Source organism: Uloborus diversus, chromosome 9, assembly GCF_026930045.1.
Source record: "Uloborus diversus isolate 005 chromosome 9, Udiv.v.3.1, whole genome shotgun sequence".
Taxonomy (NCBI): Eukaryota; Metazoa; Arthropoda; class Arachnida; order Araneae; family Uloboridae; genus Uloborus; species Uloborus diversus.
The window spans coordinates 7,605,666-7,677,754 of NC_072739.1; the positions used below are offsets into that span (position 1 = coordinate 7,605,666).

Below are 72,089 nucleotides of genomic sequence, written 5' to 3' on the forward strand. Positions count from 1 at the left end.
CGTTAAAGTTTTGCAACTATCAGTATTTTGCTTTGAATGTGATGATTACACAGAGCTACGAGTTAGTCAAAATTGAGGATCTTAGGAAAAATGCTTCGAAAAAAAAAGCTACAAATAACATTTTAGTGCTCTTTATGAAGAAATAATCTTTACTAATAATAAAGCAGAAAGTCTCTCTGTGTCAGGATTTCTGTCAGGATCTCTGTGACGCGCATAGCGCCTAGACCGTTCGGCCGATTTTCATGAAATTTGGCACAAAGTTAGTTTGTAGCATGGGGGTGTGCACCTCGAAGCGATTTTTCGAAAATCCGATGTGGTTCTTTTTCTATACCAATTTTCAGAAAAAAAATTTCCGAGCAAATTATTACAATGTGGGATAGTAAATTACAAAATCATCATAACATGGAACCGTAACATGGGCGATCCATTTAACATAGCCAATTGGCGAGAATTTCATCATCCATTATTTTTTAATATACAGGCAAACCAAATGACCTTTTAATTTTCTACTACGGGCAAAGCAGTGCGGGTGCCACTAGTTGTTTTATAAAATTTGGCCCCCCTTTTTGTTTTAAATTCATGCATTTTGGGTTTTCTATTCATTTTTATAACGCCTATTGTAATAGCAGTCACCTCTCAAGAGCAGTCACCTAGTCATGATCAGAGCAGGGATCCTTGTTTGGAGATTTACTGTATTTCTTTAGAATGAAGTAAAAGAAATATAGTTTTTCATTTCACTTATGCTATTTCAGTCTATTATTTTTTCTTTTTGATTTCATAACTAAGCTTTTCTGTTCATGCATGTATACCTAAAAAGTAAAATGTGTGGTTAAACCTTTTAGGTTCATTTTTTTAAAAAGTTAGTAATCTATTATGAGGACTAATATTTTTCCCATTGAAGGGAAACAATTTTTAGCTTTGGGATAAATATTTAAATTTTGATAATTCTTTTCATTTATTGGTTCATGACACCAAAAAAAAAAAAAAATTGTGACTGATAGGCGGTATTTAAGACTTAGATGAAGCTTTAAAAAAAATTTGTGATACACAAAAGGTAAAGATTTTAGCACAGCAAATTTGTAAAACTGATGATATTATAGCTATTATAGCGATGTCATAGCTATTTCAAAAGCCATAGTTGATGACTCAATTTGGGATTTGCTATAATAAGTTGAAAATGAATTCAAAGAGGAAAAAGTAGTTTCTGTAAAACTAAATGAACTCAAATTAAATATTGTTTTCCTAAAAAGTAGGAATCATGGAATAAGACATATTCTCTTTTCTTTATTTTCTTAAAAAATAATTTTAAAGTGTTGAATCATAAGTAGTATATTGCCGTGCTAAGCGCAAAAGTCGTATCTGCAGCCGAGTTCAAAATGAGAAATTCCTGTTAATAGGAGGTCCTTTGCACCTCCATGTATTTGATTCAAATGCAACTTTTTAAAAATATTTCCCGTTGATAAATGACCATAAAACATTGTAAGTAGGTGAAATATGTGACAAAGAACCTCCTGGTGACCGTAACTCGATTTTGATAAAAAGTGCAGATACGACTTTTGTGCTTAGCATGGCAGTATAGTTCTAGTTCAATGATGAAATCCCATCAAAGTAATAACCCCCTCTGAGAGTTTTTACTGTAGTTGTTTTAACACGTTTTGAAAATTGCCAGACGTAGGATTTTTTATATCAGACTGAGCCCAACAACGGGACTACAAAGGATTAACCATGTTGTCAGCCAGACCTAGATAAAATTTAAAACTATCTGCGAACTCAAATTTTCTGCAAAAAAGAACCCAGTACTCCTCCCAAGTCTTCTATTGCGGCCAAGAGAAAAAATGTAAAGTTGAAAGCGAGTAGAGTATACAATGCAACCAGCCTGTTTTTTCCCCTGCACCAAAAAAAAAAAAAAAAAAAGTAATATTGCAGAAATTTGTTTATAAAATATCAAAACTGTCTACAAACTTAAAAAAATTTCTACAAATTAAGTTCGTGCATTTGTCTATATTATCTTGGTCTGGCTGTCTCTGAATTGCATGTATAAGAATTAAGTAAACAACTTGATCCAGTATTCAATAACAAATTTATTACTTGGAGTTGTAACACTGACATAGTTAATCTGGGAATAGAATACAATACTGTAAGCCATCACTGGATTGTTTTCATTTCATAAATAATTTTAAAAGTATCAAACATTCAGCTTCTCACGCTGCACTCTTGGGACAAATTATACATCAATTAAAATTGGGGCGAGGTTTTAAGTCGTTTCATTTTAAAATTCACAATGTCAACTCAAGCACAAAATAGCAATGAACATAACAATTAAAGTTTTCAAGTTTAAAAATTTCCAGAACCATTTAATAGTAGCTTTTCAATATTTATTAGCTTTTATATTTGTACTTTGATATTTAAAATTCAAATACATTTTAAAGGTTTCCATTTTCGAACAACATACCTCTACTCGCAAACAAGGATATTCGCTTCCGTCGAAAAGTCTCCGGCTCGTGAATCGCTCCGATGGATTCGTAAAAAAGTTTTTTGCCAACCCAAATACCATGCATTTGCAAAATATCCTAGTAAAAATGAAAAGCCATATATATATAGAGATGTCGTTGCCCATTGTTTGTTTCTATTTATGTATATAATCCTGGCGTTCTAAAAAATTCAAAAAATGTTATGATTGCATTCAGGCAACTCTTTTTTTTTTTCTACTTCTTCAAACAAACCAGTAGCTTCAAAAACGAGAAAAGAACATGGGGAGGTGCGAGACAGTCGGTCCTAAACGACGAATTTCCCGATAAAGATGCCCACTAGGCCTATGGTGAGCATGACTGCCAGGTAGAGCATCGGAGACTGGGGCTGCTCCTGCAGCCTGTCGTCGAAGTGGGGCTTTGATGGCGCATCTTTGGAGCCCCCCAGGTGGTGGGCCCTGAGCTGTGAACCTGCATCGCTCTTTGGGTTCCCACGCTGCCTTAGCCTCTGCTCTTCCGCCTGAAAAATATACGCTGGATGAGTCTCAATGCACTGAAAGAAACATAACATTTAAGGCAACGGCACCAGTAACAGACAGTCGTAAGTTTGGATTTAAATAATAAGAATTTTAGACGGGTAAAACGGACGTTGCTGCGACCCATGAATACCGTGTAATAATCTAGTGTTATCAGAGTGAATTTTATGAGCCAGTTGGTATTTACAAGGCATTGGTGGAGGTTTATGAACAGCCACCACAAGGTTTGCCGGTGTTTCATGTTCATTTGAATTTAATAAGGTTTTAGTTCTAAAAATGAAGCACTTTTGCACATTTAGAGGAGAAAAGAGGAATTTTGTTCATTACCAGGGCTCCCAACACATTTTAGCCATAGAAAAGGATAAAAGAGGACCACTTTCAATCAAAAAGGGGACTAAAGAGGACCAGTTGGGATTAAAAAGAAGACCATTCATAGTTAAACCCAGGGAAGCACCAAAAGGCAAATTAGCTGCTTGCTGCTAAATCCGTGAAGATAATTCGCTAATCAACCATAATAATGATTTTTAATGATACAGTTCCTTGTCACCTTCTGTACAACTGAACTTTTTATCCATTGAATTATATTATTTTCTAACATTTAGTGAGGGAAGGGGGGGGGGGGGGGTAACAAGATAGCATGTAACTACAATCTTACAGAGTAACTTTAACTCAAAAATAATTTTTCTACTAATCAGCTAAGCTAAGTGACTGATGAATCATACCTAGTTAAGACTTTTTAGATATTTTTAACTGTAAGCATCCTAGCACATAGTCATTTGCAAAATTTTTCACATAACCAATTTAAACAGAATTCATTTTGAAATAAGGTACTGCAAGACAAGAAGATATAGTTTAGAGGTCATGAGGTAGTCTGCCACCCCCCACGGAGCCCTTGTTTTTAACACATATTTCCAAGTTTTATGTTGCCAAGGATTCCGAAAAAAAGTACTTTATCTCTTGAAATTAAACATAAAATGAGCTAATCTAAGGTAATGTATGTTAAAATAACTTCCGATTGTCAAAAATATTAAAATACTAGCAAAAACACCCGGCATTGCCTGGGTCAGTAATAATTGTGAGAAACAATCACTACTTTCATTCGTTTTCTGTTTTAACTGAAAGAACTCAAAACAGACCGCTTTGACGTGATTTAAAATCAAGTTTCTTCCTTACCCTTAAAAGTAAAATAGCAATAAGTACCGAAATTCAGAAGAACGAAATATTATTCAGCTAGAAACAAAAGAACGACATTTAAGCATATAAAAATTTCACTTGTTTTAAAGAAGAAAATCGGTTAATATATTTTCCTTGTCTTTCTTTTTTTTTGAACATAGTCTAAAAAAATTTTTCTACATGGCTATTGAAATAAAGATAAACAGTTTAAAAAATGTAGCCGCCCAAATCTCATTGTACTTGCTTTAGTTTTTTTGGGGGGAAATTTCAATTATATCATTCAATTATATAATTGTGGGTTTTTGGAGTGATTCAAAATGTTACCAAATTTGCGATAATTGTTTTGGGATACCCTGGATAATGCTCCCCCTACTTTTTAAAGCTGTCTGTTACTAATTTTCGTCTGTTACTAAAGGATATTATGGCCAAATACTGAGATATTTTTGGTGACCATAAAATGTTAAACATTTTCATTCGAAATGTTTCTGAAAAAGGTAGTAAAACTTGGCGAGTATTTGAAACTGTGCACAAAGACAAATTAATGGAAGTTTTTGTGCTGTTTATAGATTTACCTAATTTAGTTAGCGGATTATTTTATATTTTAACAAAAAGTTTTAAAGATCTTTTTCTATTGCCGATATTTTGGTTACATGGTGAAAGCCGAGAAACATTATGTAGTCTTTGGTGGCAAAAACAGCGCCAGTTGAAAAAAATGCGTCACGTTATAATTGAATCGTTATGATTAATTGTAACTATGTTCTTATTTCTAAGAAATTAGTATACATATTTAGTAACTGATTTTCAATTGTATGTTTGATGTATAAACTCGTTTGAAAGTAATAAACTTACAGATATTTTGAAAAGACTTTCTCCCACTATAGAAAAAATAGGCTTCTCTGCCTATATGTTAAAGCCCAATTGGTGAAAATCGCTTATGTGATTGAGAAAAATGGATGTCATCCTATAGAATAAAAAACGCTCATTTACGGTGCAATCACTTTTTCATGACCAGAACTTTGCAGGCCTGAGAAATTTTAGAAAATAAACACTTTCTATTTTCCCATTGTTGTATAAATCAATTGTATTTTTACTTTGTTCCATTATCGATTATTGCACAAATGAGGATAAAATTCCTAAGAAAGCAATAAATTTCACGCTTGCTCCAGAGAAGTCTTGATTCAAAATTTTCATCATGATTACTATTAACATTGCTGTAGTAAGGCAACGATATTTCGTAACAAGGGTTTAATATTTAATCATTTAATGGGGAAATTACATGAAATTTACTGTTTTACATCATTACTTTTTTAAACGGAGTTTTTTAGAAATAAATTACAGCCTATGTTGCTCCCTAATAATGTAGCTATCTATGGTGAAAAAAATTGTTAATATCGGTTCAGTAGTTTTGAAGCTTACCCCGAACATACATACATACATACAGAAGTAGCCATTCATGTATAAACATTAACAAGATGCAAAAAGATTGAACTCGCAAACACAAGAAGCTATTTTTGGCAATTCTGCATATCAAACACAAGTTCAGAAAATTGCACTGATGAAATGTTCTTGAAAAATACTTAAGCACAATTCAATGATTTTATACCGATATCAAGCACTAAAAAAACTTTTTAGTGCTTGATTTTTTTTTCAAGGCTTTCAAGCACTTGAAAAGGAAAATTTTTTTCAAGCACGAAGACGTCATAACTCCTCCCCCAAACCCCTCCATTTGCAAGATTTCCATGCTGCAACGGTTGAAGGAGCAGTAATGATGTCAATCTGAAGCAAAATAATACAGGGGAAAGTCAGGTTGAATAGAAACAAAGACAAGGGGCAAGCGGGCGCATGTCTGGGCATAACAAACATCAGCACACACTATCTTTTAACGTAATGAAAACTTTTAAAAGTCTGATTTTTAAGTAAAAGCAATATAAAAGCAGACTAAACGGACCAAAGTGTTAAAAAGCGGACCCTTAAAAATGAACTTTGGTGGGAAAAGTGCACCATTTGTGGAGCCCTGCATTACTCATCCTATCCGCCTCCTAGCTGTTACTGGGTATCATCAGAATTGTCGCTGTCTGTTACTGGGGGGGGTCAGACTTTTATTCGAAATTGAGCAAATAAAGATAGAATCAACTAATTCAGAGGATCCAGAAGCAGCCAAAAGTTTGATGAGGTGTAGTTGCATGAAAAAAAAAATTTAAAATTCTAAATACCGTATTTTCCTGCGTATAATCCGCGGATTATCTGCTAAAAAAGGCAAAGTTTATGAGGCGCGGATTATACGCAGCCGTGGATTATCTGTGATTTTTCCCCCCTCTTAACACCAACATAGGATTCACCGATCGAGACCGTACGCCGACTGAATGTTGTTTATTTTACGAAGCATGCATGTTCTTCTTCGCTGCCTGCCTGTATGTTGGTTATTTTACGTTGCTTGAATGTTCCTCCTGGCGATTCAGGTCATGTACAATAAGCAAGATTACAGTGAAATAGGTAGCCATTTGCACAAGATTAGACCGTTTGCTCCTTGTCTTGACTCTGTGTTTTTCAAGTAATTAGCGTACTATAATCAAGATTTCAAGAAGAAATCATTGTATATTAGATTATATTTCAGATTAATTTTGATTATGCCTTCAAAGAAATTACTTTTCACGTTTTTATTTTAGTTGCTCAAATGGTATGTGAAATTCAAACTTTATCTTTTTACATCGTATTATCCGCGGATTATACGAAGCTTTTTTTTCTTCCGGCCGATTTTAGGACCTGCGGATTATAGGCCGCCCGCGGATAATACACAGGAAAATACGGTACAATAAAAGGCTCAGAAAAGGGAGTTTATTTGAGAGCAATGTCTTACACATGTCTGTTACTGGTGCCGTTACCTTATACCTAGTGACAAACGTAACATTCAGAGACTGTTTCGTTGCTTAACATGAGTTTAAAACGTCTAATAATCATTTATTAGTGGGTTAGTGGCATTTTGTAAAATATTAAAACTTCTGTGAAATATTGATACAATAAAACACAGTATAAATCGGATAAATTGGTTTTCGAAACTAAATTACTATAGTGTGACGAACGTAACATTTTTGCAACCTTGAATTTGCAACATGAAATTCAACTCTCAATTTAGTTAGGTAGGTTTCAGTTAGATTTAGGTGGATATTATTGTAAAAAACAGTGCAATGCATTAGTTTCATTTTTTAACTTGATTTTTCATGCAGAATAACTCATTTTTCTTATAATGTAACACAAATGAATATTTCTTCAAAATATGAGGTGTGACAAACGTAACATTGAGGAGCATAACTCTGAAGTTACGTTTGTCACGGTGAAGACTCAATTAGTTTTGTAGACCATTACGTGTCTAAATATTAATTAATACTTAAGCACTGATACTTTGTCTTAAAAGTAGCACTTATATCATCAATTTTTCAACTTGGATTAAGTAAATACTTTTTTGTTGGCCTTGTGCAAAATTTATTTTTTTCTCCTCTGTTTTGAAGTGAAACTTTTTATGCAAGAGCTTTGGTTTTCTGATCTCCAACCTTTTTGTGTGACGGAAGTGACGTAGTTGTTTTTTAATTGTTGCCAGAAAAAATGAAAAATGACAGCATTTAAATTTAATTTTGTAAATAAAATTAACAATTTCAAAGCATTTTTGATTCCTCAGTCTTCTTGATTTTTTTTTTAAACCTTTTTTTTCCGTGATATTTGCATACGCTCTGCAGCTTTTTTTCCTGTCATTTTCTTTTTGTTAACCAGCCATTCTTGCTCTGCTTTAATCCTCTCTCTCTCTTTTCTGAGCCGCCGATTTTTCCATAAAATGCAACTCAACAAAATTCCACAAATCTGTGCTGAAAATCAAGTTAATTGGTGCAAAAATTACAAAATATTATACAGAGACATTGAAAAAACGACTATTTCAAAATACACATTTCATTCATTTTTTATTGAACTAAACGTTCGATAGATGCAGTGTTTTTTTCAAACGATTAAGTTCGTCACAATCAATATGTTACGTTCATCACACTGATAGTTAATTGTGTAAATAATTTAATAAAAATACAACATTTTGAATGAATTCTAGGAAGTTCTTGGGAAGAGAATAAAGCAAAAATTTTAGTTTTATAGTCCTATAAAAAGTGTGGAAAGAAAAATATGACGTTTTGTGATGAAGGCCGTTCAACATAGAATTCAAATTAGGTCCATATTCCACAAACTAGTCCATATTCCTTCTATTTCAATTTGAGCAAACAAAACCGAATTGTCTTGATGTTCAGATAGATAACTTTATTTTAAGTAAAAGCTCCTAACTTTATTTTGTTAATTTTATTTTTGTACTCGCTTTAAAGAATATACATAAATACATAGAAAAACTTCAAAAGCTATGCTTTTAACATTCTACCACCAATCTATAAATTTTTATTACTATGCAAGTATTTTATTTAAGTCCATTTAGTTTGAAAGTTAATTTCATTACACATGTTCACCCAACATTTACTGCCCAAATATTGCATTTTGTTCATCCCTTTCTGATTTATGGGGGAGTTTAATAACGATCCCCTCTAAAACCTTCATCCATACTGTTTATGAAACAAAAAAGTACTTACTCTCAACTGTTCATTCTCTCGGTTTAAAAGTTCAATTTCTTTTTTAAGGGTCTTGTTTTCATCATAAATTTTTTTTAGCTCTGATTCAATATTTGAAGCCTGAAAACAAAAATTTCATAACTTCAATACCAATTACATTGCGACATATGAAAAATACTTTTTTTTTTTTTTTGGAAACTCAAAATACGATACTGACAAGCAACAAACAGTCCTTACAAAAAAAGAACAATAAAGAAACAATACAAACAAAGCTCAAACAGAACCTCGGCTACGCCACTACAAACTATTGACAAATGTAAAATATCTAAGACAATATACTTTACATTTTCTTTCATTGATGCATCTTTTTTAAGTCTTTGAGAAAATATCAACAGAAAATTACAAACTGTATTTTTTATGTTCCAAAGTTTTGCTTTATGTGCTATTTCTGTACAAATTAAATGTGATCATTTTTAAAAATCAGTTTTTTTTAAAAATTTTCTAACAATTATATATACAAGCGTCCCTTGTATAACACGGTACTTCTACAATATAGTTTCGATATTACACGGTAACAAATTTGCCATTATTATAACACGGTTTCGATATTACACGGTACAAAACTTCAATTCATAACTACATGGTTTTGATGTAACAAGAATTTTAAAGGAGGAATTTAATTTTTGTTCAATACACTGTTAAAAAATGTATGATAACAACTGTAATAAGTTTTTACTTTGTTTTTATGAAAATTTTACCGAAAAATTGTCTGTCTTGGGCTCAAAAGTTTGGTTTCCCTGTATAAAACTAACTTTTAAATACATACTTGATGCTTCTCATCAGTGTTCTAAAAGCAAAAAAGTGAATACCATTTTGTTTCCAATGCATTGTAAGAAAATAACATTAAGATTAAACATAAGCTAAATTTGGCAAACGATAAATAAAAAATTTAGTCGAAACAAAATATGAAATAAAATAGAATGATTCTATTTATTTTATTTTAAATTTTGTTTTGTAGTTGCTCAGACAAACTTCATTGCTACAGAAAAGCTCAGATTTTTTTTTATTACAGAATGCGTTTTGTTCTTAGTACAGAAAGAAAAGTGGATATAGTTTTTCCTTGTTGTGCATAAGTTTTAATTTGAGGTATGTAAAATAATTAAGTTTTATCATTTAAAACAGCTCTTATTTTTAAATCAGTGGGTCTTTGTATGTTCTGGTTGCCAGCTTTCGTTTGTATGTTCTATTGAGCCGAAATTTCAGCTATTATAAAAATTTGCACCTCATGAAATTGGTTTCGATATAACACAGAACATGGTTTCGATATAACTTGGTACACGTTGATTTATGATATGTAGATGATTAATTAGGTTAAAAAATGAGTAAAAAAACCATTTATAAAAAAGTCTCATACAACACGGTTTTGATACTACATGGAACGAATTAACCATGGGTTATAAGAGGGATACTTGCATATATATATATATATATATATATATATTAATAACTTTAATATTTAAAAAATTCCTATTCATAAGCATACAACTCTTATAATAAACTAGAAGCTATAGTTCTTAACAAATGAAATCGACTCGAATTAAAATAAGAAATATTCTTAGGCATTTTATACATGTGCAGGTTTTTAATTAAATTTATTTACTGGTAAAATAGAAACTTTACTGAGTTAAATCACTAAATTCAACATCAATTCACATTAAAAGCATAACATAAAAATTATAGTTTAGTATGTAAGAAAAATATTTCTTTTTACTAGAAGAAGCAGCTTACATAGAAAAACATGATTTGAAATGTAAGTGGAACACAGAATATGTATTTACACACATAAACACAAAGCGGAAAGATTAATTATTAGTAAACCATGCAAACATGCTTGAATAGTATTTTAGGAGCAATAAAATCAAAAATGCAATCCAAATTTAAATTGCATCATATTTGACAGTAAACTAGGTAGCTAACATAAAATTTACTTTTAGGAGATGCTTCTATACAAATTTTACACTGCTAGATGGTAAAGATTTTCGAGAGTTACAAACATATGTGATTTATTACCAAAATTTGTGATACCCAATGTTTGATAAATTGCATCTTGTTTCAGTGCTCAAAACATCAATTTATGCTGAATAAATTTGAATGCATGATAAACCTTATAAATCCATATTTTACAATATTTATCCTGTTATGCATCACAAGGAAAATGAAAGATCTCTATATCATTACTGTCTGCAAATATGTCAAATATCTTTTGAAAGAAAATGAAATAAAATAAAGCAGTGTATTACTCAAACTCTCAAATACTCTTCAAACAAGAATTGTCATAATTTTCACAAAATCAAAAAAGATTTTAAAGCACTGCACTTTAATTAATACATATTATATGTATAGAAGGGCAGTTCATATATTTTGAATATGATAAACCATTTGACTAATAATTTTATCAGTTCATATACAAATATGATAGTTATTAAGTACAATTTAAAATAATTTTACGAAGCTGATACTAATCTAATGTAAATTCGATTTTCCCAGCTAACAAGTAATGTATAAAAAAAAATTAATTCGGTGCACATTATACTGTTTGGACCGCTATATCACTTCCTGTTAACTGATTTTTCATGCTAAGCATATTTCATTGTACATTTTAATAAAAGCATTGTTCTCAAAGACCGTGATCAACAATGAATTTTCAATTGAATGCTCATCTGCATTTCAGCATGAAATTAGTTAAAAACAATTATAATTCATGATCTAAATCTCGGATAACTCGAAGCTTATAACTCGAATATTCCTTTATCTCGAGTTTTCATCGGTTCCCAAACTCTTGAGACTGTAGTAGAAACTTCCCATAACTCGAACGTTTTAGCCGGTTCATTGGGACCAGGGTTGGCCAATATATATCAGTTGATATATATCACGATATATATCTGATATTTACTTAGAAAATATCATATTTTGATATTTTGGATATTTCATTTACAGTATTTTCAATATAAAAATTATATTAGCATAGTAATGTTGTTTCTTTATCATTGAAAATAACCAAAAAGTTATGCACTAATTTTTTTATGATGTATTAATATAGTGGCTCCCAAAAGTGTTCGTACACCTACGACTTTCAATGAAATAGGACCCTATCCATTGGTTAGAATTAATGTTTCGGAATAGGTATTTAATTATAAGATCTGTGATCAATTTTTAACAAAATTGCATGAAATTTTTAAAAAAATATTAAAATTTATTCTTTTTTAAATCAAAAACCAAAAAGTGCCAGAAATTTTATCTCACAAAAGTCTTCTTACACTTTAAAAAATGTCTATATATCATTGAATAATCTTTTTATTAAGTTATTATTTAGTAGAATATCATGCAGTATCAACAACACCTTTTAAACGTCTGGGAATAGATTTCATTCTTTTTTTTTTGCTTAATTTCTGGGTAAGTGTTCAACCACACTTCGAGTCGTACTGTTTCTAGCTCTATTTTCGTTTCAAAGCCGTATTTTTGTAATCTAGCCTCCAGATATCTCTAAATATGTTACATTAAGTTCAAATCTGAAGATTGAAGGAGTATTTTCTAAACTTCAGGACAATTTTTGAGGCACTAGACGAAAACGTTGAAAACCGTGTGCTTCTTATCGTTCGTTATCTTGATAAAAAAGAAAGTTGTTTCCGATAACCAAATTTTTGGCTAAGAGTTTAAAATTGGTTTTTAAAATATTTAAATGAACAGCATGATTCATTATTTCATCAAAAAATTCCAAACTGCCAAGTCCTGATGCCCATATGTACCCTCACACAACGACACCTTCACCGTCCTGATTAACTGATCCAACTAAGTTCTTAAGATTAAATTCCTCATTTTTTCTTTTATTTACAATTATACAACAATTTAACCAAAAATGCTGAATTCATTTTTATCTGTAAGTAAGACATAATTTCAAAACATTTTGAGCTTATTTATCACTGAGTTTGCGACGAAAAGCATAAGTTTTCTGTTTTTTACATGGCAAAGAAAATTTCTGCGGGAAGAGGTCCCATTTAATCCAGCCAATCAAAGAACTTGGCGAACAATTTTAAATGAATATTAAATGTAAAAAATTTCACTTAACTCAGCAGAAACTTTTACAGCACTCAAATGTGTATTTTTCATAAATTTAACTGTAAATCTCCGATCATGCTTTGTCAACTTTGCCGGTTGACCTTTTTTTACCTTGTTTTCGGTCCGATTCTTTTTTTTAAATTATTTTATCAAGCACTTTACAATAGAATGGAATACATTAACTAATTTAGAGACATTTCAAACCAATTTACCACTACTGTGAGGAAAAAATTCAAATTTCGAACGGTGTTTGTGGTTTTTTACGAATACCAGCCATTTTAAAGTAATAAGCACAATATTAAGGAATAAATAAACAAAAAATTAAAGCCAAATGACTTTTAAGGGTCAACACAATGCAAAAATAATTAAAAAACGACATATGATAACTTTAACCTTGAATTTATACGAAAATATTTGAGTGTACAATGACTTTTGTGGCGTATTATTTCTGTCTCTTCGTTTTTTGACCCATTTCAAAAAGCAGATCCGTCAATATTTTGAAAAAACTACAGGGTTTTATTTAGAATGATATAGGAAATGTGAAAAAATATTGGAATTCATATTCGAATTCAGTTTCGCGTTATTTTGGTTTTACTAAAAAATTTCAAAGTGTATGAACACTTTTGGGAGCCACTGTATATAATTAATATAGCAAACTAATATAATATTCCTTTTTTATTTTATATTCGTAAAATTATTAGTAAAAATAACATTTTAATTTATATTAATTATTAAACGTTACACACAAAAAAAAGTATTATGTCTTTGCACCAACTAATGCATTTTTTTATTTCTGAATCATACAACTACGCGAAAGTAGCTAATAGAAGAAAATTGAGTAAAGTAGCTAAAACAGAATTAACTTCATTAAAATTGATAAAAATGTAAAATGAAATTTTAGATAAAATTAAGGTTTATTTTCATTATTTATAAGTTTACATGTTGTTATAATATGAGAATATAAAGAGTGATTTAAGGATGCATTTACTATTTTAAAGACTAGTTAGTGCTGATTGAAAATATCGGATATATCAAAATACTTTAATTCGGAATCGCCGGGACTACGGCCATTCCGATATATATCAAAATATCGGTTATTTTCGAAAATATCATGATAATTTTGAACCCTGTTTGGGACTTCGAGTTATTGAGAGTTGACTGTGTATAAATGTACTAAAAATGTGAAATAACAGTAGGAATTCAATAAATAACTTTAGATTTCAAGCATAGAAGCATCTACCAAACCAATTAATTGAATGGTGATATGAGAACCTTTACCTTTGGAAATGTTTTGACAGTTGGCTCAGTCACAACTTTACTAACAGCTGTTTTGTCTTCTCCCTGAACTGCATTTGTGTCTAAATTATTCTGAAATAGGGAATCACACAGCCCACAAAATTAGGGTTTGAATGAATTTAGACATTTATTATGCAGGACAAACAAAGGATACATAAAACAAGACAACACACACACTGATGTTAGATACAAAATGTTATACTACATAAACAATGAGAAAAAAAAATCTATCAATGACAACAGGAACGGATTTAGCTTTTGAAATGCTCTGTACGAATGTAAAAAATTGCTCCTCTGTTGAAGTATTTCTCTTTCCAAAAAAAAAAAAAAAATCAACACTTTTTAGAAAATATACAAAAAAAAAAAACCTGCAACTTGATAATTAACGTAAATGTTCATAATATTCTTTTTCTATACCTTGCCTAGATTCCAAGGATAAAAAATCCAATGAATTTTTTACTATCAATCTAAGAACAATGATATGGGAGTTCTTTACATCATATACACATAAAATAATTGAAACATGAAACGGAAAAATAAAATATGTTCTATTGGTCTTTAATCATGAAAATTATGAAATCCCAAACATTTTAACAGGCTGTAAAGCCTAAACCATTTGAGATTCACCACAAATATTTTGAACACTTTCTTAAATACATAAAAAAAAGTAACCATGCCAAGTTTCATTAAAATCAGAGACTGTGGGAGTCTGACTACATTTTTTTGATTAACTTTTGCATTTTTTCAAAAAAAAAAAAAAAAAAAACATTAAGAAATAAAAAATATTATTGAAATAATTAATAAAATAAGCAGATATAAGGTAGCATATTGTAAAGAAACCTTCCAACAGTGAAAATGATTGAAATATTTGCAGGATGCAAAAAGATTGAAATCCCAAATAAGATATGCCGTTTTCAGCGAAGCACTTTCATTTGACGACGTTGTCATGTTTCTTTAACACAAGTTTTCGGCAGATATCATGGAAAATAAAGATTTGAGGGGGAAAAAATTGAAAGTATAGGAAAGCGGGGACTAAAAAATTAAGAGAAATCAGAGTGTTTTAAGATTTTTAAGAAAAATAGGAGTGTTATGAGGCCTGGAAATAGCAAAAAACAAGGAAAGATTTTAAATACCAAAAGAGAAAGCCGGAAGAATCTCATCTCTGTATTACTGAAGTAGCTCTTTGAAAAGTGTCTGGTCAATAGTACAAATCTTTGAACTATTTTGATTTCAGAATTATGATTTGCAATTATTATCAATTCTTTTCCTCAGCTAAACAGAGAAGGTGCAAGAAAGAACAAGAATCGAGGGTGCCCCAAACCTAAATTTTTAGAAGGGCGTAAATTTTCAATTTGCCAAATAGATCTCCAATTTTTGCCAAATAATGAGAATTTTGCAAACGGAACTCCAAATTTTTCTAAATGATGATAACTTTGCTGAATCGTCAGACACAATTAGTTGAATAAGGAAGTTTTGGAAGGTCACAGTAACCTCCCATTGGGGCACCCCTGAGAAGAATTTATAATTTCTCAGGAAAAGAAAGAACTTATAGTTAAACAGACATGCTTTTTTCTTTATCTATTCAATATGAATATTTGAAATTTCGCTCATTGATGAATTCTAATCACAGAAAAAAAAAAAAAAAAACTTAACAGGAGAAATAACAAAGTCATATGAGGAATAAATTTTATGAGAGTTAACACACATAAACTCCCCCCTCCCCCAAAGAATTTGTTAGTTTTACCAATTCATTTAAGCTACACATAGCAAGCACAAATCCACATAAAAGCATTATAAGTGCTTCATGCAATCAAAACTATTAATTATTTTAGATCTTTTAAAAATCAAAACATGCCTGATTAGTTAATTTTGAAGGGAATTCTAAAACAGATTTAAACTGTGTTACATATTAAAAATTTTAGAAGCTCTTTAAGAAATACATTCAAAAGAAGAATTAACTTATAACAATGTCAGCAAGAAAAGTATCAGAATTCTTAAAATGAAAAGACAAAATAACATAGTGAACACCATAAAAGAAAGATGACGAACTATCATAACTCACATTTTTGACAGTTTCTTCAGGCATATCAAAGACACATCTTAGTTTGGAATCCATAAGGCTTTCAGGTGGAGGATTTTGCCACTGGAAAATAGAGTAAACATTTTTTTTTAAACACAAGATTGCTTTTTTTAAACTTAAAATGTTATGCCATTTTTTCAAAATCAAATGATAAAAATTACACTAGAAGTGAGTACCTTCTTATAAAGTGCAAAACAAATTTCATCATTTTTTAATTTCAGTACGACACAGTTTATATTGATTGTATGGTCAACCACGTAGTTCCAAACTATCAAACTAAAAAAGGGACTTGAATCCAGGGTTAGAAAATATCTCATATTTTTGAACCTTGGGTATTTACCACACCTGGGTTTTACCCCTTTATTTCCTTGATAGTAATCATGTTTATGATTGATGCTAATCTACATGTATCATGTAGCAAACAAAATGTTTAGACCACATGTTTCGAGGTTATAAAGAAGTTTTAGAAAGCAAAGAAATTGTCCTTACAGTTTGTTTCTGCAAACAAATATTACGAATTACTACTTTAACGCAAATAGTTGTTGATAGATTTTCCTTGAATATTGGTTTTTTAAAAATCTATATGGAAATGCACTGCTTAAAAATTGTATAAAATTGCATAACATACATAAATAGCCGAAAATTTTCTAGCAAAAATGTAATCCAATGAAATATTATACTGGTACCCCTACCATTAAAGGTGTCCTGATTTGGCTTATGTAAATTATGGCAACCCTACCTTTAGCTCCTTTTGAAAAAGTTTTAGCTCTAATGCACCCTGATTTCCCCCCCCCCCCCCCCCGTATTGTAATCAATAAATATTCAGAGATAATTTTAAAAAAAACACCAAAATCAGTTTTTTTTTTTTTTTTTTTTTTTTTTTCAAATTTAACAGCATAAACCAGGGCAAAATACAAACCCTCCTCATAACTCCTATCCCAAACTCCCTCAGCTGTTCTCCCCCCTCCCCAGACAGTAACAGTGCACTTCCTGACACCTTATCCCATTCAATAACTAGGACTGAATCAAAATTACAACAACAATTACAACTTTAATCTGGCAATCAGCTTCAGTCAAATAAACTATTTTGCACCAAATTTACAACCAGCAAAGAAGAAATATAATGCTCAAACGTGAACAGATAATCTAATATAACGGGAGTTGGAAAAAATATTTGTTTATACTTACTAAATTATCTATGTTTACATCTCCATCCGGAACAATCATTGTCTGGACCATAAATTTGTGTTTATTTTTTTCATTTGGATTATAATCAAATGGTTGTAGCATAACTAAAAAAGGCAAAACATTTAAATTAAATTATAAATACAAAAAAAAATAGGTTAGGAAATCAGTGAATAGTTTTCAATTATTCAATAAACTTTTGCTCTAAAAAAGCATACACAATATCAATGATCAAATTGCAAACTTATAAGGTTTGTGATTTTTTTATATTTTTTTTAAAAAATCAAAAAGGCTGATTTTTTTTTATTTAAATCAGATTTTTTTTTAAATTAAATTCATAACTATCTATTACTTTACATTTATAAACATAATATATTTCATACATTAGATGAATTTATTCAGCTTACTGTTCAAACTAAGATAAGTTCTCTAACTATTCAATATATTTTTTAAGATTTATAAATATGTTATAATACTTAGATAGGAAGTGATTTTGTTTTATGCTTTGCTTAAAAATAAGGTTTCCATCATCATGTACGTTTGAGTGCAAAAGAATATGTTGAGCAATTACTTCTCTTAATTATATCTCAGTGATGGTGTATGAGAAAAACTGAAAATTTTTATTTGGTTCTATACTGAATTGAACTGTAATTTTGGAGTAAAAGCAATATTTGCAAGAAGGAAAATCTGTTTCACACACATCAAGAGGGATCTATGTAGTTTTGCCTGTTGAAGTTAAGATTATATAATGCAGTGTTGTTAAATTTAGAGCAACACATACAATTTTTAAAAATATTTTAAAATACTAATGTCTTGTTTTCAGGCTAGTTGATTGAGCTTGCAAATTAGAAAGAGCGGGTTTTATAAACGAAATTTTGTGTAAGATCTAATTTTAAGTATGAAATTTTGTGAAGGGACCACAAAACAAACTCAATGTACGTCTGGATCAACCTATGCAGTGGCAGCTCCTCTGTGCATATGAGCATGTGGTTTTACAAAACTAAGATTTATTAATTTTTTTAACTGAAATAAAGTATACTTAAATACACCTTCAGGCAGGGTTCGATTAAAAAAAATCATCAATTTAAATCAAATGATTTTTTTAACAAAATCAGTAATTAAAATCAGTTTTACTTGTATAAATTAATTTTTCAGTTTTAGAATATTGTGCTCTAAATTTAACTACACTGCATTATACTATCTTAACTTCAACAGGCGAAACTACGTAGATCCCTCTTTCTGTGTGTGAAACAGATTTTCACCTTGCAACATTGCTTTTACTCTTAAATTACAGTTCAGAAAAAAATAAAAATATGCAGTTTTCTTATACACCATGACTAATATAGTTCAGAAAAATAGTTGTTCAACACATTATTTTACCCTTAGAATGTAAATGATGATGGATACCTTATCTTTACACAAAGCATAAAACAAAATCACATCCTATCTAAGCATCATAATGCTTTATAAATTTTTTAAAATGTATTGAATAGTTAGAGAACTTATCTTAATTTTAAAAGTAAGCTGATTGGATTAATCTACTGTTTTGTATGAAATATATTATATTTATAAATGTAAAGTAATTAATATCAACACATTTTTGAAGATTTAAAAAAAGTCAAAAAAATCCGATTTATATAAAAAAAATCGAATTTAAATAAGAAAAATCAAGACTTTAAAAACATTTAAAAAAAAATACGAACACTGCTTTTAGGTAATTTTTCCAAAAAGAATCCTTCTCCGACCTCCCCCACTCCTTCTCAAAATGCTAATATGCAGCTTAAGTAATGTTGATTATTAAAAGTGTTAGATATTCCCTGGATCACCATGTGTGAACAAAGAGCACTCCAAATACCAGCTTATGGTTGCAAAAGCGGATGAGAAGAGCAAGAGGAAAAGAACCACTGTATAAAGCTCCAATCACACAAATTCAATATGCTCCTGAGAAAGGTTGACATATTTGGCTACTTATCAAAATCTTTTGATATTTGGCTCTCAGCTAAATTTTGCTGCATGCTTTATGCACGGCAAGTGGATTCAGTTGTTACATCAAACATCTTTGAAGATATATATTGTCTACCTTTCCATTATCTCAATTTTCATGGATAAAAATCCCTAAAACACTTTCAGAAGCATTATGAGCAATGGGAAGACAGACTAAGAGCTCTAACCGTGCTTTAAATTGACAAAAAAAAAAGGATAAATCATACACTCAAACTCAGTAAAAATGTTATTGATTTCTTTGCCTCAAATAATAAATAAAATTTAAAAAAATATATTCAAACAGAACTTGTAAGTTTTGAGTATCTGCATATTCAAATTTCAAACTTTGTTGTGTGAAACTTCATTAGATTGAACGAAGAGGCGGCTCACCTGCTGTGTGCTTGATATACCAACAAATTTTAAGCAAAAGTTCAGAAAACTAACAACCCTACACGTTAAATATTTTTTAAACTATAAGAGTGTTATAAATAATTCCTATAAAAGAATTATGCATTCTCAGGAGTTGCTCAGGAATTTTGGGGCCTGTCACAACTGACTTTTTTGTGCCCCCCTCCATACCCTTCATCTCTAGGCCAATTTCTGAATGTGATCCCCGTAAGATTCGTCTCTTATATAAGAATTACTGAAATTTGGCTCATTAGATTGCCGGTATCTTTCTAAATTTTTAAGATATTCAACTAGAATTTGATTATGAGCTAGAAGATGTACTTGAGTTGTTACAATTTGCTACCTTTTTTGCGCATGCGTAAGGAAAATTTAAATACTTTAAACATTCATATTACATCTAATTTTCAAAATATTTTATCTTCCAATTTTAGCATTATATTTCTCTTGTATGATGTCTAATATTCTGAAAGAATGTGTTGATGTTATCATTTATGTTTTATTTTCTAGATTCATTTTTAGCCAGCATGAAGATGATTTTGACAGCAGATGATACTTAAATAAAAATATAATTGGCCGTAGAATGAAATGCGTTTTTTCCCCCATGAAAGAATTAGATAAAAAATGAAATGCATTCAAAATATTCTTAAGAATTTGCTTTTTAAATAAAAATTTGAATAGAAAAGGCTGAACATTTACTTGAACATTCATCCAAAGTAGTATTAGTTTTTATTTTCGACCTATATCAATTATTTAACGATGAATTAATTTTAGTACTCTGTTACAATAAACTGCTACATTATTAAATATGCTGCTTTACTAAGGTATAAAAGTCGTATCTACAAATTACTAAGGAAAAAAGTGGTAACAGCGCAGATACCACTTTAAAGGCTTAGTATTTGTCACTTACGGTTAAATTGCCTTAGCAAACTAAGCAAATTTGCAGTTACGACTTTTTTCTTAAAGCTTTTTTTAATATTTTGCGTTCACAAATCGCCAAAAAACTTGAGATTTAGGTAAATTAAATTACTAACGACCACCTGGTGACAATAACTCAATTTTGATAAAATGTGCAGATACGACATCTGTGCTTAGCACGGCAGTATAGGTGATTTAGTTTTTATTAGAAAATGACAGATGGAGCATACCTTTCATGTGAAAAAAAAGTTACAGAACAATTGGTCTCTTATTTCTCGAGAAATCCGTAAAAAATATGAATTTTTGAAAGTGTCCTAATACTTTTGGTGATGGAGTGTAAGCGCCCTAATTTTTTTTTTTTTTAAATCAATAGTCACTATGTAAGTAATGTAGCTACGGAGCAGACGAGTTTGATATTCACACTTGGAAGTATGTGAACAGAAATATTAATGAAACTATAAAAACAATAAGTATTTAACATTTATTAACAAAACTGCTTGAATGTACACAATGAATTTCAACTATACCTGAACATCCAATCTTAATTACTGGAAAAATTACCGTTTATTTACATTTGGGGCCCTTTGAATGATAGAGTGGGGCCTGCTTACTTGCAAAAGGGCATCTTTACTGCCCAAGGCACCCTTGGGCAAAGTTTCAAGTAGCCCATTAGTGACGAATTTATCATGAAACAATTTTGAGGGGCACCCCACGACATTAGGGCTCTGAAAGGATCAATTACACAAATATTATGCACTAACATGCTTTGAATGTGGATGTAAAATATTTTTAACACTTTATACAAATCAAATACTAAACCCAATATAATTTATCACCTTAGATGCTTTAAAATTAACTGTTTTAATTAAGAACATTGTCACAATGATTATACCACGAGGGCAAGGTTATTAAATAAAACCATACTTCATTTGAGTTTTTATAAATTAAGTAATATTTCAAATATAAAATAGTATACAATTAATTTTAAAAAATCATTGCTTCATTCCACGTAAGCGTTTGACATAATGATAAAGAAAATAAGCAGTAGCTAATGACAAGAATGTTTTTATTTCATTCTTCAGAAAAAAAGTTAATGATGAGAAAATCCAAAACTTAATAATACACAAGAGCCCTTAAAGTTTATTCATATATTAAAGTTGAGCATTTAAATTGCATTATTTGTTTTATTAAATAAAAAATTAAATTAAACTGGGTGAAATTATGATTGAAAAAAATGAAAAACGTCTTGAGTTTATAATTTTGTCCAGCAGTGCATTTAAATGTTTCTCATTAATTTTCAAAAACAAAACATTTAGAAATCACTGATGGCAACATTTATTCATTCGATAGCTTTAAATCAACGTTTTCGAAGAAAATTTTATTGTATTCCTGGATTTTTTACTTATGAGTTTTTACTTTTGTCCAGGTTTCACGTAATGATAAAATTAGGTAATGATATTAAATTTTCATATTCTCTAACTTCATTAACTTTTTAATTTAACTGACGAGTTGTACTAGTTTTAGAACTATTCTTTTAACCATTCATCTTTACTTTAGTGAAAAAAAAATAAATTGAGTTAAGCTATAATTAAACCAAAAAAAAATTTTTTTTGAGTTTATAATTATGTCCACAACTGCATTAATGAACAGAATAATCAGACGAATATGCATATTACTAATTAAAACACAAGCAATGAATCTGTATCGAATCTTTGTAAAACATTAATGTCCCAAAAACTTTTTGAAAAATGGAAATGTTGAAAATCCAAATATCTATCTAGTAAAATGTTATCCCACTAGATAAAAAACAATTAAAACTGAGTTGGTTATTCATATTGATCAAACTAATAACACGAATAAATAATTTGCTGATTATAAATAGAAAATGTATTTATCGAAGTAAATTACATCAAAATTAAATTTCGATCTGGACTCATCCAATGATTCTTTTCAAGAGTTTTTTGGTTTTACTTGTACCCACTTAATACCAGTTTTCATATATCTTATAAACAAAGATGTTATTCTTTTGCATCAAATACTTGCAAATTTTAGGGAGCCCACAAATACTCAACAACATCGAAAATCGCTCAGAATAGCGTTTTTGGAGCCCCAATATCAAAAAATCACTGGCCCTAATATTACAAAATATGGCCTTACAAATTGCATTTTAAGACTTGAGTTTAAGAAAATATTCGTGCAAGGGTCCCCATGCCTTTCTTTAATATCACAAGCAATGGGTTTTTCAAACGACACTTACAAAAAAATCTAAGTTGAATAGCCCCTGAATGTAAAAAATTGTTTAAAATTTTTGAACCATAATTTTGAATAATTTTCCTGGGAAATGCTCCAGATCCTTCTATCCATAAAATCTTCAAAGTTTGACTAAAGTTGCATTTTTGAAACTTCAATTTCGAAAACTTGAGGAGAAGGAGCAGGAGGAGAAGGAATTGATTTCTATCTATTAAAAAAAAATAATTGATCGGAAACAGTCTCTGAGCTCCTTCCCTCACTGTAACGTTAACGTCAATAAATATGGCCTATAATCGCGTTTTTTAAGGCCTAAATTGCGTTTTTAAAACTAAAAGTTCCAACATTTTGACCCGATAGCTTTTGATTTTTTTTCCTATCTGATCGAAAAGTTTATTTTTTTTTTTTGAATGTGCTTCTTTAAAACTTTTTTATGGTTACGTCACTGCACGCAGGAACAGAATTCAAGCAAATTTGGTGAGAACTAGACAAAGAAGAAGTGCCTTTTGTTTGATTCAAAACAGTTATATTCTCCAGAAATTGTATCTGCATCAATGATACAAAGGAAACGAATGTTTGAAAGAGGACTTAGAGAGAGGAATATTTTCATACCCTAGGAAAAAATAGAGAATCATTGCAATGAGTCCCTATTTTGTGTGTTTATGACTGTGTATCTATGATACGCAAAGTGAGGGGGCGCCATAAGGCGCCCCTAATTTTATACAATCGAGGCATTTTATACGATGAGGGGCACCGAAAGGCGCCCCTCATGAAAATGTCATTTTCGTGCGAATGTTGTGTTCCGTCGAAACGAGGGGGGCCTTGCAGCGCCCCCTCATTTCGTGGCGCCCGGGGCGATTGCCCCCCTTGGGACGGCCCTGGTTATATCAATATAAATTCTTCAGGTGTAAAATTTGATGATAGCTGAAATTTCATTTCAATAAAACCTATAAAACACGTTATTAACTTTTATGAAAATAAATATGTAAAAAAATAAAAAATGAAGAAAAACAAGACAAGGGGAGGGGGGGGGGGAGCAATGTATTTACCAACTTCATTTGCAAAGAACAAAATGCACATTATCAAAAAGAAAATCAGAGAATTTCTGCATCAATAAAGTTTGTCTGTGAGCAACAACTACAAAAAAAAAAAAAAAAAAAAATCCATAGATCTCTATCTCCTATAGACTCTATTGCTACATTATTTTTATTTTTCATTTGACAAATTTCAATTTTTTTTTCAAACCCAAATACACCAAAACCGTTTTTTCATCTTTTATTGATTGAACCAATGTTTTATGAAAATTGCAAATTTTGTTCCGTTTAATGTCGAAACCGTGCAGTACAAGCAGGGGCGGCAAATAGGGGGGTCAAGAGGGGCGGTCGCACCCCCAAATTTTTTGAGAGAAGTAATAAAAAAATGAGCAGCTTCAATTTATGTAAATCGCAAAACCATGTTCATGAAAAAAGAATCTTGCTGGTTCTCCGTAATTATTGATGAAACTTGACACATTTCCAAACATGAGCGAGTGTTTTCTGTTTTTGGAATGATTTATTAGAAATCCTTCAATCCTTTACGGGCCTTTTCAAAACAGAAAAAACTGATGATGAATCATGGTTAATTTTAACTAAAGACGTAATTTCCTCATATAGGCTAAATATTTCCTTCTTGTGTGCTCTGTGTAATTATGGTTATGAGGCTCGTGCAGTGGTGTGGCTGCATGATTTTCACAAGAAAATGCCTTGGTATTTTATATTCATTGTTACGCTTATATTTTAAGTGTGTCTATTTAATGAGTGTTCACCACCATTTTCTTTTTCCAGAAACACATTTCAGCTACTCAATGCATAGTATAATTTCATATTATACTTCTTAAGGTACAGATGTGATTTACCCCCCATTTGGCGACATCCGATTTTTTTCATAAAATTGAAATATTTTTCTCGCCAATGAGGCGATAATTTTTTAAGCATGGCATCCCTGGTGAAACTAACCTGTGTTTGACAACGCGAAGGCAATCTTGTTCAAACTTGTTTACTTGGGTTGTTTACTCGGTTTCACGCAGGAGAGATACGTGTTGTTTCGTGCAATATACCTTACAGGAAAGCTTATTTTGTTTTTGTTAGTTTAAATTCAGTAGTTGTGTTTTGAAGTAAAAACATTAGAAAATGCCAGTTTCTTCAAACTTGAACGTTAATTAAAAGTTAACTCCAACGTGGTGTGTATCTGTAATGTGCCATTGTCATATGATGTTTTGTTTTGGACTGAGTGTGAGGATTTATACCATAAAAAAGTTCTTTATTTTAGAATCCAAAAAAAAAACTCTCACTTCTGAAATTCTTTGTTTTTTACAAATCCTTGAGGGGTTCTTGTAGTTTTTAACTTTATTTTTACTGTATATAAATTAATTTTACAAAAATAGTACGGTTATTTTGTTCTAAAAGTTAATTCTTATCGATGCCACGAATTATTTAGACATATTCTATTAACGTGCCTCCTTTAGGTCCTGAATTTCTGAAAATAAGTTAACTCCAGCATTTTATAAAAATATAAAGGTGTTATTTTATGTAAAATATAATAATAGGTATTTTGAGAGTGTCTGTATAGCAAATAAATGTATGGTATTTTTGTATTGTTTATGTTTAGGATGTTTTGTTGAGACATTTCTACTTTTCATACATCGAAATTTGAGTAACTAAGCGCTTTTTTGGCTGAAGTAGTTATGGATTTTTGGGATGTTTTCCGCTTTAAACATCGCGATTTGAATTGCTTTGCTCTTTTTTAGCAGAGTATGAGAAAAGTTTTTGTTTGATGAAATGCATGTTATAAAATAGCTTTTATTTCTATTGGTACATATTTCATTGGTTAGCTGTTATAATAATTTGTCAATTTAAGCATTTTAAATACTTTCTAGTAATTGTTCTTTGTGTACAAAACCTTTCTAGTTTCTGGTATTTTTGAAGCATATATTCGTGATGTTTTTTGTTGTGGTTTTATGTTGTTTATATATATATTGTGTTCTGAAGTGCTTTGATCATGTTTTTTATCTGATTTTTTCCTGTTGGCGCTAAAAAAGCATCGCTAAAAACGATGTATGACATATATCGTCATACATCGTTTTCTTGGCGACGCTTTCTTGGCGCCAACAGGAAAAAGTCGCCAACTCAACAAATATCTCAAAATATCTCACATCAACAAATATCTTTCCTGGGGGCTCTTTAGCTATGCAATCTCGAAGTGACTCAAGAGGGTCTTCAAGAGACAACAAAAGATGGTCTTTTAAACCACAAAGACCCCCCTTGATAATTTCAAAGCAGTGATTTTGCAAAACGACACTTTCAATAATGAAAAAGCTATTGTCCTTTAACATGTCTTCTTTTGAATGCTTATTCGCTTTGTTTGTATTGTGGAGAGTTTTTGAACAATGCCTTACTCCAATCAAAACATCTTCAATCAGCTAAACTTAATTTTTGGAATGTTCATGCTTCAGTTCAAGCTACAATTGAAACTATTAATAAATTTCACGCAGATGTATATTTCAACCAAGCGTGGATCATTTCAAAAAAATTCTTACTCCAAGATAATTTTTAAAAAGAGCACAGAATATTCAAATGACTTTAGAAGAGGTGACCAAAATGCATATTGATTTAACATATTGTATAAAACAATAGAATCAGTTTCTAATAAAATTAGCACAAGATTTGATGATAAATATTTTCCTGTATTGTTAGCTCTCTATTATCTGGATTAGATATTGAAAACAAAAAATAAAATGTTTCAATTATGAGTAAAATTTTTAGCATGAGGCAAGAAGAATTGTTTAGAGACTAGACTAGACTGTTCAATGATGAAAAATGAAGACCATAACAATTTTTAAAGTTACCAGGGTGATTCTGATGAGCAAGATGTGAAACGCATGTTTTCACACGTAACTTTGTTACTTCAATTATTTTTCAACTATTCCAATCAGTTCAGCTAGTAGAAAAAAATCATTTTCGTGTCTGAGGAAAATAGAGAATTATTTTCGTGGTACAATAGGGACAAAAAAAAATTACTGGAAAAAGAGCATGACACTGGGCATTGCTGGATTAGAAACTAGATTTCCTGTTCTTCCGTATTTAAAAGATCAAGCATCAAAACTTTATTAAAAGATGAAAACTGTAGTATCAAGATACTTTGTAAGATAACATATTATAAAATAAATTACAAATTTTGTCACAAAAATTTAAATTGCTTTTGAACACAAATTTTTATTAATTCTAAACATGTATCATGATTACTTGCTGCTAGCCACTATGTGTTTTGTTCCATAATGAGGTGATTCATATTTAAGAAACTCGACCCCCCAAATGAAATGCTGAAATGCTGCCGCTGAGTACAAGTACCGTGTTATATGAAGGACGCTTGTACATGTTTGACTATGTAATAGTCGATATAAAAATGTTCCGTACTTTTCCATTATACGCCCACTGTTCTGGGAGAGATGGGGGGGGGGGGCAAAAAATATTCGCCCCAAGCGCCATCCTCTCTTAATTTGACTGAGCTCAAAAGTGACGGAAGAACATTTTGCAAATGAAAGTTTGTAAAAGGTCTATTTTTAAGACATGAAATTTTGTGAAGTGGCTGCTGTTATGATATAGAATTTTGTGAGACGCAAAGCGAATCCAATTTGCATCGAAATCGGCCTGATTAAATACATTCATCAAAATCACAGAATCTTATCATTACATTATTCACAGTCAAATTTTTCTCATATTCTCTTCAATATTGAGGTTTATCACTGAAAAAAGAAACAGCATAATATGAATTGGATTTAAAAAATAAACAACGAAATCTTATTACTTACCAGCAACATTTATTACTTGTTTAGGTTTTAAAACTCCACTATTTGGGCGAACACAATACTTTTTTGGAGCTGTGGTTTTCACTTTAAAACATACACGACGATCTAGAGGGTTCACCAATTTGAGAGTTGAAGTGACTACATCCGTAAATGGACCTTTAAATGCAAGTTAAAATATCGTTAGATCGTTATACACAACTTCTATCTTATTAGTATCATATGGCGTACGAAAAATTCAGTATTACGATCAAACAACACAGGAGTAAACAAATAACAAAAATAAGAACTTGATAACACTTTTCAGAGCAAGCGACAAAGTAGTCAATTTGATTTGCGTAAATTACCAAAAATAAAACATCGTTCATATTTAATTATAGCTAAAAAGAACACATCACCAAGCGAACAGGAAAAATTAACAGGGAAAAGTACAATTTGCACACGTGAGAAGTTTCAGATTCCGCTGAAATTTAACACACGTCAAATTTGTGGACATATTTCAAGCTGATTATGTCAGGAAGATATGGTAAAATCGATATTTCACGGAAAAACACCAAATTAATGCATTTAAGATGACTAAAAAAGGAGATAAATAGAGGCTGAATTCAATATGGCTTCTGAGGTAGTATAAAGTAATGTGTTTGGAACTTGCCTACAAAATGAAGCTCTGTAGCAGGTTCTAGAATCAAAACTTGCTCTGCTTTATTAACGTTAGGTTCTTTTTCCATGATCAGTTCTTTGACCATCGACTTCTTTCAGGAATAATAAATTAAAACATGAAGTTACATAGAGCTATTAAAACATGAAGTTATCGCCCCTGAGGTTCTTATTTCGGGCACAGTTTACTCGAGGACCCAAATGCGAAACCTCTACCCATGCGCTATCAATAGCTGGCGCATGATGTCACACAATCAGGAACCAACGAACCGACCAACCAGCTGAGCCTTCAGACTTTAATTCAGTGAAAGTAGTAGTTACTGACAAAAATTTTGTTTTTACTATAGTGCCTAGAAAGAATAGTGTGCCGATCGGCGCTTTTTCCCCTTCGATTCTTGAAGACAAAATGTATGAAAACCGCTAGAGGGCAGTGGGCTCGAGGTGTACGTTCAATTTCGCGGTGTTTACATTAGCAGACGCGGGATTTTGTTACAATTTAGTTCCGCGTTTCTCTTTTTTATCTTTATTTCGTGAATATTTCATGAAACAGCGTTTAAGGCTTTTAATGGAGGCATCAAAGTTTAATATTAGAAGAAATAAAGCTTTATCTTGTTTCGTACCAGGGTGCAAAAGTGGATACAAAACATGCAAAGAAAAAGTTTCGCTTTTTAAAGCTCCAGCAGATGAAGAAAAACTTAAGAAGGGGAACTCGTTAATTCCGAAGTTAGATAAAGTTTTTGATAAATATTGCTCAATTTGTGCTCTGCATTTCGAAAAACATTTTATTGAAACGCATTATAAGCATATTGGGCAGTTCTCAAAAGGTGGGAACAAAAAAGTTTACTTTGAGCAATTTCAAAAATTTTCGAATTTGATATCAATTTTGCTTTTATTCTATAGTATGCATGCCTAGAACACAATATATGAACATGAAAAGACAGCAGGTATTTGTAAAAATTGTTAATTAGCAAATTAAATTAGCAATCTGTAGATAACAGATTTTGGACTTTGTTGTCCTGTAGGTAACGGATTTTGGACATCATCATAATGTAAGTTTCACCATTTTTGACAACTGTTAATCTGATTTTTAACTTTTCCAATGAAAATTTTATTTACTACTTTTTGAATTTTGCAATTTAATGATAAAGAGGATAGTAATGAAGTACTTGAATGGCTATACATACTGCTCTTTACATATAATAAAGTTTTGGAATGATTTTGAAGAAGTTGATGAAAGGTAGAAAAAAGCTTCATGGAAATAATTATACAAACTTGTAGTTTGATTTTTTGGGACAAATAAGGAATAAAAATAGAGACAAATAAATACGACATATACATTTTTAAAGGAAAAATAAACAAAATATGCTTTAAGAAAGAATGTAAAAAGTGACATCAGTTTTAATAATGAATATATTTTCTAATGCCATAAGAATTAAAACGATGTCTAAAAAAAATTATTGAAAAAAGAAATTCGTATTTCTATTTGGAGATCGTTAAATTATGTTTCCAAAAGAAAGAAGAGAAAAAAAAATTCTAAAATAATAAAAGCGGCGGGAAAAAAAAAATTGCTAGTGCAGGTGATAAAGTCGCCAAAACTGGTGCAGCTGACGATAAACCAGGGCTGCGGAGTCGGAAGGAAAATGGCCGACTCCGACCCCGACTCCGACTCCTGGATTTTGAAACGCCCGACTCCGACTCCAACTCCGACTCCGGATTTTTTTTTGATTTTTTTAATTGTATTTTTTAAACTCCCTCTCTCCATTCAAGGGAAGGGGGAAAACCTCTTAACAGAGATTGAAATATTAATTCTTTTTTATGAAAATTTAGCATTTTGTTTTTTATTGTAAACCCAAGACGTCATACAACGTTAGAAATTCAATTTAAAAATCAAACTTTCCAATAGCTACGAGTTAAAAAGTGAGATGACTTAAAAATCCCTTTTAAAAATTTTGAAAATGATTATCTGTAATTTGCCCCCCTTTAATGTTTAACAAATATATATTGATCAAATCGTGTGCTTTCAATTTTTGAAAGCTGTAACTTGAGAGAAAAAAAACTTTTTTTCTAAATCCAATTTCTTGAGAGGGAGTGGTTTGCCCCTGGTGACATCCATCTAGTAGATGACACCCAAAGTTAATTTCAGAGTTTATAAAAAATATAAATACTTTAATTCTGAAAATTTTCACGAATATATTTTAAATTATATTTCATCAATAAAATTTCAACGAAAATAAGGCACATATGCGTCAGGAGCTAATTTTACACAAAACGCGGCGGTATACAAATTTGTACGAATAGCTTTTACTATACCTATATTTCTTCTTCGCTAAATTTTTAATTTAAATTTTATTGACTGCTTTAGAATTAACCTAAATATGAAGATTTTAAGATTAACTGCAATTCTTGAGTGTTGTAATCAAGAAATTTTTTACACTTATTTTGTTACATACTTTTTAGTGAGAACCAAGCTTACAGAAATAGTCTTAATAAAGAAAAAAACATAAGATTATTTCATCGAATCTTTTGGATTCGTGCTTTCGAGCCAGAACTTCTTTGAATTTGCCGATCACACTTAAACGTTTCAACCTTAGCTACAGGCGTCGACTTACTAATTTGTTACGTTTCTTTTACTATTTTAAACTGAGATAGAACAAAACACTATATTTCTATTTTTATTTGAAAGTGATTACTTGAAAATGTTATTCAACAAAACCGTTTGCTGACAGTTGCTATTAGTTAAGTTAAAAAGCAAGCAAACTAGGGGACGGCTACAGAAAGTTCGGTAAGCATTCAAGCTAGCTGATTGCCATAATGGCAGTTATTTTCTCATTAGTATCTTTTTATACATGTAATCGAACCAATTGGTAATCAATTTTTAAAAAATGCAAGGAGAGTCAGTGAAAAGGAAAGAAAAAAAGAAGCCCGGAGTCGGAGTCGGCATGTTTTCCAACGACTCCGACTCCTTTATTCCAAAATCAGTCCGACTCCGACTCTTCGACTCCGACTCCGACTCCACAGCCCTGCGATAAACTACATTTGTCTAACTGAAATCCCCTGGTAACCTTTAGCTTATCGTATACTGTGTTGTCGCCAACGGAGGTTTGCTTGGCGATTTTCGCGCAAAATGGCTTTCGTTCGATCATAAACAGCCATGTTTCTACTGTAATTTATGTATTGTTCAAGGTGTAACGTATTAATTATGCAAAATACCTATGGATTAAAAAAGATAACATCATAATAATCTATTTTATTGATGTTAGATGACAGTGGATTATAAAGAAATTATAAATAAACGGACAGAATTATCGGCGTCAAGATCGTAACGCCATTTGGACATCTCACATGTATGTTTAAGAAAAATTATTTTTCTTCTAAGATACTGCATAAAAGCTTATGAAAACACTTTTAAACAATTAAAAACTGATTCTGAGGATCGATAAATACCTTTAAAACGAAAACATCATATACTTAGTTCTCAAATAATAGCATTGTAAAGATAGTAACTTTTGGACATGCATCAAATTTCAAACTTACTTTTTTCTAAAATCGTTTACAAAGTAAATAATCTGTCTTTACTTTTGTTATTTGTGTAAAATATTAACAAAAAATTATTCAGTGTAAGATTCAGGCCTTTAATTTTTTTTTTGAAACGTATGGAAATAATTAAAAAAAAAAATTTTTTTTAATGGTACATTTGCTCAGTTAACGTTTTGGTATGTCCAAAATTGTGCCATTTAGCAAAGAAAATATTTTTTAAGGGCATTTAAAGAGCTTTTTTTCCATAATTTATGTCAATTCTTGTCTCTATACAGCATTATAATTTACCTCAAAAATTTTAGAGTTAATTAAAATGAAAGTCATTTGGTGTTGAAGCTTCAAAGTTGAAGTCTGTGTTTGCTCCCACCTTTTGAGAACTACCCTATTATAAATGGTGAGGAAGTTTTGATTCCTCGAGGAAAACCTTTTTTGAAAGATGAGGCGATTCCGACAATTTTCCCAGATCTGCCAACATACTTTACTAAAAAAATACCAAAGCAAAGGTCCATCAGGAATTATGCAGTTAAGAAAAATGTTCCCTGTTTGAAAAAAATAAAACTTGATCTTTCCACAGATGAAACTGAAATAACCACATATAAATCTATTATAAATGAAATTGTGCATATTAATTTGCCTAACGAATATTGGGTTTGTATGAAATTTTAAAAATCTCCAAATATTTTAGTTTTTGTATATACTTAAAATTATGTGGAAAATAATATTGACGATAAAAAGATCATTATTGAAGTAGAAGAAAATTTACAAATCAATGCTACTATTTTAGTCAAAGGTGTAAAAGTAGATTATCCTGTTCTTAAATCAGTATCTGATGTCAGAAAACTTTTTATTGACGTTGACGCTAGAATCGTGTGCAATGGGATGGGTACATCAGAGGAATTCAAATTTGTGTTGCCTGTAATGAAACGAACTGAATATTTTGCTGATGGTTCATCTTTAAGACACTGTAAATGTCAAGGTTTTGTATTGAGTGAAAAATTAAGTTGTAATTTTTGTAAAAAGAAACGTAAATATTTGTTGACACAGAGAGCTCTGAAAAACAAAAGAAATATAGCAAATTTACAAAGAAGTATGGTTGCGAAAAAAAATTAAAAATATGCATCAAGTAACTTACCGTCTGAAGAAAAAATCAATGGATTTATCAAACAAATTAAAAGTTAAGGAAATTAAGAATAAGGCGAAACTTTCGAAACCTTTACAGTTAACAGCAAAGCAAAAATTAGCAATTGATGCTTGCGTTGCTGCATCCAATCGTAAAAGTTGCAATGGAATTTACTCATTGTTTCAGCATTAATGAATTACATTGTGATAGCATTTTGGATATGATTAGTTTCATCAATCCAGCAAAAATCCCAAAAGTTGATTGTTTACAACATCAAAATGAATTAACGCAAAAAATTGTTGTGCAGTTTATTATCACGAGGCTTAAACAGATAAATAAAAATCGTCAGTCGAAAAGAAAAAAAATCGCTTTTTTAAAGATGAGAAGAAATAACTGAAGGGTAATACATTAGTTGTCTATCAATTTGTAGACACAAAGACAAGGATGCTTTCAAAACAAAATTTTACACAATTGACTCTGAAAGTTTGATACTTATATTTTAAGGCAAATGTATTATCAATCGAGATGGCTTAGGGCGCCGTTTGTTGTTGTTTTTAATGCCACTTGGGAGACTCAAGCCCCATTCATGTAACTGTAAGCGACCGACCATAAGACTTGCGGACAAACGGAATTCACGAGAACGTAAATTATATTTAAAATAACAGTTTTTTTTCTTGAATTTCAGCTTTTTAAAATCTTGTACAAAATTAATAATTATTATTGTTATCGCGTCCCTCGTTATCGAGATAAAAGGTATTTAAGTCTCCCAAAATTTTAAGAAAAGTGGCAAATTTAAACACTTGGCGAGAGATTGAAGGTACCATATTCTCACAGCCGATTTCCTCCTCTGCATGTGGCAGGACATCTATATCTACAGAGCGTGAGAAAGATGTCTGTCCCCATCGAAACTCGCTAAATTTGGAACAACGAGACTCGTTTTTCTTAAAATTCCCATAGGCTTTAAAATCTTATATATCGACAACGGGAAAATATTTTTTGCGCCCAAAAACATGTATCACAATGTTCTTTTGATCGCTACTTATTTAGATTTTTTAATTGTAACACTGTCATGTTGTTTTCTAATTAAGGGTATTGAGATTCAGAAGCTGCGCTTCCTTTTATAACAACATTTTTAAGATATCATAAGCAATGTTAGACAAAGGAGAGGGACGAGGAGGTTCCCCATTTGTTTTTAGTTTTTAAGGATACATTTCTTTCGCTATTTTACATATGAGATAAAAGATAAAGATACGTAAATACTTTTTTTTGACAGTGATAGCGTCAGATTCAAAAACTACTTCTATTTCGAGAATTATCGACAACAAAACCGTTTGCTGACAAGTTCTAAAGAACGTTGTAAAAATAAGCAAACTAGCAGTTTGACGTTGATGAGTATTACCGAAAATTCAACAAATAATCAAGCCAGCTGTTTGCCAATTGCAGTTATTTGCAAATTAGTATGTAGTTATATATGTGATCGAAGCAAGTGGCCCAATTATTTTTTTAATGTAAGGAAAGTCCTTGAAAATTTAAAAAAAAAAAAAAAAGGTCAGAGTCGGTAGGTTTTCAAGTGACTCCGACTCTTCGACTCAGACTGAGAAGCCCTGATAATTTTAATTAGCTTCAAGAATTTAGATGCAGTTTTATTTTGTAACTAGCGGTACCCGCACGACTTTGCCCGAAGGAAAAAATTAAAAGGTCATTTGATTAGCCTGTATATTTACAAATAATGGATGATGAATTTCTCGCCAATTGGCAATGTTCATTCGCTCTTTCCATGTTACGATTCCACGTCAGGATAATTTCGTAATTTACTCGTCCATCTTATAATAATTCTGCTTCGGAAACTGTTTTTAAAATTTAAAAATAAAAAAAGAACAAAATCGAATTTTTGAAAAATCGCTTCGAGGTGCACACCCCCATGCTACAAACTAACTTTGTACTAAATTTCATGAAAATCGGCCGAACGGTATAGGCGCTGTGCGCGTCACAGGGATCCAGACAGAATTCCGGGCAGAAATCCAGACACAAATCCAGACAGAGAGATTCAGCTTTATTATTAGTAGAGGATAAGAGACGCGCTGTTATTGAATACTTAGGGGCCATTCATTAATTACGTAAGGATGATTTTGGCAATTTTTGACCCCCCTCCCCCATGTAAGGGTACGTAAGAATCCCCCCCCCCCATTCTTATGTAAGACTCCATTTCGTTTTCAAAATGATAAAATAACAAATCTTGAATCGTTACATCACTGGAATCGTTATTAAATTCACATTATTAAATTAAACCTTTTGCGTGAAGAAATAGTTACTGAAAAAAATCTAAACTGAATGTTTTTTCGACTTTTTTTTTTTGATGGAATATTAATTACAAATAAAACATGCCGTACGCAATGCGACTCCTTTATTATATTTTACACTATAAATTCTTTGTAAAACAAATAAAAAAACATCTTATCCTAACACGTTTTTTACCTTCCAGACGCAAATGGAACATAATCTCTGCCAAATCATTTGACCCCGCAATTTCTAATGTGAAATATCGACTTGGAAAATATTATGTAAGAATGAGTTTGACCCTCCCCCCAAGTAAGGTACGTAGAGGCTTTTCCAACCCCCCTCCTCCTCGGGACCCTTACGTATTTTATGAATGGGCCCTTATAGTCTACTATTTTCATTGAAGTAAGGTAGTTTTATAATAAGGTAATAAGGTAATTTTATATGCTTCAAAAAATAAACGAACACCCATGTAACAATTAGCACTTATTACAGAATTTGTCTTTTGCGCAGAAATAAGTTTAATCCGAAAAACGGGGCTTTTAAACAGCGAAATCAGCATGCAATCGCTGATTTAAAACGAGTCTGATTGAGGAGCATAACGTACTACTCGAGTGCAGCGCCACCTGGGTTTTCCTCAGATCTGACCTCACTTTTTCCCCGCCGATCGGCACACTACTCTTTCTAGGCACTATAGTTTTTACATGACAGGACAACAAAGTGAGAAATTTCAATGTCCTCCAAGTGAAACGATACCTCTGGGGGTGCTAGCACCAGGTAGCTATTAGCTCCTGGACTAGTTCTAAATTCTCATTAACTGTTCGATCCGGTGATGGTGCTGCCATCTATCGATATATAAAATAATGGAGGCAAGGCACTTAATATGCAGTCCTCGACATAAATACAGTTGTAGTCAGTTGTGACTCTGAATAGGAATAGGAATAGGAAAAACTGAAAAAGTGCATCAAAAACAGATAGCAATGTATTGTTTCCAAGTGTCCTTTCGCTGCCTGATGGGAGTTTTCCGGGTTTTCATCTATCCAATCAGCAAATGTCACTGAACTTAAAGGGGTGGGGAGAGGGGCGATCCACCAGGCCAGACATTTCAAATTTTTCCAGGTAAGCAAAGGGTACCAAATGTAAAATTTACCCAAAATAGCTAAAACTGCGCCCATTTTCGTGTGAATACGTTAATTTATCAAAGCAGGGAGGGACTTCTGAAACCCCTAAGTGACCGGTCTGCAACCCATTGCCAAGGACGATGGCGCTTCCCCGTTACTCAAATGCTACGTCGTACCACCCTGAGCCCCCCCCCCCTCCCAATATGAGATCAAATATTATCCAAAATGAACCCCTCTAAAAAGTTCCAATACTCAATGCATATGGATAGAAAAACAACAAAAACGACTCCCACACATTAAATTCTACAAGCCTGGAAAGAATAAATTGCTCTCAACCTTTACATACTCGAGGGACGCATCTCATACAAGATGAATCTCGCAGGCCAGACAAAAATAAATTTAAATATTTTTAAATAGCATGAAAAACTGCGGAAACGGAAAAGGAAAGATAATTTCAAACCAAGGATTATTGTTTTCATTATTAGAGTCCCAAAAGCGACTCTTCAAGGTTACTAAAGTTTGAGCTGCAGATGACTTTAATTTAGAATTTGCATGAAAAGTTATTAATTATCGACGTAAGGAATTTATGCGCGTAATTGCTTTGAAACTTCAAATAAAAGTGTAAATTAAGAATCTTTTCATCTCAGATTGTAATTTAAATCACGTTAGTAGACGACGGACCGCTCATATAACAATTTGCACCAAACATTGAAAAGATTTTCCTTTACTCACGTGACAATAGTATTTATTTTTAATGAAATCGAAAGCATAGCATTGGCACGTTTATTAAGTTTCAGACAGCACAATATTTGTTTCAAAAGTGTTATTTTTTAAACATTTTTTGTGTCACCTTTATCTATTACATATTTTCGATTTCCGTCCTGTAGCAAGATTACAAGTTGAACTACCAAAACCACTGCACTGGACGATCGATCCCATCACACTTCTTTTCAGCCATCAAGGCAAAGTACGCGAAACTTCCAACTGCGCACAATCGTAAAATTGTTTACTTTAAATAGTTTTCTAGCTCTTAAAAATTCTCTGTTTTTTGAGCAATCACGATTGCTTATTGTTCTCACTTGACCGTTTTTGAGGTCCGTGCCTTTTTCAGCTTGAATCAGGGACACCAGCACCACCGGCCTCCTGCAGGCGCGTCTCCGAGCAGTGCCTCCAGGAATCCGTATCTCCTCGTCGATGGCGTCCTTGCCCTACACACACGCGTGCTCATACACACACACATGCATACACACATATACACACACGCATAGACACATATACACACGTATACACACACATACATAGACATGCACACACGCTCATACGCACAAGCCTTTACACACATACACACACGCCTACGTGCATACACACAGGTCTACGCATACACACAAGCCTACACATGCATGCACGCGCGCCTACACATACATGCCTGCACACTGACACAGAACTATACACACGTAATCGCCCAGAAGGAGGGGTAGGCTTAGGGGGACATTAGCTGTTTCTAGAAACAATAGCCCCCAATGAGTAGGGCCCTATCGCAACTCGTGATTGCGAAAAACATAATTTGAATTCAAAATTTCAGAAATCAAGTTAATTTATTTTATTTATTTATTTATTTTTTATTTTTATTTATTTATTTATTTTTTATTATTTTTTTTTTGAGTAATCACGATTGCTTATTGTTCTCACTTGACTGCTTTGATGTCCTTTGATTTTATTTTCCCACCGCCACCCTCTGCAGCATCACCGTCGACCGGATCCTCACGATGCTGCTCCTATAGCGAAAGCCGTCTCCAGGTTGCATCTATGTCCTACACACACGCGCATACATACACAACTACACACATGCACGCACGCACGCACACACACACAAACACACACACACACACAAACACATACACACACATACACCTACACACACATACACAAACACATACACACAACTACCCACACATTCATGCCTGCACACAGACACAAACACATATGCCTACACACATACACATACTCCCCCCCCCCCCACACACATTCATATACATAACTACCCACACAATTATGCCAGCACACAGACACAAACACACATGCCTACACACACATACACATACCCCTACACATAAACACACATACCCCCCCCCCCCCACACACACACACGTGATTGCGAAAAACATAATTTGAATTCAAGATGTCAAAATTCAAATTAATTTTTTTTTAATGCAATTCTTGAAATCTAATTATTTTAAAAAATTTAAGAAGTATTGTCAATGGAAATGTTTAGAATTTTTTCATGAATAAAATTATTATACGGTTGTTCTTACTTACAAACTTCATCACTTTGAGTAAGCAGAGCTGGTCGAAAAATTACTAATTCAAACAGGTAATGACCCTGGTTTGAAAAAATTATTAACAAAAAAAAAATTAATTGAACTTTTTGTGATTCTCAATGAAATTTCGAAAGTTTTAGTATAATACATGTTTTTAAAAAGCATGAGTTTGAAATTTCTGTATACAGTGCCAAAGTGCCGTATTAGGCAGGCCGACAAGAGGCCATGTCAGTTTAGTCAAAACTCGAAAACTAAGGGTCGGGAATTTTGGAGGGAGACCATAGGCTGGGAATCGGAGTAGGGAGTAATATAAATATTATAAGCTTTATGAGAGTGAAAGCACTAGGTTCGGTGGCCAAAATGACGAGGAGTCCACCTTGGCTATCTGCGATCATGTATCCACAAGAAGTTTACGAAAATATCCTCCTCTGAAACTCCGAAATCTTTTTTTTTATTTAAGAAAAGACTCAAACTAAGCAAATCCCACACCAAAAATTGACTATATCCCATCCTGTTTTACACCCTCCCCCCCGACTACACCACTGTCTGTAAAGATACGTAGCTTAATTGATGTTTTGTCTAGTTGAATACTGAGATATATGCTAAATTAAAGTTTATTCTTTCGCTAACTTAACTTTCCTTTTCACATTTCCTATACTAGAACACTGGGGGAAAAAATTAAATGCGTTTCTCCTACCATCAGTAGTTTTCAACATGTTAGTTTTAAGCTAAGGCAAAGATTATCTGTGACAAAGTTGCATAATTGAATTGTTTCAAACAATTGAAATGTAGGTTACAAACTATTTTGATGAATAGGATAAAAGTAAAGTGCCACTGTCGTGATAATAGTACACAATTTTATTTCAACGAAATTCAACAAAATTAGATGTGAGCCTTTTAAAGAAAGTCTTTTGTGTTTAATTAAGAAAACAAATTCCAAGTAAAACTAAAATTCGTACCCGAAAAGGTTAAGAACTCAAATAGGATACGGAACGATCAAAACATTTTTTGACACGAAAGCCAGCTTATTCCATCCGGAGACTTTTCGTCCTTGTTTGGACTCATCAGAGTGGAATAGTGAATAACCGAGCTTGAGGCAGATGTCATCTCATTGAAGTTAAGAGTACCTGGAAACTGGTGGATAAAGTGAATTTATCTCACCAGCGAGAGTCTACAGATATGGTGCGGTTTAACCAAGACTTTCATTTGTGAAACAAAGATCCGAAGTCACTTGATATATTTTAAAGTGATATATTTGACGTCCAGTTCCCCTACCAGATGGAGGCACCTGGGCTATATTCGATACGAAACTGCACTAGAAATTAAATATTGTCTTTAGCACTCCAAAGTCAAACGATCCTTTACGTGTCGCATAATCATACATGGACGCTATCGATTTTTTACATCCTGAAGATCCACCGGCTTGAACCCAGGGCCTCAGAGAGCCAAGGCTGGCCCCTTGTCAGATATGTTGCTGCCCCCCCACCCAAAAAAAAGAAGAAATAAAAAGAAATAAAGGGGGAAAAGAAAAGAAAAAGGGAAAAAAGAAGACAAAAAAAAGGGGGGGGGGGAGACAAAAAAAATCAAAACTGCTTACTAGAAAACAATTAACTCTATTTGAAGTGCCACAACAGTAAATAACAGAAGAGTAAATTTTACTTAATCTTTACTTTTTCTCTTATTCGCAGTTTTTTCCCTCTTTTTCTTTCTTTTTTTCCTTCTTTCTTTCTTTCTTCTTCTTCTTTTTTTTTTTTTTTTTTTTTTTGAGCAATCACGAATGCTTATTGCTTTCATTGAGCATCCTTGATGTCCGGTTCCTTTTTCAGAATGAACCAGGGGTCTCTGCAGCACCGCCGTCCACCGGAGGACGGAGCTGCTCCTCTGGTCCGAGCCTCCACTAGCAGCACTGTCCACCGGAATCCCCTCCTTCTAGGCGGTGGTGTCCATGTCCTGCCTACACACACTCCTACATGCACACACGTCTACACACAAACAAGTCCTTACACACATACACACACGTAACCGCCCAGGAGGAGGGGCAGGCTTGGTAGGACACGAGCCGTTTCTAGAAACAACAGCCTCCAATGAGTAGAGTGCTGTCGCAACTCGTGATTGTGAAAAACATAATTCGAATTCAAATTAGATTTTACACACACGCACGCACACACACACACACACACACACACACACACACACACACACACATATATATATATATTAGGGTGGTCCTTATTTATATGGGGAAAAAAATTTTTTCGGAATTCAACAAGTGACGCCCCCTAGTTTTGTGACACTATAATAAAAAGTAACGTGTGCAAAATTTGAACTCGATCGGTCAATAATAACACGTGTCCCTAGGCCGTTGAACTTTAACACTTTTGATAATTTTCCCACAAATCTTCGAGTTTTTACTTCAGACCCAGTACATCGTTTCCTAGGTTTGCAAAATATTTTTACAGTGAGGTAGCACTAAAATTAATCTTTTTAATTACTGTATATCATCTAAAGATTTTACGTTGAATAAAAATGAAATAATGCTTTAGAAATGTTCCTTAATCGTGCGCTTTTCTCAATGTATCTCGATAGTGTGTATTTTTTTCCGATAGTCTTGGACGGTCTGTAAAATCAATTGTTTTTGTGACTCATATTTGGTGAATTAGTTGTGAAATTCTTCGATTAATATTGTGCTCCTCTTTCAATTGTATTATTCACAATTTTCAGTATTTTAACAATCTCTCTTCCCTTTAAATAGCTTCCTTCAGTAATTGATTCTATAAAGAGGTAGATCTCTACTAAAAAAGTATTCCAAATCATCTACTGTTATCTGAAATTTGTTAAACAGTCATCAGACACGTCTTCCTTATCACAAGCATTTTTTAGACTATTCATTTCCTATCTTCAAAGTTAATTCCTTCATCTATTACCGACAAAGCTACTAGTTTATCCCCTAAATACCATAAGTGATTTATGAATTTTCCAATCACTGCTTCTGCTGCATATTTGTCATCATTTCATACGCTGCTAGTTTCAGAGCCGGCCTTAGCACATGCGGGGCCCGATTAGAGAAATCTGGCGGGGCCCCTCACAGATTGGTCGTACAAATTCGAGAAGTGCTGACCGATTTTTTTTTTTTTTAATTCAGGCAAGGATTCGAAACTGCCGCAATTATCCGTCTTCCTTCAAATTTCTATATCACGTTCGATTTTTACTTTTTTTATTTCTTAAGAAACGAATGAATGAATGGCCACAAAAATAAATGTACATTTTAAAAACGTAAGAAAAGTAGCTCTGAGAATCTTTATGCCCAATCACATGCGGTTGGTGCACGAGAAAATTGGGGTGTAGAAAGAAGTGTGGGACTGAGGGAATGGCTTCCCAGATGCTGATTTTTTCTTCCTTTTTTTTTGTAAAATTGGACGATATTATGGCAATTTAACATGACTGATTAAATAACCTTCAAAAAATGTGGAATATTGTCAACAAAACCGGAACGGATGGTCACCGTAGACTTCTCTCTTCTAATTCTTAGTTCGCTTATTGTGAAATAACTTGATAAAAGTCCATTCAGTTGGAGTTTTTAATTTTTATTTTCATGGAATAAATCAACCCACCCAGTAAAAAATCATTTTTCTATCGATCATTATTGTGCAACTTTGAGAAGTGAGAACCCCTTCACCGTTGGAAGTAAGCGGGTAGCGCAATTTATAACTTAGGACAGAAAAGGAAAATGCACCAAAATGTATCTGTCCTAAAAAAAAGTAATTTTAGACCACAAGCAAAAGACCAGACGTCTTTAAGGTGTCAGAAGTGGAAAGGAATTGCAGGGAACGGGGGAGCTCTCCTTGGAAATTTTTCGAAATTGAAGTTTAAAAAGGCAGTTTTGGTACGGAGATGAGGTTTGAGGGGGGGGGGGAGGGAGAGAAGAGGGACGTTAGAGGTCAGATAAAACACCCACAGTCCCTGGAAGAGTCTTCAAAGCTGACGTCTAAAATCGCAACTTTGGACAATTTTATGTAAACTGAAGGGAAAGGGGGAGAAGCGGAGGTTCCCCGCCTACCAAATTTTATTTTAAAATTTAAAATAAGTTTAGATTAATTTTGGTAACGATAGAGAATTGGGGGCTCCTCTCAGAAATTTTTGTCCCCATTAGATGATGTTTGATGAAAATGGAAAAGAAAGGAATTTAGTGATCTCCTACGGAAATCTTTCAAAATAGAGGGTTTTATGGCGCAAAAAAACTCAGTTTTATACCCTGTTTGGGTTTGACGATAGGGGAAACGGGAGGAGTTTCCTCCCGGAATTTTTTTCGATACTGAAATTAATTTTATGCTATCCATTTGAAGGAAGGGTTCGAGTGTTTTCTTGTGGTAGTATTTTCTAAAAGGGAAATTTTAAGCTATTTTGCTGATGTTAAAGAAAGGGGTCATTAGATAGTAAAAATGTTTCAGAGACCTTCCTCATGAAATATTTCGAAATTTAAATCTTAAAAACACTATTTTAGGCTACCTTTAGAGACGATAGAAGAGAAGAAGGAAATTTATGAATCTCTTCCTTCCTTGGAAATCCTTTAAAATTGGAAACTGAATAATGTAATTTTATTCAGTTTTTTGTGATAAGGTTGAGGTAAGGGTGAGCGCTTGAGTAGCCTTCTCCTGAACTTTTTGAAATAAAGGTCTTAAACACGCATCTTCAGTCACGTTAAGAGAGATGTCAGAGTTTGGTTGGCTCCAAGTAATTTTTTGACCTTGAAGATTTAAAAACCAAATTCCATTCTATATGTATAAACGTTAGAAGAAGAATGGCAATTTGCTTTCTTTAGAATTGTTATGGAGATGTTTTCCGCGTATTAAATACGCAGTATTTGAAGTTTATCATTTATTTATTTATTTTTCAGAATTGCACTTACGTTGGTGTTAATTGTGTAGTAAAAAAATTGGCATTGCTGCTAAGTTTTAAGATTTTTTTATCAATACTAATAAAGAAAGTAAAAAATAATAAAAGTAAATATATAAATTAAATTAAAAAGATAGCTTTGGAAATTCCTGAAATTTCGGAGTTTCATGTAAATTTCCGCATTGCCCATGTAATACGAGTAGATCCTGGGATAGGGGTCCTTGACCCTTACGTTATTGCGGACTGCTAATAATCATTAAAAATTTGTACTTAAGTTCCCCACTACCTAGTTCATTTCTCTTGATCGGAAGTTATAGGATACAGCAGGTATCGCCTTAGATATGGATTTAAAAATTTTTAGCTGGCTATATGTTTTATTTTTTTCTTCAGGAAATTTATTTGAGACTAGTAGTTTTGGACTTAATAGGGATGCTAAAAGTCTCAGGAAATTCCCCCTATACTACCTCAATTGCGCTGAAAGTAGCTCCATACCCGCCAGATTAAATATCAGTTAAGCATATTATGATTAATATCAGTTAAGTTCATTTGAACCTTATATTTCCTTTATTTTCTTTTGTGAGGAAAAAAATATTTTTTTAGAGCGGGACCCCTGCTGGCGCGGGGCCCCATTGGGATCTTTTGCTCTAATCGGCTTAAGGCCGGCTCTGGCTAGTTTTTTCAGACATCCTTATATGAAGAGCAAACATTCAAACAGTGTTTTCTCCAAAAATAAAAAAAAATGAGTTAGTGATTTTTCTTTGAACTCAACATTAAATGGTACAAAAATATGCTATTGTTTTCAACCAAAACATATTTTTTCCCATTATAAACCAATTTATAAAATTCAGGTTTCATTCAAAAAGTGTTTCCTCCAGAGCCAGTTTCCAGTCAAACAGTGATTCCTCCAGTCAACCAATCAGAGCTGTTCTTACTGATCACGTGACCCAGCTATTTCCCAATGTGTCTAGTGTTTCAGAGGTTATGTTATTGTTTGCTTGGTACTATGTTGGGGGGGGGGGGGGGTTTGTTTGTTTATTTTAGAGCGGTGTGCTTTTACCTAAATTTTTATTATTAATTTAGGGATGGAAGAAATAATAGATGCACATTGTGAAAAGTGTTGTCTTACAATCTCTTCCTCTCAGCCATGGAATACCAGTTGAAAAGAAAAGAGACGTAGACAAACTTTTAAACTTAATTGTATGGCAAAGAGTGGCAAAATCAACCTGATTTTAATTGGTACAAAGACATTATTTATAATTTACCTGCACGCAATGATGAAACGGAGGAAGTAGTGTGCGATTGTTTGGATGAGGATTATGCAGGACAATTTTTTTTTCACATATAAATTTCTAGCTTTATTTTATAACAATCAGTTTTATTATGTCATTAATTAGTTTTATTCCATTAAAAAATGTAATCGTAGCAATTTAAGTTACTATCTTTTTCATTCAAAAAGTGTTTTATCCACATTGAAAACATTCAAAACACGTTTCCTCCTTTGAATTCGGTCAAAACATGATTTCTCCAAATTTCAAATGCATTTTTCTAATTCATTTTAAGTTTATTAGGTAAAGTACGCCAACAAGTCTTACTAGTAATCAGTAATACAACTAAAAAAATGATAATTGGGGTCTAATACAAGTTTTTTTTAAATATATTAGTTTTTTGTGTTTCCTGGAAAACTGTATCCGAAGGAGAAAACATGGTTTGAATGTTTGCTCCTCATATATTATTTCTGTAGCCTGTTTTTGGTTTCTACACGTGATTTTCCTCAATTCTTTATCGATTTCTTTGATTTACACCTTATTTTAAACCTTATCGTGCGGACTACTGACGAAAAATAGACCCACAGTATAAAAATTGTTTTTTCGGGCAAAAAAACCTGTTTTAAAGAACCAGAATGAGGTTTTCGGTTAAATTTATAACTTTAACTTGCAATGTTACCGACAGAGCTGAATAGCTTGATCGGCAGAGCGTTCGACTGGTAACCAGGAGAATGCGTGTTCGGGCCCACGTCCGGACAATCTGCATCAAAAAATTAGAAAAATTTCGCGCATTACATGAACAATGAATAACAAATATGAGGGAATACATGAGGTAGAAACGCTCTTAGCTGTTATGAAAACTTGATGCAACACGGAGCTAAATTGATACTCAATTGTAAGGTTTTTTTTAAGCTTTGGCTCCGGGAAGAAAATTAAAGCATAATGTAACGAAAATATAAGTATCAGGTTTAAGATTTCTGACTACATTGGAATTGTTTTTTGTTCAGTAAAATATAATAAATCGTATGTTGAAATATAGATTCTTCTAATGAGTTTTTGACTCTTTGTACAAATAAAAAAAATACTACCTCAATCTAAAGGGTAATATATATATTTTTCTTCTTTTTTCAAAAAAAAAATAGCGTGTCACATTTTTACTACATTTTGAAAAGCTACGCTTAAAAAAGAACTTAGTTCAAATTATTTTGTATTTTAACCGTGCTGTTAAATGATGAGCACGTGCTGCCAACTAAGTCATAACGGTTCAAACAGATTGCGATAACAAATTGTAAAAATTTTCAAAAAGAAAAACACTTCTCGGTAAGAAAAAAAAACTAAAATTACCTGTGGGGTTTTTTTTTCGGTAGAACGTTCGGCTATAAACTGTCTGAACTTCGGGCCAGTTCGGGCTGCCCGACATAATAGCAAATTTACAGTAATATTACGCTTTACATGTACTCATAACATACAACAGATAACACACGTAATAAAATAAATTCAGTGGGAATGCTATTTGGTGTTTCGACTCCTTTATGCAGGCTACAGTTATCATTCAGATAAGTTGACTGCTAATCGAAAGGTGCTCTTCCCTTTTTTTTAAAGCTTTGACTCCGTCCAGACCACTGAGCATAATGTAAGCATATAAAAAAAGTATTAGATATACCTCAAGGGACTCCTTTCTGAGCAGAAAAACATTTTCATTGTATGCTGAAATGTGGATTTTTCTAATAGCAGTGTTCGAACTTTGTACAAATGAAAAAATACTACACCAAATTAAAACAACGAGTTTCAACCAGTAAATCTTTAATTATTTATTCGAATACGATATAAAACATTAAAATTATTATCAACTTCATTAGTAAGAAATCATTTTCTACTCCTCTGCTTTCGGCTGAAAAAAAAAACATTTTGTCTACGTTTGAAAAATTACACTTAAAAAACGAACTCAGTTCAGTTGGTTTTGGTTTTGAATTTTAAGTGTTCGATTAAAAGAAAAACAAGTGCGGGTTTTTAAGCCGTACAGGTTAAAGAAGCCTGCTATGGGAAATTGTTGAATATTCAAAAATAAAAACACTTATTTTTTCAACCGAATTTATTACTTCTCTAGAATGTTTGTTTCAATCGCTACGTGAGATCTTTCTCATTCTTTAATCAAATTCCGTGTTTTACGAATAATTTTAAATCGTATCATGCTGACTAATGACAAAACATAGACGCATGATCTTATTATATTTTTTTCGGCGAAAAACTTTTTTACTGTGTTTTATTACGCATTCCTTCAATGAATAGCATTTGAAAAGGAAGGCACATTTGCTAGGTTTGTTGGAGCGTCGTACTGTTAATCAGAGTGGCGCCAGTTCGAATCCGTGCCACTAAATATCTCTTAAATGTTTCTTTTTTTTTCCGTCAGATGCTCACATGGGCAGGACTGTATTTGCCACAACCTGTTTTTTTCACATGCAAAATTACTGATTTTTCACGTGGCACTCAGCCACACTTTTAATGATATTTATATTTGCATTGAAAATACGTACAACCAAAAGGGGAGCGATGATCAAATTATCACAACGTTGTATTTAACGAGGTTTTGTTACTGATGTCTTCAAATTACATGCCTTCTCTTGTGCGTTTACTTTTTTCCGTTTACTTTTTTCGGTTTTTCTTCATAATATTCTTTCTTTAAAATTTTTAAAGAGCGAAATGCCTTATGAAACGATTCGAAGTACAGTGCGGAGTTCCGCACGGGTCGCTAGTATTATATTATTCAAAGGAGCCTCGATTGGGTTGCTGCGAAAAACCATATCTTTATAGAGCATTTAATTGTAAAACAGTTTTTTAAAACAGCATTGAAGGGCTTTCTTTTCATGTAAGGTCAATTTAAATTGTTTCCTAAATATAAAAAGTTTCCAACAAAAATTCATTTTGCCACCCATGTGGCTCAGGGATAAGCTCCAAGTTGCCGAAAACATATCCCTATAGGAGGAAATTCACCAGGAAATATTATTACAAGTTACGAGAATTCTTTGTAATCTTTCTCAATTCCGCTTTTTACGAACAATAATATGTCATCAACTTGGTCTTTTAGAATTTATATGATCTAGACAGAATTGAATATATGATCTAGAACTAAGAAAGGCAAGAACTTCTTTAAGGACACACTCTGCAGTACGATTTCAAGTGCATGATGATGGCAATCCAAATGTAATATATCACCGTTCAGTTTTTGCTCTAAAAAATTGCATGCACAATTTATACGGTTGGTATTGCAAGTCGTAGTATCAAACACTACAGCTAGAACAGTTAGCAATAAAGAGCTATCATCTAAGATATCATATACAACTGAAGAAATATCTAAGAAATTCCGAGTAGTTGTTCAATATTAGGACCTGAAGCTATCAGGTAATCCTGTCGGCGTTCTTTTTCCAGTTACATCTGGATGTAGCTTTGTATAAAAGTGAATAACTACAAAATCTAAATTTAAATTAATGAAATTTAATTTTACCTCTCGAAGATTTTCTCTTGCTCTCTTAAGGAATGTACGATTAATCACTAGGTCATTTGGATTTAAATTTACTGCATCTACATAGGCTGCAAATAAATGAACAACATCTTTATCCCTAATATGGCATTTGTCTAACAGTGATGAAAGTCGAGATGATATTAATAGTTGGCAAGCTTTTTTACATTGTGGTGAACCGGCTGTAGAAAACAAAAGTTCAACAGGTTAGGATAGATACCCAATTCGGTTTCTAAATCTTGTGAATCGCAAGAATTTGATGATAATGAAGGACTATGTACTGAAATAGAAGAAAATTTATAGATTTCTACATTGTTCCGATCTGGATATATTTTTTTAATTTATATTTTAGCTATGTAAAATATAGTGTATTTTTATGTTAGGAGTAATCGATGATTTTTCGAAATTTATATTTTAAAAATTAAAAATTGCATAAGCATTTAGGTATGTTTATAACTAAAGAACAGCGAATTAAAGTATAATTGCAGTTACTTATATTTATAGCATTGAAACCTTGCGATTCTATTTGCCACACCTATTACATACACAGGGAATTTTGTAAATCAACACCCCCAAAGCCTGGAGGAGGCAGCTTCTTGTTGTCAAAGATCATTCATTAATGGCCTATAGAATCCATTGTGTCCATCTTGGTGGGAGGAAACGTTCCCCTGCCGCTTGGTTGGAACAAGCGCAGAAAAGCGGTACGCTTGACCCAAGGCCAGTGGTGTGCATGTACCCTCTGTAACATGTTAAATTTTACAGAATGAAAGTGAGAGAATGGTCAGTCTGGAAGTAGCAGCACCTATTGAGGTTCAAAATTACTTTAAATATAAAACGTTAGAATATTTTTACATAAAAATAAGAAAATCCGCATTTTTTTCTTCAAAACTCAAAGAAGGGGGCCCTTGGGGCACGTGTTAATGTTCATGGATTGACTTAAAATTTTGCAAGGATCATTTATTTCTATAATGGAACAAATTGAGGGGGCGTCGCGTAAAATATCAGCAACTTCAAAAATAAGGACCACCCTAATATATATATATATATATATATATATATATATATATATATATATATATATATATATATATATATATATATATATATATATATATATATATATATATATATATATATATATATATAAAATCTTTTTTTTGAGCAGTCACATTGCTTATTGTTCTCTATTGACAGTTTTGATGTCCTATGAATTTATTTATTTATTTATTTTTATTTATTTTTTATTTTTTCATTTATTTATTTTTTTTTTTTTTTTTTCAGAGTCGCCAAAAAAAAAAAAAAAAACAGTAATTTTGCGTGCGAAATATGTTTGCGATAATATTTTTATTAGAATTTTTTTTAAACATTTTTTTCAGTAATCTCAATAAATCATGCAAATCAGTATCAACCAGTCACAATTAGTACAAGTCCAGGCAAAATGAAATCTACACGCAATCTTGGTTGCTTGAAGAAAACAATGGTAAAGACAAAAAATGTATTTTCAATATTTTGTTACTTTTAAATGAAAGTCTTGCAGCTAAATTCTCTGCACTAAATAATCGTTTGTTGCAGCGCAATGTAAATACGAGCCGCGCATGCATTTGAAATGAGTAAACAATCAAAATGGAATATGGATAAAATTGTGCTTCTGAAATTAATGGCCTTACAGCTGCGATCTTCCAGCATTTTCACCTGCCACTTATGAGCAGTTCAGGTAAATAATCGTTCCGATGAGTTAAGATATCACGCACTGGAAATAATTTATCATGATATCATAAATAAGGGGAGGTGGGGCACGTTGGTTCGCTTTCTTTTTTACTCATCATTTTTTATCTCTTCAAAAAATTTAATGATCAGTTCGATTTTCTACAATAATTTTCACTAAACCCTTTTCAACCCCACAGATTTTTTCGGAAGTGTTGAATTGATAAAAAAAATTTTTATTAATTTTTTAACGGAACCTCGTAAAGTGGACTAACATGCCCCACGGGTGGGGTAAGTTGGTCCGCTTGGTGGGACACGTTGAACCGCATAACTCAAACAACATTTGTTATAATTTTAGTGATAAATACTATCAAACTTCGTAACTACCTTATTCTCTGCTGTGTGCAGAGTGAAAAATATTAAGTTTAGAGATCAATATAACGTATTAAATTGATTTTTTGATAAATCATCTTTATTTAAAAACAGCAATAAGCATTCACCATTATATATTCACCATTAGAATACTGTTATAATTATTGAGATTTAAGAGCAAAAAAATTTTTTTTTAATTATGTGGGGTAGGTTGGTTGGATCCAACGTGCCCCACAAAGAGTGGACCAACCTACCCCACCTTCTTGGTCTGAAAAGGTGATGACATATTTTTTTTCTTTTAGACAAAAAATGAAAAAAATTCCAATTATATTGAACTAAAGGAACTTACTTTAAGAAAGTTGTTCAATTTTTCCCCCGCAATCTTGATGAAAACCATTAAAAAAATAAAGTTACAGTTTTCCGAAAATTACTCAGGACTACTGAAATAACACTTTCTGGAATAAAATTTGTTCAATATAACATTATCATGTGATTTCATTATAGGATTTGTAGGACCATAGGTGCTATTTGTTGGTCATGAAATAAAATAAAAAATATTTATAGTATTAAAATTATTGAGACTGGTCCAACGTACCAAACCTCCTCCTACAGTCGAGCGCAAAGGGACCGCGATATTTTCTCGTTATAACCAAGCGCTCGTAAAAAGCGAGTTCGCGAAAAAAATCCTAAAAATTCATCATAGTTGTTTTTTTTTTCCTGCTTTTTAATCACTGTGCAGTTCCAAAGAAGTTGGTTTCTTTGCTTTGAACTGTCTGAATGTCTCTCTTTACCTCCTTTTACAAAAAAGGAAGTTTCGTATTCGCGAAAAAAATTTCACTCAAAAATCGACTTTAATTTCCATTTTGCTCACCCCCGAATGAATGTTGAGGTTTCTTTTCGACTCGACCACACGTGGATAAGTGCCTAAGAACGTATAGACACGCGAAGTATCCATTTTGACGGTTCCCGGGTTAGTTACAACGAGTTTTCTCGTGACGTCTGTATGCACGTATGTATGTATGTGCGTATGTATGTCGCATAACTCAAGAACGGTATGTCCTAGAAAGTTGAAATTTGGTACGTAGACTCCTAGTGGGGTCTAGTTGTGCACCTCCTCCTTTTGGTTGCATTCGGGTTTTTCTAAATGGGTCCTTTGCCCCTTTTTGGAGGGAAATCATTGATAATTTCGATGTAAACTCAAGTGGTGTTACAATTTGGCGGACACTTGACGATATATCGCCAGTCTTTTGGTCATCTAGTTTTCAAGTTTTGTCACCAACTTGGCGACAAATTTGGCGATTTTTTTTAAAATCTGGTTTTAATTTGGCCACTGTTGGTTATATTTAGAGAGTAAACTATTGAATCACATTAAAATTACAAATAATGTGAAAATGACATTAAATTGGAGCAAAAGGAAGTCATGTGAGGCACACATCAGCTCGTTTATGTCATTGTTTTTGAGTTGTACACATGTCACACACATAAAAATTTTAAATGTTTCTTTACTCCACAAATTTGAAAAAGTGCTATCATCGCTTGTATTCTCAGGATTTATGATTTACTAGTGGTACCCGCACGGCTTCGCCCGTAATAGAAAAATTAAAAGGTCTTTTGGTTCGCCTGTATTTACAAATAATGTATGGTGAATTTTCTCGTCAATTGGCTTGTACTCATGTTACGGTTACACGTTATGATAATTTCGTAATTTATGATAGTTTTTTTTCTTAAAATTGGAATAAAAAAAGAACCAAATCGAATTTTCGAAAAATCGCTTCGAGGTGCACATCCCCATGCTACATACTAACTTCGTGCCAAATTTCATGAAAATCGGCCGAACGGTTTAGGCGCTATGCGCGTCACAGACATCCTACAGACATCCTACAGATATCCTACAGACATCCAGACATCCAGACATCCTCCGGACAGAGAGACATTCAGCTTTATTATTAGTAACTAGTGGTACCCGCACGGCTTCGCCCGTAATAGAAAAATTAAAAGGTCTTTTGGTTCGCCTGTATTTACAAATAATGTATTGTGAATTTTCTCGTCAATTGGCTTGTACTCATGTTACGGTTCCACGTTATGATAATTTCGTATCTCGCCAATTGGCTTGTGCCCATGGTACGATTCAACGTTATGATAATTTGGTAATTTATGATAGTTTTTTTTTCTTAAAATTTGAATTAAAAAAAAACACATCGAATTTTCGAAAAATCGCTTCGAGGTGCACATCCCCATGCTACATACTAACTTTGTGCCAAATTTCATGTAAATCGGCCGAACGGTTTAGGCGCTATGCGCGTCACAGACATCCTACAGACATCCAGACATCCAGACATCCTCCGGACAGAGACACATTCAGCTTTATTATTAGTTAAGATCACTAACTTTGGTTGACTTTGGAATGTTTTAGAAAATTCACCAAAAAAGGATAAGCTGAGCTGGAAGTCAATAGAAGTTTTACAAATCACAAAAATATTGCTCGCTTTAAGCGGGGTCGGGGTTTGCTCGTTATAAATAAGTTATGCTCTCATAGACTTAACATAGTACCAACCAAATATTTTTGATTTCCTTGCTAAATCCGGGTTCTCGTTAAATCAGGGCTCGTTATAAGCGAGTTCGACTGTACTGCGATGAATACAAACACTGAATTTCTATTGAATAAAAGAGCTTAACTGCATTAAGTTTTATCGATTTTCTTTTGTAGCACATTACGATTTTTTAATGGGGTTATTGCTTCTTTCAGTCAAAAGAACTACTTTTAGTCACTGAAGTTGATAGAATGAGTAAAAAAATAAAAATAAAATAAAATAAAAAAATAATATGGACCCAGAAAATACTTCTATTTTCTCAACATTTAACTTTTAATTAGTTTTTTAAAATGTCCAATTTTTCCAACAAGGCTTGGTCTTTATGACGTCACAAGTGATGAACTTTGCCGCGTGATCCGCTGGGGCGCTGGATCCTTACGCTTACTGTCTACCGCGATTCAGGCTATGACAATTCAAAAGCGAATTAAATATTGTGCTTTACGCTTGCTATCAACCATATCGTTGCCAGTACATGTGAGTAAAGATGCCAACTAAATATTGCGCTTGCGCTATTGGCATCAGTGAATGGTATTTCATCATTTGTGATATCATGTGCAAAAGCGTAAAACATGAAATTGAATCTGCACTAAGATTTAAATATATTTTTTAAAATACTAAAAAAGAAGATGAAATTTCAGTTTGACAAAGAGTAAACTTTTGCGACAAAACCTCAAGACAGATTAATTTTTATATTAAAACTAGCATTCCCGTACCCGGCATTGCTCGGGTAATGGAATTAGCAGGGATTAATAGTGTTTGGTGCACCTAATTTCGAAAATCCCCTATAATAATTACTTATTACCTACGTTTTCTTCTAATTTTGGGAGGATCCCGGGGCCCCTAGACTCCTTATATATATGCCCTTGTTCTTAACCGATCTTTAACTGTTATTAACGATCCTTTAAAAGTATTGATTATCTTTGCAAACACAGGCCATCCGCATTTTATTGTTATACCTATGTTTAAGCAAGAACTTCTTTGTATACAACATTTTTAGTTTTTTTTCTGGTGCTAAAATTATTAAGCTGCTTGATGAACTGACTTCGGAGCAAGCTACATAAAATTGGCCGTGTGAAAAAAAAGTCTTCTCTTAAATCAATCCCCGCTACTTTTAATGTCTGTCCTTGCGACTTATTAACGGTTATTGCAAAGCAAACTTTTACAGGAGACTGCACTCTTCTAAATTCAAAAGGATGACCCGCCTGTGATGATGTTCTTAAAAACTTCGTTTCTAGTTTTGAAAAAATGAAAGCAGATGACAGAAACATTATTATGTGACTTGAGAAAAGCCTCGAAGAATCACGTGAGAAACAGAAACAATTTAAAATTTAAAATTCGCTATCGACTAAAAGTTGAGATGAAGTACTGAATAATGATTTGAATGGAGGAAAGCCTCTGAAAATAAGAGATTTAAATTTCAATGACAGGTTTTAATTTCACAGAAATTAAGGGGTTTTAATTAATTTCTCCTGAACTAATTGATATTTCGAAAAATTCTTTCTTAGTGGATACTTTTGTAATCATGTGGACATGCCTGCCAAATTTCAAGTCTGATGCTTCAGCGGTATTAGCTGTGCGTTGATATATATATATATATGTTATCTCAGGACATTGATTTTTATATATTAAGATGTATTTATAGTTTTGCTACTTAGCAAATAACTTTCAAACATCTTCGGGTAGGGGGCCCTCCAACCCCATCCTCAGGGGCCCCTTTCCAGTACCTAACCGACCACCTCAGAAGGAGCCAGTCCCGGTCTGGTCTGATTGCTCTTTATATGCTCTCCGAAAACGTGTTTAACTGTTGTTGCACAACACAATTCGACGCCGTTGCTATGCAACGAAGTCTGACTACATTGCGTCATCCGTTGTTTCAACCTTCTCTAATGAGCTGGTTGCAATGACTTGTTTAGATGGCGTAATAAGATTCCAGCTGTGTATCCATCTTGCGAATCTATTGCTTTGCAGTTTCGAAATTCACAGGACGGCGAATCAACGAGTCGAATTGTACTGCCCGCTACATTAATGTCATTTTTCCCTCATTTCCAACACTAGTAGCATAATCTCCAACTTTCCTCCAGGCGCAAGTACAGTGAAACATCGATTATCCGATTTTTTTTAATCCGGAACCTCGTTTAACCGACGTCGATATCCTTAAAGTTTTTTTTTTTTTTTTTGGAAGTAAACAAAATCACTTAAAGGACACTGGAGGCAATCATTCCCACCACTGCGTACACAGAATGGGGTTGTTTCCTTCAGTCATAAGTCCTACTTTTAGTCATTGAAATTGATAAAATAAGCAAAAAAAATATATATTAATTTGAATTTTTGGCATCTTGAATTCAAATTATGTTTTTCGCAATCACGAGTGTGGGTGTGCATGAATGCGCGTGTGTGTTTGTGTAGGCGCATGTGTGTGGGTGCGTGTGTGTGTGTGTATGCATGTGTGTGCGTGTTGTGTATGCAGTGCTGTGTCTGTACGCGCGTGTGGCGTGTGTGTGTGTGTAGGCGTTCGTGTGTATGTGTATGTAGGCATAAGTGTTTGTGTCTGTGTGTATGCATGAGTGTGTGTATGTGTATATGTGTGTGTGTGTTTGTGCCTGTGCGCAGGCATGAGTGTATAGACGTGTGTGTGTGTAGGATATGGACGCAACCTGGAGACGGTTTTCGCAAGAGGAGCAGAGCATTGTGAGGCCGGTCGACGCGACGGTGGTGCTGGTGGGAAAATAAAATGATAGCAACTCAAAACAGTCAAATGAGAACAATTAACAACCGTGAATGCTCAAAAAAAAAAAAAAAAAAAAAAAAAAGACATGGAACCAGAAAAAACTTTTATTTTTGCAACAGTTATTTTTTATTCAATTTTTTTTAAACGTTCGATTTTGGAAATAGGTCGTAGTCTTTATGACGTCACAAGAGATGTACTTAGGCGCGCTACTCCATTGTGGCGCCAAATGTTTACGCTTTGCTATCAACCGCGTTGCCAGGTTTTGATAGTTTGTGCTGTGCGTTAATGTAATTAGTGAATGGCATTTCATCACTTGTGATGTCATGTCAGGAGCATAAAAAATGAATTTCAGTTTGCGCATCGATTAAAATAATTGTTTAAAAAAAATTGAACTTCGTTAAATTACTTTTAAACTATCCAAATCCTAAGTTTTTAAGCATGTTCTTTCATAAAAAAAATACTTTAAAACTTTTGGAAACGACCCCATTATCCTTATGGTTTATCACCTACACACACGTTTCCTTCTTTCCTTTTTCAAACACACCCGTAAACTTTTTGGATTACTTTTAATAATACAATAGCTTTTCAAATGCTATTAAATTATTAAGAGATTGAATGTGAAAGCAAGGCAATTTTTTTTTCTTCCGGAAGCTCCCTTTGTATATAATAAACTCATTTATGTAACTTCGCTGCAAACATGGTAAATATGAAGAAGTATGTCATTTCGTTGCCACCAAGTAAATCCTAAATATATAAAGTTAAAAAAAAATGTGTTCTTATTATCTTAATATTTGATACACTGTTCATAAAGACAGTACGATATTAAACTATTTTTTGATCACAGGCTTGCGGTTTGGAATTTATTCCTCCCTCTCCATGGATCGGCCCGCTATTACACTACTTGCGGGATTCGTACAATGTTTATAAAGTCTGATAAAGAAAATTCCCCCCCCCCAAAAAAAAAAAAAACTCGGATTTTGAAAGTTCTGGGAAGATTAGAGGATTTTTAACTACTGGCGCAGATACTAGAGCAGCCAGAAATTACATTCTCGGGGGATGAAGGATTGGTAATAGCAGATTTAGATGGACTTTAACTGCCATGTTTGAATTATCAATATGTATTAAAAACCAAAGGTTCTGGGGGATGGGGGGGGGGGTGACCTTCAAACTCCACTTGCGGTGCCACTGAGAGCTTTTTTCTTTCGTAGACACCATTAATAAAAATCACCAACAATGGCTCAATCACTAAATTAGTGAGACTCTTCTACGAAACACCTCTAACAGAACAATTAGAACAAGTACAATATTGGAAAGTGATCAAGATCACTTGTTGAATTAATTTGTTTATCAAGAACGTGATTCGAAATGCATCAATGGATTATTCAAAAAGCTTACTAACTGAAATCATGCGTATGTATGTGCCATAAATAAAGATCACTTTTTTTTCTGAGTTGTCAGAGGTCTATTGAATTTCCTATTTTGCAATTTACATTTCTAGCCAGCTATAAGTGGACGCTTTAATGCTATTAACTCTTATCCCTGTCACCTCGATACACCTCATTCTTTTTATTTATAACTAGTGGTACCCGCACGGCTTTGCCCGTAATAGAAAATTAAAAGGTCTTTTGATTCGCCTGTATATTTACAAATAATGTATGGTGAATTTTCTCGCCAATTGGCTTGCGCCCATGTTATGGTTTTACGTTATGATAATTTCGTAATTTACTCGTCCATCTTATGATATTTTTGTTCTTAAAATTGGAATAGAAAAAGAACCGCATCGAATTTTCGAAAAATGGCTTCGAGGTGCACACCCCATGCTACAAACTAACTTTGTGCCAAATTTCATGAAAATCGGCTGAACGGTCTAGGCGCTATGCGCGTCTCAGAGATCCAAACATCCATACAGAGAGACTTTCAGGTTTGTTATTTAAAAAGAAGAGAAGAAACATAAAGAAGTAAAAAAATGAAAGATAAAGAAAGATAATTTTCAGAATAAATTCTTTCCCATTTTATTAAATTTCTGTGAAAAATGGGCTTAAAATTGGAATAGAGAAAGAACAAAATCTAATTTTTGAAAAATAGCTTCGAGGTGCACAGCCCCATGCTACAAACTAACTTTCTGCCAAATTTCATGAAAATCGGCTGAACGGTCTAGGCGCTATGCGCGTCACAGACATCCAGACATCCTCCGGACAGAAAGACTTTCAGCTTTATTATTAGTAAAGAAGATAAAGAAGATAAAGATAAAGAAAAGAAGATAAAGATGCTTCATTTACATTGAATGATTTTTACACTACACACATTTTTGATCTCTTTCGCTATGCTGACGTCGGTATTCTTGTGTAAATTAAAGCACCGTCTTTCATTCATATGCGCAGTTTATATATTTATATGTTGTTTCAATGCGGTAGAAATTCATTTGTTTCCATTTCGATGAAGATGCATTTTGCTCATACGACGCTAAGTTTCGGTTTTACGTCGACTTGTTCACTTTTTTCGCCTTAGTCGCTTTCAACTGTCGCACAGTTCGCATCCTAATGACCATTTATTTTTGTAGGGGAAGCTACTGTACCCACGGACAAAATTTACTTTTCAATTTTTGCTGGTCTCTGGGAATGGATAATCGATCGGAAAATTTTTCTGGCAGAATCTACAACTTATCATCTAATTTGGCAATTTTTGTCAGGTGAAAATCTCAAAGTTTTCAACTTCAAATTTTTTTTCTTAAAAACCATCTTTTTTGTCCGTGGGTACAGCACCCCGTTCACCCCGCGTACAGGTGCCTTTGTACCCCCGGACATACTAAAAAATCTTAATATATAAATAGGTCTGAGGAACTCAATTATACTCAATACATTTTCATAAGTCATTTTATATTGAAATACTTCAAACACCATTGAAAATAACATTAAATAAAATATCCAACAGAAATTAAACTTTGAAAATTAATCGAAGGTTTTTTTCCTTTTTTAAAAATGTTCCTTAATTTTTAACATCAGTGAACTCTTTAAAAAAGTTATTGCTCTTAAGAGAGTTAATGATGTAATGAATAATTAATATGTTTTTAAACAAAAAAATAACTAGATTCATGACATTATGTCTCTCTATGTACCTACATAATAACCTCAATTTATATGCAAACTAGCAAAAATACCCGGCGTTGCCTGGGTCAGTAATAATTATTAGAAAAAATCGTTACTTGCATTTGTTTTCTGTTTTAAGTAAAAGAATTTAAAACACATCTTTTTGACGTGATTAAAAATCGAGTTTCTTCCTTACCCATAAAACTAAAATAGCAATAAGTATAAAAACAAAGTAGTATTGATTTAGAAACGAAAGCACTATATTTAAGCATATACAAATTTCCAAAACATGAAATTAATCTTCTCATGTTTAAAAAGATTAATCGGTTGATACTTTTTTTTTAACATGGAGTCTAACACCTTCTCTGTATGGCTAATGAAGTACGAAGTGATTAAAAAAAAGTAGCTGCGCTCGTAATCCCCTTATACTTGCTTTAGTTATTTCGGGAAATTTCAATCATTGTGGCTCTTGGTGCGATTTTACCGAATTTGCGAAAGTCGTTTCGAGGTACCTTCGATGATGCTCCCCCATTCTTTCCTTACTTTGTAAAACGATATGATATTAATTTTCGTTACAGAGATATCGTCGCCAGATGCTGAGATATTTTTGGTCACCATAAAATGGCGCTAAACAGTTTCATCCGAAATGTTACCAAAATAAGTAATAAAATTTGGTGATTGTTTGAAATTGTGCAAAAAGGAAAATTAATGGAAGTTTTTGTGCTGTTTATGGATTTGCCTAATTTAGTTGCTGGATTATTTAACACAGTAAAAAAAGTCTTTTGAAAATTCTTTGATTGGCGATATTTTGTTTACATGGTGAAAGCTGAGAAACATTATGACGTAGTCTTCGGCTTCAAAAACAGCAACGTTGAAAAAACTGCCAAATGCATCAGCTACGGAAATCTTTCTGCAAAAATTTTGGCGATCTGCTGGTTGTTTGGATAATGAGTAAGTGTTCAATTAGCATAAATAATAATAAAAACCATTAATTACTTTAAAGTTCCGTTTAAATGGAAAATCATCAGCCAAATCATGTATTATTTGCCAATCTTGTGCAAAAATCTTACTTCAAGATTTGACTTGAGAAAAGCCTTGAACAATCACGAAAAGCAAAGAAAGTCAACAATACAACAATTGTCGCTATCGACAGGGAGTTGAGATGATACACTAAATACTGTATTGAGTTGAGGAAAGCCTTCGAACATGGATCTAAAAAGCTCATAACTCGTTTTTTATTCTACTTAGAAATTTCGAACAGGTGCCATCTTCAGCAGAAAAATCAGAGCTTTCGATGGACATATAATGTAAATATGTGCAAGTATTTTTTCATCCCAATATTAGAGAATTTATACAAAAATTGTGTTTTATTGCCCCCCTAAGGGGGTTTTGCCCCCCATAACGGGACGAAAACTACCCTATGTGTTATTCTGATGCATAAGCTATATTATTGTAAAGTTTCATCAAAATCCGTTCAGTAGTTTTTGCGTGAAAGAGTAACAAACATCCATACATCCATCCATACATCCATACATCCATCCATACAGACAAACTTTCGCATATATAATATTAGTAAGATTGAAACCTTTAACCGAAATTAACCCATAACAAAAAAAAAACTCAGTTTAGATTAAACCAACAAAAATCTATAAAATTCGACTTCAAATGAAAGCAGGTGGGATTGGCGGTCTGTAGACCCTACAACAGGTGGGGGTTACTTCAACACTCTATCTTCAAGCTCTACTTCAAATTCATCATCATCGTTGAAAGCAAATTTCGCACGTTGATGACAAGGCACCATTTTGAGGTACTTCACATTGTAAGAAGACTCACGTGTGACCCAAGGAGACTAAAAATTGCCGTCCGTGGTTACATATGGTTATGTGTCCTTATATGGTTATGTGTCCTTGGGTACAAAGGTACGTCATTTTGATTTTGCAAGTCGGTCATATCGACAGGATCACAGTTTTACTACATTAAAAATCAGAAACAAAACCTTCAAAATATAGGAAATCATGATACCTACAACAAAAATGAATAATACAATCCACGACGGACGAAAAAAAAGAAATTGCTCATGTTTTTTTTTTTTTTTTTTTACTTAGATCCTACTAAAACCGAAAAAATGTGATAGAATCTCAAATGCTCGTTTGAAGGCGTTGAAACTTCCTGGGGTACTGGAGAGGGTTGTGATGCACACGCTGAAACCCAATTAGGATCTCTCTCAACGATACCCAGAATTTCCCGACAAACGTCCGTAGGGGTACAACAGTCCGTATGTACAGCATCCCTATGGATATGCCTCGTATTACCTAGGCTTGCCAGACGTCCCGGTTTGACCGGGACAGTCCCGGATTTCATGCAAAAAACCGGTGTCCCGGCCGGTTTACTTCACGTCCCGGAAAAAGATAAATTTGGTTACAGATGATTAAAAAGCCTAAATATAATTAACTAAAGGATTATTTTGGATAATTACTTTGTCATTCGTAACATTGACTTGTAAAATTTATATCGAAACAACTTGTGAGGATTCTAACCAAGATTAAAATGAAAAAGAATTTCTGAAAAAGGCCAAATCCAATAAAAAGTACAGGTAAATATTGTTCAATTTTTCCCCCCATTCAAAGTTTCTTTTTACTGAAGTAATTTAAGTAATTTATGAATGTTATCATATAGGAAAAGTTTAAGTTTAACTGCATTGTGCCATTTATTACTACCCCTGATTTAGGTCCGTAGTTCGCAATCATTTATACATAGCACTGAGAATGAACTACCCTCTGAAACACTAAAACCCAGCCAATCTTCCCAACGTCCCGACTGGTGTCCCGGTTGAACATTTCAGAAATCTGGCAAGCCTAGTATTACCTAATATAGAAAATCATCAGTCATAATAAGACGGGTGTGAATTTCTACTCCATTTCCATTCCATTCCATGTGTTGAAACAAGAAACTCAACGAGTAGGGTCCTATTGCAATCCGTGATTGTGAAAAACGTAATTTGAAATCAAGACATCAAAATTCAAATGAATGCCAGGGGCTGGATACTGGATGCTTTTTTTTCCCTTCTTTTCTTTCTTTTTCTGTCTGTCTTTCTTTTTTTCTTTTTTTTTTTCTTTCTTTTTCTTTCCTTTTCAGTTTCAATTCCTCTCCATAGGTGTTCTGACCGTACTCTAAGCAAAATAAAAAAAAATGCTGCCTTCAACACTTTTGTTCGTTGAGTTCTAAATATATGTCGGACTCCTGAACTATTCTCGTCTTAAGAGCAGCTTCCGTTGATAGAAGGGATCGTCCGTCCATATGTGCTATCGATAAGTTATTGAGCGAGCACTTTCTGACAGAAACGTCAGATTTCATCCTATAAATATATATTTTTTCACAAAGATCAGACAGGGACATGCTGATACTTTAAAAAAATTTCCTTTTCCGGATCATGTAACCCACTTTTTACAGAACCTTCATCCCCCCCCCCCTTCCCGCAGACGCAATACACAATAACGACGTCGCAATCGAAGACCTTCTAACCCAATGGTTCCCAACATTTTTAGGGTTATTTCCATTCAATAAAGCTGGATGTATGTTAGTAAATACACTCAGAAAAAAGTTTAGCTTGAAAAACAAATTAACTTTTGAATTTTTTTTCTCAAGTTACGATTTTTTTTTTTTTTTTTTGACCCTAGAATCTTTTTGAAAAATTTTGAACCTTGGATCAAAAAATTTTGAGCCCCCCCCTCCCCAGCAAAAAATCAGTGGGGTCCCTAGCTGACCGCTGGGTGGCTCCCCCCTCCCCCCCCCCAAAAAAAAATTACAAATTTTTAAACGAGTGATTTTTGTATGTTTTTAACTATTTTAATATTTTTTTCTACCTATATTTTGAATTCATTTGTTTAAAATCCTGATATCGGACTCACATTGAGACCTAGACACAGACATGCAGAACATTTTATACAAGTAGAGGTTGATTGCTTGAACTTAAATCGTTTGATCAAGTTTAATTTTTGTTTTCACCCTTTAAATTTTTGGAACTGGGTACACTTTTAAATCAATGTTTTCAAACTTTGAGTATTCTTAATGCATTCCGTACACAGGGCCGCGCCAAGCCTGATCGGCGCCGTCGTGCAAATGTCTTTTGAACGCCTTTATGCAGTGACGTTCGAAAAAAATACGTTTGGCATTTAATTTATTTAAAAAAAAACAATCTGTAAATTTTCAATTTTGGAACACAGTGTACGTGTTTACTTATTCGAGTATGGTCGGGTGTAAGGGACGTGCGATTGAAACTGACTTTTGGAATCTGACTGTTTCTCTTGGAAACCTTGCATTGAGCTGCCATTAAAAAAGAGATGGCCAGTTTCATTTAATCAAAGCATTTTACTCCAACAATTTAAAACAAGAAGTTCCGTCTAGAACTAAACGAGCCTACTTTTCCGTATAACCATACTACTTTCCAGTACCTGATCAATATTCTCAAAAATAGCTAAAATCGCAAATTGTTTCAAACATATTTTTTAAATATTTTAAGCTGATTTCTAGGAATAAAATATTCCTTACTCATCTAAAAAAAAAAAAAAAAAACCAAATAAAATAGCATTACCTTTTAAACAATGCAGCTAATACACTTTTTTCCATTTAAAAAAAAAAAGAAATTCTTTAACAGCTTTCAAAACGAAAAAATAATAATTAAAACTGATAAGCTCATTAAAATAAATACATCATATCAAAAAAAAAAAAAAAAATCATTTCTTTTTGCCCTGTTGCCAAAAATAATTTTTTAAGTGAATTAATGCACTTACCAAAATAAATAAATGAACAATAAAATGTCAACTTACAGAAAGAATTTTCATTGCCAAAAAAAAAAAAAAATCGTCTGCGCATATCTTTATGTAGAAACACAAATGACTTCGAGTTTATTCGGCGAAAACTGAATACCTAAATTAAAACTTTAGCGTGAAAATAAAAACAAGTCAGATCAACAATAATTATTTCACAGTTAAAACCATAGCTGTGGAGTCGGAGTCAATCTCATTTTGGGATAAAGGAGTCGGAGTCGAATATCTAAGAATCGGAGTCAGTCATTTGTCCTCCGTGTATAAATTTTTGCCAAAGCTACGAAGTCAGAATCGAAGTCGGGGAGTCGGAGTCCGATTAATTGTCGGGCACAGGAGTCGGAGTCGGAGTCAGGCGCCCCTAAATTGTCGGAGTCTGGAGTTTGGCGTCAAGAGCTATTTCCAACAAAATTCGTTTGAAAAAAATCCGCCTTCAAGTACGGAATCTACATTGACTTTCAGTTTCCCCGTAGGCGCTAATGTTAAGGGATTTGAACTGTTCAAAATTAAACAGAAAACTGTTCAAATCAAAAAGATATTTTATATACAAGTTTTTTATCAAAAGCTTTTTCCTACAAAGTTTGTTTGAAGCAAATTCGAATCACAGTTCGGAATTGCCTTGAATTTCCCCGTAGGCGCTAATGTTAAGTTTTTTTGAACTGTTCAAAAGTGAACAAAAAATAGTTCAAATCAAAAAGTGAAATATGGGAATGAGGTGTCCTCGCCGAGATCTTTCGAACAAAAAAAAGTTTGTTCGAATCGGACTATTTATTCAAAAGTTATTAGGGGGGGGGGGGGACAGACCGACGGACCGACAGACCGACAGACATTTTTCCCCATCTCAATACCCTACTTTCCAATTTTTAATTTTTCGATATTTATTTATTTTATTTATTTTTGACTTTTTTTTTGTTTTTCGCGATATTTTTAAGATGCATTACGCCTTCTTTCACGCTTTTTTCTTCTTTTTCTGACTTTTACTGGGAAAGTAGGCTAAAAAAGGTCTTGGAATGTGATCGAAATAATTATTGCTTGCTAGTAATTATGCAGTATAAATTTCTAATGTTTGATATACTGTCCAGAAAGCAAGATGTCTATTTCTGGACTTTATATTGATCGATATTTAGTTCGTTTCTGAAGAGTGTTTCAAAACGCCGGTTTTTGAAGATAATGATCAGTTTTTGAATGTAAGTTTTTCAAAATTCTGAAAAACTTACTTTACTGAGATAGCGGTTTTTTTTTTTTTTTTTTCAGACTGGGCCCGGTTTGACGAACCCGACCTGTGATATGCTAATGCGTTTTTGGAAAAAGAAAATATTTTAAACATCAAAGTTAACACCGCTCTAAATATCTCTCTAATTAATAAATATTTATTTAAAGCGTTATGCCGGTCAAAATATGACAATAGAGCACTGAATAGATTTCTGAATTGAAGTAGAGGATATTTTCCCTTAAAATCTGAAACTGAAATCATTTCCGGTTAAAGTCCAAAATTTTTAAATACGGAACCGTTACAAAAGGCATTGAATTTAAGATCAAAAGCAAATACATAGTCTCTCCAAAGTTTTTTTTTTTTTAATTTAATGCAGAAATAGTTAAAAAGATAAAAGGGACGGGGGAGGAGAATCAAGTAACTATGGTCAACACCTTTAGGAACTAAAAAATTAACCTAAATTATTGACTACAATGTATAAATATTACACATTGTGTGGTATTTCTACAATGTATAAATACTACACATCTAAGTAATATGCAAATATGCTTACCCTTTTTTTTTTTTTTTTTTTGCAGTGGAAATTACATCGATTTGAAAATCACAAAGAGACTATATTTGGACAAATTATAATACAACATATTCACCTCAAGAACCAAAATGGGGATAAGGAAATTTCTTGCTCCTCGTATGCTCAACTTTGTGTAATAAACACATACCAAAATGGCATTCATGGCTCCACGTTAAGAAGTAAAATGCTAATGTATGCATTAATAAAGTCACTTGTTTTTAGTGTAAAAGATAGCGCTTTTGAATAGCATATTTAGACACAACAAGTCAGTAATTTTTCCTTTTAAATTCTCAGCGAGACAGATTAATTGTTTCAATGAGCAGTATAATTTCACTGCCTCCATTAGATATCATGAAGAACTCTATTTACACTGTTAAAAAGATTTCCTGAAAATAACGGATAAAGTACCGGCAGCAAAGTTGCCGTAAATATTACGTTTCCGTTAAATTATTTTCCGTGACTTAACAGAAGTTCCATTTCTCATTTCTCCGTTTAGTTCTGTTCTTCCATTTATAAATTTTCCGTGATTTAACGAAAATTCCATTTCTCTTCTTTCCGTTGATCTATTTTTCCGTTTTTAAATTTTCCGTTCATCTATTTTTCCGTTTTTATATTTTCTGTGTCTTTACAGAACTTTCGGTTTTTGAATTTCGTTGCGCTATTTTTTCGTTTCTCATTTTCACATATTTTACTGAAATTTCATTCTCGTTTTTCTATCCTATGTTTAAAATGATATATATAGAAAAATAGTTAACTATTCAAAAACCATTATTGTTTTAATTTGTATTTATTACTCATATATTTTAAGTGAAATTTTTGCTTGATAACTTACCTTTCAAGGCATCTATCTCGAAATTTGCACCTTCAGATGAATAAAAATAATCGAAGAGTACCAGCAAGGAAATTAGTGGATTTAAATATAACACCAATTTTTGATGCTGATACTGTTCGATATTTCCTTCCACATCTCCTCGTACATATTCTGGCGTGGCATGGAAAATCATACATGAAAAATAGAATATTTTTATTTGCAGAATGAGTCAAATAAAATACCATCAAAAACCGGTTGACTTTATCATGGAATAATATACCTGATGGAGAGTACCGCATACCAATTTACTGTGTTTAAAAACAGAATCATTGACATACACGTGAAGAATTTTTTGCTCAGATAATGTATATCCCCCCCCCCCCCTCGGTGATTTCCGCATTTTTCACTCATTGAAATAGCAACATAGATTTTTAGTGCATAAGCATTATACTTAGGCTAAACATATCAATCAGTTCGTTTTACCCGAAATGTTTTTACAAGAAACTTGCAATAATCTCAAATAAGTTGTTGGATGAGATCCTAAGGAAATAAATTAAATAATTTATATTTTTTATTATAAATGAAATCCCGAAAGGAGTAATGAATGTTTCGAGATTTCTAAGTAGTCAAGAAAACTTATTCTTGTCAAAATTGTAATTGTATTTTCAAAAATTAACAATCTACTATGCCTTTTCGCAAAAAATATAACAGCAAGAAATACTTTTATTTAGAGATTCTAAATGTTTACCTTCAATCTGTCAAAAAAAAAAAAAAAAAAAAAAAAAAAAAAAGATTTTTTTCTGTCTTGCTCGCACACCACGATAATCTCCGGTTGATACGAAATGTTGGCCATTTAACTTTTTAATGACTTTCAAGAATACAACGCGTTAGAGCAAAAACAGTAACTTTATAATTGTTCTATAAATTCTAAATCAGCTACCATCGGAATTCTATCAAATGCACATTAACAAGAAAAATACATTTGTATATTAACATGTACAAAGATATTCAACAATACTTACATGTGACCATTTAAGTGTCTCCATTGCATCTGGACACAAGTAATCCAATAGCCTTTATTTTAAATGGATAACACGAGATCCTAAAACTATTCTCACCGCTAGAACACACAATATGACTAACGAATAGAATTGTCGTCGACGACGACGAACGTCGTCTAACGAATAGAATTTCGAAGTATTGAGCAAAATAACACACCGCAATAATATTCTAATACTGACTCAGTAAAACCCACATCAAATCACCAAGGCGATCAAAACACATCTGCCTGTCTGAAAATGGCGCAAACATTTTTCCAAACTTACAAAGTCCAAAGGCGTAAAAACAGTTTCGACATAGTACTAGTATATTACTTTCCAGGCATGAAATAGCAAGCTATCTGTTTTGTCTACGGCATCTGAGTTGTTATTCTAAATAAGCTTTTAATTAACAACATGTAACAGTGCGAACAGTGCACTATCAAAAAGCGATGTTTATCATAACTTGAAGGCTAATCAGAATACTAACAAAGTACAGCACAGCGGCAACCCTAGAAATGGAAAAATTCTGTTTTCATCCCTTCCTTTCGTGATATTTCTGTTGTTGGAAGGAAAAAATGCGTTTTGAAGCATTACGGAAATATTCTGTTAAAATCAGTCAGAAAACTACCTGAACTTTCAGGTTTTTTTTAACAGTGTACTTTTTGGTTAGAGTTTATTTTCCCTTCATTTGAAGCATTTTGATCAGTAGAGCTCGGCGCCCTTTGGACTTTGGCGCCGTCGTGCGCCTCACGACCTTGCACATAGGGACGGCGCGGCCCTGTCCGTACATAAAACATTTCTTTTTCTATTTAAAAAACGTGTTTGAAATTCATATTTTGGTGGCTTCTAGTAAGCTAACACACATTCAAAACAACGATAGGTATCTAAAACTCTTTGATAAAAAGATACTTATTATTTTCAGCTAATACCGAAAATACTGGAATTTTACCTCAGCAGATACCGGTATTACGAAATTGTAAAATAGCTCGAAATATCGGTATTCGGTATACCGGTATTGCAATCTTTTGTCATATTTAAATATGATAAGACAAGAATGTTTTCGGGATATTTCCCCCGAAAGTTTTTTGAAATTGCACCAAAAACAAAATTTAGAAGATCTTGTATGATGGAAGTATACGGGGGCTCTGCCCAGAAATGTTTCGAAATCAAAGTCCTAAAAACACATTTGTAGATCACTTTCGATGACTTTAGAGAAAGCAATGAGGTTTGGAACTCTGCTCCGGAATATTTCGAAATCGAAGTTCCAAAAAAGCAGCTTTAAGCGATCTTTGGACACATTAGGGAGAAGGAGGTTTAGAGACTCTCTCCCAGAATGTTTCCGGAATTGAAGGGACACCTTCTTACCTTCTTGGCTACTTCCCTATCTTCTCTTATTTGTTTTGAAAAAAAAGAAAGAAGGAAAACTTGCCCCCAGGTCCGTCATTTGGTAGATCAAGGTAGTCACTCCTACCCAGATTTCAGATGCGATGTAATTCTGTTTGTAAAATGTAATCTGTTGTTTTTCCATGTAAAATGCATTGAATATTCCTTACCTTCTGCTGGAAATCCTGCTTCTCCTTGTTTCTTTTCCTTTTTTTGAAAAACATGATGAAATTTTCACTATCGATCCTAATATTTTTATGTGTTTGAAATACATGTGTCTGTGACACCTGTAAAAATATTCTTGACGTGCTAGACTGGAATAGTACCTGGGGCTATTTTTTTTCCCTTTCGTTTGTGTTAAATTCCATGTATCCTAAGCTTCTTGATACGATTCATTTTACTTTCGTTTTTTATGCCCTCAAATATTTACATAGAACTACATACTAATGTGAGTTTTCATTATAATGTTTTAAATCTATCTCTCTCTATTTTAACTTCTTCTATCGGCGCCGAGAACCAAGGCCCCTTGTCAGTTTAGTCGCCTATATTGCCCTCTCAAGTAAAACTTATACTGCTCCGATTCTGAACTGGGGCTCTCTAAGAGCCGGGCCACTAGTTTCCGACTAGGCTAAAATGGTTTTTCGTTGGCCCTGCCTTCTTTTTTTTTTAACACGCTTTTATTAGCTTCACCTGTATGTATGCATGTATGTATGCATGTATGTATGTATGTATGTATGTATGTATGTATGTATGTATGTATGTATGTATCTTGTAACGGAATCTTGCAGCTCAAATTTCGCCCACTTCCTGCGATCGGATTCTTTTGAAATTTGGCACGCGACCTCAGACCCGATGACAATGCAATATTCTATAATCAAATTAATTAATTAACTCTTTTAATTGTTAGTTTCCTCCAATTTTAATCAATATTTTGGTATAAATCCAACAATGTGAAAAAGGAAAAATTTAAAAAAATACATTTAAAAATGCTTGCAAAAATTATTTAAAAATATCTACAAAAACCTTTAATTTTTCTGCATCAGACAAAATTTGTTCCAATGTTCGAAGGTAATTAGAACATGAAATATAATTGTTTTTAACTAATTTCATGCAAAAATTTAGGTGAGCTTTCAATTTGAAATTCATTGCTGATCAGACCATTGTTGAACAAAACTTTTATTCAAATTCATCTCCAATTTTCAAAGTAATGTAGATATGAGTTCCTCACGCTTACATCGATGACTGAGATGGATTAGCATAAAAGATTTTGAACAATGTTGAAATGAATATTTTTTCGAAAACAAGTTAAACTAAAAAGAAGAAAATAAAATAATAGTTTAAAGAACTAAAAAAACTCTTGACAAATTTCCGCGAATACAAATCTTTCTGCAAGTTGTGAGATTTTTCTTAATAATATGTGACGTGCAGAAGACTGGAGCAATGCTGACATCCTGGTCCCCCAATCCAGATCCTATCCAAAATCTTCTCTTGGATGTCCCTTTTCGGGCTCCCGTGCAGTCACGGCACAGAATTTTCCTTCTTTTCGTGATTTTCGACCTGAAGGGGGGGGGGGGGGGGCGGAGCATTCTGATGCTTTTTGCACCAAGCCAAGATTCGGTTTTCGCGCATGGAATTTAGCCCCCTTTTCTCTACTCAGGGCCAGATTACTGAACAGTTTAACTAGGCCGTAGCCTATGGCGCCTTCCATTTGGGGGCCCCAAATGGCTAAACTGTTTTAACAACTGGCAAAAATTGTAAATTTTGGCTACAAGAGGACCCCGAGGAAGAGTTTAGCCTATTGCACCCGATCTTATTCGGGTCCTGTCTCCACTTACATTGGAAAGAAGGGCAAACTTTTGGTACTCCAGAACTACTATAAGCTTTTCAAACTAAATTTGATAGATGGAAAAAAAAAATAATAAAACTGCATGAAAAGTAAGTCTCAAAATTTTTCCAGCCCCTTCCTAATCCGCCCCACCCCCTCCTTCTACGTTGAGGGGTCGCGCGGAAGGAAGTTACAGAAGTATGATGATAGATTTAAAAAAAAATAGCAAAATTTCGGTCTATCAACGTATCCAAGTTTTAAGAAACTTGTTCAATTTCTTCTGCAATTATTTTAAAACGAAATCAACTTTGACGTGCTACTCCATTGGCGCACTGAATGTTTATGCATTGTTAAAAAGAAAAGTTGCCATTAAACAGTAATATTAATAGCAATCATAATGATAATTTTGAATAAGGCTGTTCTGAAACAAACATGAAATTCATTACTATCATAGAGTTATAATATTTTTTATCTTTCTAATGCCAATAATTACCTTTGTCTAATGCCTAAATATTGCGCTCTGAGCTAATGGCATCATTGAATGACATTTCATCACTTGAGCAGAAACGAAAACTAGTATGTTGTGGCCATCACGAAACTTTCTTCTATATTTTTCTTTTTTTTTCTGATCCCTCCCCATGCTTGACGAGGAAGCAATATTCCCAACAAAAACAAAATTACACGTGCAAAAACTTGACGACTATCCCAATGTCTGAATTATTGCAAAAGCAAAGCAAAGAGCGAAAATTGAAAGTTATTTTAAAAGTCTTGCTTGAATGAATTACAAATATTTTATTTGTTAACAAACATAAGATGGCAACAGTTAAAAATTTTAAATCATTGAGATAATATTTCCTATCATTTCCATACAATTAAAATCACGAGAAATACGCAGACGGCAATGTATTACGATTTATCTTTCTTATTGTTGCATTAATAAAAATATTTTTATTCGCAAAAAAAAAAAAAAAAAAAAAAAAAAATCAACACCTCTTGGAGCGATCGGCGTCAAAATTGAACCAAAGCCTGTTTACATATGGATTCACATATATTCCAAATTTCAACCTGAACGTAGCATTACTTCTTGAGATAGGGCACTCAAAATGGAAAAAAAGAACGGGTGATTGCGCTACCCCCTTTTTAGCTGTTGACACAAAAATAAAATCAGTTCTCATACCCACTAAGGGCTACTTGCCGATAAATTTTTCTTTCATTCCGTTCATTATTTCTTGAGATACAGCAGTCACAATTGACGACAAAAAACTTTCTATAGCTCAACCCCCGTTTGAGTTATTGACACCAAAATTGAATCAGCACCTGTTCCTGTTACTGGCAACATATGGACCAAATTTTGTTTGATTCCGCCAGTTACTTCCTGAGGAATAGCAAGCACGCGTA

The 72,089-nt window shown here is 32.9% G+C and overlaps 1 protein-coding gene and 1 pseudogene across 2 annotated transcripts; one reads left to right on the forward strand and one right to left on the reverse strand.

The window, feature by feature from the left end:
- Positions 1–2,061: 2,061 nt before the first annotated feature.
- Positions 2,062–28,768, reverse strand: LOC129229204 (vesicle-associated membrane protein-associated protein B-like). Of its 2 annotated transcripts, XM_054863465.1 has the most exons (7): positions 28,492–28,768; positions 27,846–27,998; positions 17,450–17,553; positions 16,244–16,324; positions 14,164–14,253; positions 8,791–8,889; positions 2,062–2,988 (listed from the first exon to the last, which is right to left on the reverse strand). In XM_054863465.1, exons 1-7 carry the CDS (start codon positions 28,583–28,585, stop codon positions 2,776–2,778), a joined length of 834 nt encoding a protein of 277 aa, XP_054719440.1. In that variant the 5' UTR covers positions 28,586–28,768; the 3' UTR covers positions 2,062–2,775. The 2 variants fall into 2 exon arrangements, with proteins under 2 accessions (XP_054719440.1, XP_054719441.1); XM_054863466.1 differs by lacking the exon at positions 14,164–14,253 and having other exon boundaries at positions 28,492–28,766.
- A 27,887-nt stretch (positions 28,769–56,655) lies between these two features.
- LOC129230764 (U2 spliceosomal RNA) lies at positions 56,656–56,862 on the forward strand (annotated as a pseudogene).
- Positions 56,863–72,089: the final 15,227 nt, after the last annotated feature.

What these genes read in the sequence shown, in the direction of transcription:
- LOC129229204 (XM_054863465.1), bottom strand. Translation starts at nt 28,585, where the DNA reads ATGGTCAAAGAACTGATCATGGAAAAAGAACCTAACGTTAATAAAGCA. An exon ending in ACAAGTAATAAATGTTGCTG is followed by an intron (nt 17,554 to 27,845) that starts GTAAGTAATAAG and finishes TGCCTTTTTTAG; the next exon opens with TTATGCTACAACCATTTGAT. An exon ending in CTGTCAAAACATTTCCAAAG is followed by an intron (nt 8,890 to 14,163) that starts GTAAAGGTTCTC and finishes TTTTGTTTTCAG; the next exon opens with GCTTCAAATATTGAATCAGA.